General features: G+C 47.4%; 1 protein-coding gene across 1 annotated transcript; it reads right to left on the bottom strand.

The window, feature by feature from the left end:
* Positions 1 to 8,678: 8,678 nt before the first annotated feature.
* Positions 8,679 to 54,955, bottom strand: LOC147105455 (mitochondrial 10-formyltetrahydrofolate dehydrogenase-like; the record flags this gene model as incomplete). The annotated part of the gene is made up of 17 exons (XM_086010906.1): positions 8,679 to 8,819; positions 14,479 to 14,644; positions 14,763 to 14,861; positions 15,003 to 15,102; positions 18,561 to 18,654; positions 19,377 to 19,464; positions 20,652 to 20,757; positions 20,877 to 20,947; positions 21,432 to 21,582; positions 22,649 to 22,776; positions 22,978 to 23,097; positions 23,671 to 23,815; positions 26,223 to 26,314; positions 32,652 to 32,777; positions 34,471 to 34,605; positions 44,899 to 44,988; positions 54,830 to 54,955. Coding segments are annotated over 17 exons (1,947 nt in total), but the record flags the coding sequence as incomplete, so codon positions are not given.
* Positions 54,956 to 56,448: the final 1,493 nt, after the last annotated feature.

The following is a 56,448-nucleotide window of genomic DNA, read 5'->3' on the forward strand; positions in this document are numbered from 1 at the left end:
TCTCTCTATACCCGGGGAAATCTACAACACAGTCTCTCTATACCCCGGGGAAATCTACAACACAGTCTCTCTATACCCCGGGAAATCTACAACACAGTCTCTCTATACCCGGGAAATCTACAACACAGTCTCTCTATACCCGGGGAAATCTACAACACAGTCTCTCTATACCCCGGGGAAATCTACAACACAGTCTCTCTATACCCGGGGAAATCTACAACACAGTCTCTCTATACCCCGGGGAAATCTACAACACAGTCTCTCTATACCCCGGGGAAATCTACAACACAGTCTCTCTATACCCCGGGGAAATCTACAACACAGTCTCTCTATACCCGGGGAAATCTACAACACAGTCTCTCTATACCCGGGGAAATCTACAACACAGTCTCTCTATACCCGGGGAAATCTACAACACAGTCTCTCTATACCCGGGGAAATCTACAACACAGTCTCTCTATACCCGGGGAAATCTACAACACAGTCTCTCTATACCCCGGGGAAATCTACAACACAGTCTCTCTATACCCCGGGGAAATCTACAACACAGTCTCTCTATACCCCGGGGAAATCTACAACACAGTCTCTCTATACCCCGGGGAAATCTACAACACAGTCTCTCTATACCCGGGGAAATCTACAACACAGTCTCTCTATACCCCGGGGAAATCTACAACACAGTCTCTCTATACCCGGGGAAATCTACAACACAGTCTCTCTATACCCCGGGGAAATCGACAACACAGTCTCTCTATACCCGGGGAAATCTACAACACAGTCTCTCTATACCCGGGGAAATCTACAACACAGTCTCTCTATACCCCGGGGAAATCTACAACACAGTCTCTCTATACCCGGGAAATCTACAACACAGTCTCTCTATACCCGGGGAAATCTACAACACAGTCTCTCTATACCCGGGGAAATCTACAACACAGTCTCTCTATACCCGGGGAAATCTACAACACAGTCTCTCTATACCCGGGGAAATCTACAACACAGTCTCTCTATACCCGGGGAAATCTACAACACAGTCTCTCTATACCCGGGGAAATCTGCAACACAGTCTCTCTATACCCAGGGAAATCTACAACACAGTCTCTCTATACCCGGGGAAATCTACAACACAGTCTCTCTATACCCCGGGGAAATCTACAACACCGTCTCTCTATACCCGGGGAAATCGACAACACAGTCTCTCTATACCCGGGGAAATCTACAACACAGTCTCTCTATACCCCGGGGAAATCTACAACACAGTCTCTCTATACCCCGGGGAAATCTACAACACAGTCTCTCTATACCCGGGGAAATCTACAACACAGTCTCTCTGTACCCCGGGGAAATCTACAACACAGTCTCTCTATACCTGGGAAATCTACAACACAGTCTCTCTATACCCGGGGAAATCTACAACACAGTTTCTCTATACCCGGGGAAATCTACAACACAGTCTCTCTATACCCGGGGAAATCTACAACACAGTCTCTCTATACCCGGGGAAATCTGCAACACAGTCTCTCTATACCCAGGGAAATCTACAACACAGTCTCTCTATACCCGGGGAAATCTACAACACAGTCTCTCTATACCCCGGGGAAATCTACAACACCGTCTCTCTATACCCCGGGGAAATCTACAACACAGTCTCTCTGTACCCCGGGGAAATCTACAACACAGTCTCTCTGTACCCGGGGAAATCGACAACACAGTCTCTCTATACCCGGGGAAATCGACAACACAGTCTCTCTATACCCGGGGAAATCTACAACACAGTCTCTCTATACCCCGGGGAAATCTACAACACAGTCTCTCTATACCCCGGGGAAATCTACAACACAGTCTCTCTGTACCCGGGGAAATCGACAACACAGTCTCTCTATACCCGGGGAAATCTACAACACAGTCTCTCTATACCCCGGGGAAATCTACAACACGGTCTCTCTATACCCCGGGGAAATCTACAACACGGTCTCTCTATACCCGGGGAAATCTACAACACAGTCTCTCTATACCCCGGGGAAATCTACAACACAGTCTCTCTATACCCGGGGAAATCTACAACACAGTCTCTCTATACCCGGGGAAATCTACAACACAGTCTCTCTATACCCCGGGGAAATCTACAACACAGTCTCTCTATACCCCGGGGAAATCTACAACACAGTCTCTCTATACCTGGGGAAATCTACAACACAGTCTCTCTATACCCGGGGAAATCTACAACACAGTCTCTCTATACCCCGGGGAAATCTACAACACAGTCTCTCTATACCCCGGGGAAATCTACAACACAGTCTCTCTATACCCGGGGAAATCTACAACACAGTCTCTCTATACCCGGGGAAATCTACAACACAGTCTCTCTATACCCCGGGGAAATCTACAACACAGTCTCTCTATACCCGGGGAAATCTACAACACAGTCTCTCTATACCCGGGGAAATCTACAACACAGTCTCTCTATACCCGGGGAAATCTACAACACAGTCTCTCTATACCCCGGGGAAATCTACATCACAGTCTCTCTATACCCGGGGAAATCTACAACACAGTCTCTCTATACCCGGGGAAATCTACAACACGGTCTCTCTTTACCCCGGGGAAATCTACAACACAGTCTCTCTATACCCGGGGAAATCTGCAACACAGTCTCTCTATACCCGGGGAAATCGACAACACAGTCTCTCTATACCCGGGGAAATCTACAACACAGTCTCTCTATACCCGGGGAAATCTACAACACAGTCTCTCTATACCCGGGCAGTCTCTCAATACCCGGGGAAATCTACAACACAGTCTCTCTATACCCGGGGAAATCTACAACACAGTCTCTCTATACCCCGGGGAAATCTACAACACAGTCTCTCTATACCCCGGGGAAATCTACAACACAGTCTCTCTATACCCGGGGAAATCTACAACACAGTCCTCTCTATACCCGGGGGAAATCTACAACACAGTCTCTCTATACCCGGGGAAATCTACAACACAGTCTCTCTATACCCGCGGGAAAATCTACAACACAGTCTCTCTATACCCCGGGGAAATCTACAACACAGTCTCTCTATAACCCCGGGGAAATCTACAACACAGTCTCTCTATACCCGGGGAAATCTACAACACAGTCTCTCTATACCCGGGAAATCTACAACACAGTCTCTCTATACCCGGGGAAATCTACAACACAGTCTCTCTATACCCCGGGAAATCTACAACACAGTCTCTCTATACCCCGGGGAAATCTACAACACAAGTCTCTCTATAACCCCGGGGAAATCTACAACACAGTCTCTCTATACCCGGGGAAATCTACAACACAGTCTCTCTATACCCGGGGAAATCTACAACACAGTCTCTCTATACCCGGGGAAATCTACAACACAGTCTCTCTATACCCGGGAAATCTACAACACAGTCTCTCTATACCCGGGGAAATCTACAACACAGTCTCTCTATACCCGGGGAAATCTACAACACAGTCTCTCTATACCCGGGGAAATCTACAACACAGTCTCTCTATACCCGGGGAAATCTACAACACAGTCTCTCTATACCCCGGGGAAATCTACAACACAGTCTCTCTACTATACCCCGCGGGAAATCTACAACACAGTCTCTCTATACCCGGGGAAATCTACAACACAGTCTCTCTATACCCGGGAAATCTACAACACAGTCTCTCTATAACCCCGGGGAAATCTACAACACAGTCTCTCTATACCCCGGGGAAATCTACAACACAGGTCTCTCTATACCCGGGGAAATCTACAACACAGTCTCTCTATACCCCGGGGAAATCTACAACACAGTCTCTCTATACCCGGGGAAATCTACAACACAGTCTCTCTATACCCGGGAAATCGACAACACAGTCTCTCTATACCCGGGGAAATCTACAACACAGTCTCTCTATACCCCGGGGAAATCTACAACACAGTCTCTCTATACCCCGGGGAAATCTACAACACAGTCTCTCTATACCCGGGAAATCTACAACACAGTCTCTCTATTCCGGGGAAATCTACAACACAGTCTCTCTATACCCGGGGAAATCTACAACACAGTCTCTCTATACCCCGGGGAAATCTACAACACAGTCTCTCTATACCCGGGGAAATCTACATCACAGTCTCTCTATACCCGGGGAAATCTACAACACAGTCTCTCTATACCCGGGGAAATCTACAACACAGTCTCTCTATACCCGGGGAAATCTACAACACAGTCTCTCTATACCCGGGGAAATCTGCAACACAGTCTCTCTATACCCAGGGAAATCTACAACACAGTCTCTCTATACCCGGGGAAATCTACAACACAGTCTCTCTGTACCCCGGGGAAATCTACAACACGAGTCTCTCTATACCCCGGGGAAATCTACAACACAGTCTCTCTATACCCCGGGGAAATCTACAACACAGTCTCTCTGTTACCGGGAAATCGACAACACAGTCTCTCTATACCCGGGGAAATCTACAACACAGTCTCTCTAGTACCCGGGGAAATCTACAACACAGTCTCTCTATACCCCGGGGAAATCTACAACACAGTCTCTCTATACCCCGGGGAAATCTACAACACAGTCTCTCTGTACCCGGGGAAATCGACAACACAGTCTCTCTATACCCGGGGAAATCTACAACACAGTCTCTCTATACCCCGGGGAAATCTACAACACGGTCTCTCTATACCCGGGGAAATCTACAACACAGTCTCTCTATACCCGGGGAAATCTACAACACAGTCTCTCTAGTACCCCGGGGAAATCTACAACACAGTCTCTCTATACCCTGGGGAAATCTACAACACAGTCTCTCTATACCCGGGGAAATCTACAACACAGTTTCTCTATACCCGGGGAAATCTACAACACAGTCTCTCTATACCCGGGGAAATCTACAACACAGTCTCTCTATACCGGGGAAATCTGACAACACAGTCTCTCTATACCCAGGGAAAATCTACAACACAGTCTCTCTATACCCGGGGAAATCTACAACACAGTCTCTCTATACCCGGGGAAATCTACAACACAGTCTCTCTATACCCGGGGAAATCTACAACACAGTCTCTCTATACCCGGGGAAATCTACAACACAGTCTCTTCTATACCGGGAAATCTACAACACAGTCTCTCTATACCCGGGGAAATCTACAACACAGTCTCTCTATACCCTGGGGAAATCTACAACACAGTCTCTCTATACCTGGGAAATCTACAACACAGTCTCTCTATACCGGGGAAATCAACAACACAGTCTCTCTATACCGGGGAAATCTACAACACAGTCTCTCTATACCCGGGGAAATCTACAACACAGTCTCTCTATACCCGGGGAAATCTACAACACAGTCTCTCTAGTACCCGGGGGAAATCTACAACACAGTCTCTCTATACCCCGGGGAAATCTACAACACAGTCTCTCTATACCCGGGGAAATCTACAACACAGTCTCTCTATACCCGGGGAAATCTACAACACAGTCTCTCTATACCCGGAGGAAATCTACAACACAGTCTCTATACCCGGGGAAATCTACAACACAGTCTCTCTAGTACCCGGGGAAATCTTCAACACAGTCTCTCTATACCCCAGGGGAAATCTACAACACAGTCCTCTCCTATACCAGGGGAAATCTACAACACAGTCTCTCTATACCCCGGGGAAATCTACAACACAGTCTCTCTATACCCGGGGAAATCTACAACACAGTCTCTCTATACCACGGGGAAATCTACAACACAGTCTCTCTATACCCCGGGGAAATCTACAACACAGTCTCTCTATACCCGGGGAAATCTACAACACAGTCTCTCTATACCCGGGGAAATCTACAACACAGTCTCTCTATACCCCGGGGAAATCTACAACACAGTCTCTCTATACCCCGGGAGAAATCTACAACACAGTCCTCTCTATACCCGGGAAATCTACAACACAGTCTCTCTATAACCCGGGGAAATCTACAACACAGTCTCTCTATACCCCGGGGAAATCTACAACACAGTCTCTCTATTACAACAGTCTCTATACCGGGGAAATCTACAACACAGTCTCTCTATACCCCGGGGAAATCTACAACACAGTCTCTCTATACCCGGGGAAATCTACAACACAGTCTCTCTATACCCGGGGAAATCTACAACACAGTCTCTCTATACCCGGGGAAATCTACAACACAGTCTCTCTATACCCGGGGAAATCTACAACACAGTCTCTCTATACCCCGGGGAAATCTACAACACAGTCTCTCTATACCCCGGGGAAATCTACAACACAGTCTCTCTATACCCCGGGGAAATCTACAACACAGTCTCTCTATACCCCGGGGAAATCGACAACACAGTCTCTCTATACCCGGGGAAATCTGCAACACAGTCTCTCTATACCCGGGGAAATCTACAACACAGTCTCTCTATACCCCGGGGAAATCTACAACACAGTCTCTCTATACCCGGGGAAATCTACAACACAGTCTCTCTATACCCGGGGAAATCTACAACACAGTCTCTCTATACCCGGGGAAATCTACAACACAGTCTCTCTATACCCCGGGGAAATCTACAACACAGTCTCTCTATACCCCGGGGAGATCTACAACACAGTCTCTCTATACCCCGGGGAAATCTACAACACAGTCTCTCTATACCCCGGGGAAATCTACAACACAGTCTCTCTGTACCCGGGGAAATCTACAACACAGTCTCTCTTTTCCCGGGGAAATCTACAACACAGTCTCTCTATACCCGGGGAAATCTACAACACAGTCTCTCTATCGACAAATGGCCTTGAAATCGGAGATTGTTCGGGTACAGATCAGACACAGGGGGAAAGGAACAACATCCAATGTGGGCATCCCTGGATGACTATAAAGGATATAGAGATTAAAATGAAACAGAAAAAGGAGGCTTATGATAAATGTCAAGTTCATAATACAGTAGCTGAATACAGAAAGTGGAGATGAGGAAATAAAGGGGCAAAGAGGGTGCATGAAGATAGATTAGCAACTAAAATAAGAGAGAATCAAAAGTTTTTTTTATAAACATATAAGTAGTAAAAGGGTAGTCAAAGGAAGGGTGGGGCCGATTGGAGACCACACAGTCATCCTGTGGAGGCAGAGGGTCTTACTGAGTACTTTGTATCTATCTTCACTGAAGAGGGGGATGCTGCCATGTCAGTAAAGGGCCAGGCAGTACAGAAATTGGATAGGATAGAAACAGATAAAGAGGTACTTAAAAGGTTGGCAGCTCTCCAAGTAGAAATGTCACTTGGTCCAGATGGCATCCTAGGTTGCAGAGAGTAGTGAACGGTTGTTTTTCAGACTGGAGGGAAGTGTGCAGTGATGGCCTTTCGGGGTCAGTATTGGGACCTTTCTGATGTATTAATGACCTGGTCTTGGGTATACAGGGCATCATTTCAAAGTTTGCAGATGACACTAAACTTGGAAATGTAGTAAACAGTGAGGAGGATAGTAAAGACCTCAGGAGGACAGACAGACCGGTGAAATGGGCAGACACATGGCAGTGAGAAGTGATTCATTTTGGTAGGAAGAATGAGGAGGCGCACTGTGAACTCAATGGTACGATTTTCAAATGTGTGCGGGAACAGAGAGACCTGGGGGTGTATCGACACAAATCTTTGACGGTGGCAGGACAAGTTGAGAAGGCTGTTGAAAAGGCATACGGGATCCTTTGCCAATTGTAGCAACCCCTGGGATTTGTTTTGACAAATACTGAATGAACTGTCAAAGTTCTTGCGTGTAAGAGGACTTGAACCATAGTTTCGGTGGTCATCAGTGCTGCTCCTTGTTTAGTTTTTTTTAATAAATAGAGGCATCGAGTACAGAAGCAAGGAAGCTATGGTAAACCTTTATAAAACACTGGTTAGGCCTCAGCTGGAGTATTGTGTCCAATTCTGGGCACCACACTTTAGGAAGGATGTCAAGGCCTTGGAGAGGGTGCAGAGGAGGTTGACTAGAATGGTTCCAGGAATGAGGACTTCAGTTATGTGGAGCGACTGGAGAAGCTGGGATTGTTCTCCTTCGAGCAGAGAAGGCTAAGAGAAGATTTAATAGAGGTGTTCAAAATCATGAAAGGTTTTGATAAGAGTAAATAAAGGGCAACTGTTTCCTGTGGCAGGAGGGTCAGGAACCAGAGGGCACCATTTTAAGATGATTGGCAAAAGAAGCAGAGGCAAAAAAAAATTACACAGTGAGTTGTGATCTGGAATGTGCTGCCTGAAAGGGCGGTGGAAGCAGATTCAATCATAACTTTCAAAAGGGAATTGGATAAACACTCAGGAAAACATTGCTGGGCTATGGGGAAAGAGGTGATTAGGATTAATCCGACAGCTCTTTCAAAGAGCCGGCACAGGCACGATGGGCCGAATGGTCTCCTCCTGTGCTGTATCATTCTAGACAAAAATCTTAAACTAAGTCTCTCAATACCCAGAGAAATCTTGCTTAAATTCTTCCTGAACTTGTTTCTGACTGTTACACAGCCAACAGGCGATCGCCCCAGTCTGCCCTTCCTCATTGATCACTGTGTGGCCCATGATCAAAACAGAGGGATACCAGAACATATGGTACACTGTGCATTGTGCCTGTAGCATTATATTAAAAGAGCCACTTGATTTATTGTACAGTACTGGCCATAACCTCTTCCTACTCACTCAGCGGGTCAACAGCTGCATTTTCAGCATCGAACTCACCCGTCTTTGAATTTAGAAATGACCATCACTGGTCCAAAAGATTCCTCCTTAGCAATGAACATGTCATCCTCCACATCAGTGAACACTGTTGGCTCCATGAAGAAACCTAGAGCAATAATAAGAGTTAGAGGCTGTTAAGTCCGTGAATGATTGAGACACGGACTAGCAGGAGAGAAACAAACAAGTCTTTACTGGTGAAAGGCATAAACGAAACTAACCAACAGAGGCTCTCTAGCGCCTTCTTTACAGGGGTGGTCACTGCCGGTACTGCAGTCTGAGACTAGTTATTCTCTTAAAGGTACATACACAACAATTCCTCCCCTTTTAGATAAACAGTACATAACATTCATTTAACAACTAATGATAACGAATTACAATCACAATTACTGTTGCTAGATACATTGGTTAAGTTTAAGCAATTATAAGTTCAGTCTTTGAGGAGGCTTTCTGATTCTGTCTGGATAACGCCTCTTTGGCAATGTTGAGTCGGAATCAATGTCGTTGTTTGGTTCATCTGCTTCCAATCGTACCGGTTCTGCGGTAGCTGCAATTGGAACGTCGATTTCATTACCAGGTGTATCAGATCGTGGTGTGGAGTCGACATTTTCCAGTGACTCTAGAATCTGGTCAGCATGGCGTCTTACAATGCTCTCCCCAACGTCCACGGTATACATGAGAGGTCCTTGTCGTGTACAAATCGTTCCTGGCTGCCATTTCTCAGTGCGGTAGTCCTGGGCCAAAACTGGTTGACCTATCTTAAAACTCCTGGTCGGCCTTTCATTCATATTCTGAAACTGCCTGTTCTCCACATCTCTTCGGACGTTTGGCTTAACCAAATCCAAGCGGCATCGTAGTCTTCGATTGAAGAACATCATGGCTGGAGTTTGGTTGGTAACCGCAGGTGTCGCATTCCGGTAGGCAAACAAGAAGTTGTCCACCTTGTGTTGTAGGGGTATATCTTCATTACACATTGCCTTGATAGCCTTCTTGAATGTTTGGACAAACCTCTCGGCCAATCCATTAGTGGCTGGATGATATGGGGCAGATGTGTAATGCTTAACTACATTGTTCTTTAAGAACCTCCGGAACTCTTCAGACACAAACTGTGGGCCATTGTCAGAGCAAATCTGTTCAGGCAGCCCATTCCTGGCGAATATGGTTCGTAAAACTGTGATAGTTTTTTCCGTGGTGGTTGAGGACATTTTTATTACCTCCGGCCACTTTGAATGTGCATCCACCGCAATTAAAAACATCGAGTCCATGAAGGGACCAGCAAAATCAACGTGCACCCTTTGCCATAGAGATGAGGGCCACTCCCATGGATGCAGAGGAGCTTGTGGTGGGGAGTTTTGGACCTTCTGGCATCCTGCACAGCTCTTGGTCATCTCTTCGATTTCTCTATCGATTCCCGGCCACCACACAAACGCTCTGGCTAAGCTCTTCATTTTTACCCCACCCAGATGACCCTCATGAAGCTCATTGAGCACTCTATCCGTCAACTTAGGTGGAATTACTACTCTGGATCCACACATCAAGGTTCCTCTGCACACTGACAGCTGTTCTCTTCTGGGCGAAAATGCTGGCAGCAGTGGTTCGCCATGTGCTGGCCATCCCTTCACCATTAAATCATAGACCCAGGAGTGTGTCGGGTCACTTCGTGTTTCCTTTTCTATGTTTGCATTCGTCACAGGGAGACATTCGACTATGGTCGAGTGGAATAACTCCATTGGATCCACTGCAAGGTCTTCTTCTTCCACCGTCGGCAACGGTAGACGTGACAATCCATCAGCATTTCCATGCTGTTTAGTTCCTTTGTACTCGATGTCATATTGGTGTGCCCCTAGGAAAAGGGACCATCTCTGCAGCCGTTGCGCTGTCATTATCGGTACGCCCTTCTGAGGGTTGAAAATGGAGACAAGAGGTTGATGATCGGTTAGTAGAGTAAATTTTTGACCGTGCAGATAGTGATTGAACTTCTTCACCCCCCACACTAGGCTGAGGGCCTCTGTGTCAATCTGGGCGTAGTTACGCTCGGCAGAAGTTAACGAGCGTGACGCAAAAGCTATCGGCCTCTCCGAACCATCAAGGAATTTATGTGACAGTACTGCCCCAAAGCCGTAGGGAGACGCATCACACGCCAGCCTGATCGGCAGTGCTGGGTTGTAGTGAGCCAATACTTCCTTCGAAGTGATTAAGTCCTTACTCTTCTGAAAAGCACGTTTACAATCATCGCTCCATTTCCATGCGACCCCCGTTCGTAGCAGGGCGTTCAGTGGGTGCAGAATTGTCGACAAATTCGGCAAAAACTTATGATAGTAATTCACCAACCCGAGGAATGACCTCAGTTGCGACACATTTTCAGGCGCTGGGGCCTTAACAACCGCTTCAATTTTGTCAGGGGACTTATGTAACCCCTCTTCATCAATCACGTGGCCACAATACGATATCTGTTTCTTGAAAAATTCGCACTTGGGGCGGTTGGCTCGCAGCCCATGTTCCCGTAGTCTAGTGAGCACCTGTTCTAGGTTGTTAAGGTGTTCACTGTCATCTTCACCTGTTACAAGGATGTCGTCCAAGTAACACTGAGTCCCCGGAATCCCTTGCAGGACTTGTTCCATCGCTCTTTGCCATATCGCCGGAGCTGATGCTACTCCGAATACCAGTCGATTATACTGGTAAAGACCTTTGTGAGTGTTTATCGTGAGATACTTCCTAGAGGACTCTTCAACCTCCATCTGCAAATATGCTTGTGCTAGGTCAATTTTTGTAAAACGCTTCCCTCCAGACAGTGAGGCGAAGATGTCTTCTATCCTTGGAAAAGGATATTGTACTGTGTGAAGGACAGGGTTCACCGTCACCTTGAAATCCCCACAGATGCGAATCTTCCTTGGCTCTCCGGACTTATTGCTTAACGTTTTCTTCATGACAGGAACGATGGGTGTCGCCCACTCGCTCCAGTCGACCTTAGACAACACGCCCGCCTTCTCCAGCTCTGCCTCGACGGCTGGATGAATTGCATATGGTACCGGTCTCGCTTTGAAAAACTTGGGAACTGCATTCTCTTCTATTTTTAACGAGGCGGTTACGCCTTTAAGCGTGCCCAGTTCTTGTTGAAATACCTCTTTGGCGGTAGCTAAGATTGTTGACAATCGTCCAGGAGTGACGTCTTCATCTTTTTTACCGTCCACCGTCATTGCATGAATGGAATGCCAATCTAAGTTTATCTTCCTGATCCATTCCCGTCCCAATAACGGTGGTCCACCATTTGGCAGTATGTAGAGATACAATTTCCGTATTTTCTTGCCATTGTATTCGACAGGCACCCTTATTTTTCCTCTGGGGTATACATTTTGCCCCGTATACGTCGTCAAGACGATGGATGTCTCTCTCAAGGGTATGTGTGAAAATAGCCGCTCGTAGTCTCGTCGATTCATGACGGTTAGCGCTGATCCTGTATCCAATTCCATTTTAACTTGGGACCCTGCTATCGTGAGGGTGACCCAAATGGTTCGGTGATCCTCTTTTGCGATTACACTGTGAAGTTTGAGACAGCTTAATCTCCTGTTCTCGGATTCACTATCGCTCATCTGGTCTTCGGAACTACTGTCCGTCATCTTTTGTACTTTCTTGTACGGTTCCTTAGTAGCCTTTTTGTTGTCGCTGGTCTTCTTCCCAGACCTACAAACTCGTGCAATGTGTCCAATCTTCCCGCATTGTCTGCATATTTTGTCTTTGGACCAGCAGTCCTTCTGGTCATGGTTAGTTCTGCCGCAGCGATAACATTTTGCAAATCCCCGTGTCATTTCGTGGGTGCTGTATTCCTGTGGTTTTTGTTGAATTTCTGCAGCTCCCCTGGCTGCTGCTTCATACGATACTGCCACGTTGAAAGCCTTATCTAGCGTCAGCTCTTTTTCTGCGAGTAACTTCTTCTGTGTTCCTTTACTCAGGAGTCCACAGACAAATTTGTCCCGTAGGGTATCTGCCAGTCCTGCTCCGAACCGGCAGTGCTTTGATAGCTTGCGTAGTTCCGTAAGATACTCAGCATTGCTCTCATCTTTGTGCTGAGTTCTCCTGTGGAATTTAAATCTTTCTGCTATCAACAGCGGTGCAGGGTTTAAGTGCTCCTGTCGAACAGCAACAATTTCGTTAAAACTCTTCGCCTTCGGTTTGGCTGGAGTAATCAGATCCCACAATAGGCCGTACGTTCTAGCGCCCATTAAGTTTAGCAATATTGATGCCTTTTTCCCCCTCCGCTATTTCATTTGCCTTGAAATATACCTCGACTCTTTCCACATACGTGGTCCTGTCCTCTAATGTATTATCAAAAGCAGTGATACAGCCAGTCTTCGGCATCTTGCAAATCTAAAATGGCGCCTCCCGCGCTTTGCCTTCTTCCCCGATTTAACAAAATGGCGCCTCCCGCGCTTTGTCTTCTTCCCCGCTGTTGTTAGCGCTGCTTTCCACGGTTTCCTGCGCGTTAAATATTAATTTGTTTTCTTTTATTATCTTCCCGTCATGGAGCGGACCCTCTGGGACACTTCCCTCCCTCTTCTGAGGTCCGAACGCTGCCCAGCTTCGAAACACTGGCCACGCCCTGTATGTTCCACCCTCTCTCTCTCTCCTTGCTTGCCGACTCGCTGCCCGGCCCCGTTGCAGCCCAGGAAGGATCAGAGCACTACCTGCCACCAGCCCGATTAGCTGGGAAACCACGGACCGAGGAACCCAGCCTGGCTCTGGACAGTCTCTCCTGCGAGTTTTGAAATCGATGATTGACGGTCGACGCCCGTTTCTCGAGTTTCAATGGCCTATTTTTTTTTTTTTTTTCTTTCTTCTGGCTCCGACCTTCAACACGCCGTCGGAGCTGCTGCTGAGTTGCAGGTAAGTTCGTTTCTAACTCGTCGCCAGTGTTAAGTCCGTGAATGATTGAGACACGGACTAGCAGGAGAGAAACAAACAAGTCTTTACTGGTGGAAGGCATAAACGAATCTAAACAGAGGCTCTCTAGCGCCTTTTATACAGGGGTGGTCACTGCCAGTACTGCAGTCTGAGGCCAGTTATTCTCTTAAAGGTACATACACAACAGAGGCGAGAGTGACAGCCACCAAGCCAAGGCTGACATCTGAGGAGACGCTCATCCATGGCCGCACAATATCGATGTATCTGAACTCGTGTCCTTTCCCCAGGTGCAAGGCCCCAATGCCTCACCCAGCCTGCTGCTCCCACCTACTTACTCACCGTGGAGCCTGAACTCAGTGATTTTGGGTTAAGGTGAAGTGACGATTGTCAGTGTTGGATTCTTTTATTGAACTCTAATCTCTGCACATTAACACAATTTGCCAAAATTTGGATTTTAATTTCAGAAAGTGACAAAAGCAAAATGTAGATTCATCAAAATATCAACTTTTCACATTGTTCATTTCTATAGATTTTGTTGTATCACGTGTCCTTTGTGTATCTCGATTAGCCATTACTATCCTGAACAAACTGCCTCCATAATAACTCGAGCACGCTGCTCATTTCACAGCTAGCCTAGTTACAAACTGCACTAAATAGTCCCCCATTAACCTTTCACCTGGCTGGCAGTACACACTCTTCGCTCCGTGTTGCATTTCATCTCCTATTCGTCCTCCTCCATCAGCCTCTGCTCCTGCCTTCTATTTCATTTGAAAAGTGACAGCACTGTTCAACCGAATCACAAGAAAATGAAACAGGAAGCAATTTGCACTCGCTTTGAATCCATTTCTATAAAGTGAAAGACTTCATACCAGGCCGAGAGACGGCTTTCCCCCCGTACACCAGTGTCGCTCCTTCTTTCACTCCGATGTCACAATATTCAAGCAGCTTCTCGAGATGAGCTTTGTGGTTTTGTGGTCCATGATCTGTTGATCTGTTCAAAGGATCACCAATTTTCATCCTCTTAGTCTCCTCAACCTGGATAATAATAGGATGGGAAGTATAATGTAGGACTGCTACACACAAACCTTGTGCATTTTCTCTCACTTCTTTCTCTCTTATGCTGTAGAACAAGAAGGATTTCCTGGTGACTTACCACTCGCTGAACAAATTCATCATGGACAGACTCTTCAACAAACAAACGACCAGCAGCAATGCAGTTCTCCCCCTTATTGAAATATACCGCTCCCATACCCTGCAAAGGAGCAAGGATTAGAATGGCGGTACACTGAAAGAATGCCATATTCGGTGAGCAAGAACGGGTCAGTTCCCGTTCTCTGAAAGGCTAAGAAGAGAGCAGAGTTGGAAGTACAGAGATGCCTCAGGCAGCACTCACCATTCTCACAGCCTTATCAAGGTCACAGTCATTGAAGATGATAAGCGGAGATTTCCCACCCAATTCCAGAGAGACCTTCTTCAGATTACTCAAAGCACAGCTGTTAAACAGATGTTAAAGATCAGTTATTATCAGTCGTTCAAAACCAGTGTAATTTTCTTCCCCAATAACCATTTATTTGTGCAGGAACTGATCCTATCAGAAAGCAGATTCCTGTTTCAATCTGACCCACACTATTAAGAGGTGAAGCTGTATAACAGGTCTGTTTAGAATTGTTCTCATATCATAAAAATAGAAAATGCTGGAAATTAAAAGCAGGGGCTGTCAGATCTGAAAAAAGACAGGTTAATGCTTTAGGTACAGATCCTTTATCGATTCGTCTTTATACTGCCAACATTTTCTGTTTCTATTTCAGATTTTGAGCACTTGGATTTTTTTATTTTTATTGCTGCATGGACATAGTTTCACACAACAACAACTTGTGTTTATATAGCACCTTTAACGTAGTAAAACGTCCCAAGGTGCTGTACAGGAGTATTTTAAGACAACAAATTTGACACTGATCCACCTAAGGATAAATTAGGGCAGGTGACCAAAAGATTGGTCAGAGGTAGGTTTTAAGGAGCGTCTTAAAGGAGGAAAGAGGTAGCGAGGCGGAGAGGTTTAGGGAGGGAATTCCAGAGCTTCGGGCCCAGGCAACAGAAGGCACAGCCACCAATGGTGGAGTGATTAATCGAGGGTGCGCAAGAGGGCAGAATTAGAGGAGCGTATATCTCGGGGGGTTTGTGGGGCTGGAGGAGATTACAGAGATAGGGAGGGGCAAGGCCATGGAGGAATTTAAAAACAAGGATGAGAATTTTGAAATCGAGGTGCTGCTTAACCGGGAGCCAATGTAGGTCAGCGAGCAAAGGGGAGAAAGGCGAACGGGACTTGGTGCGAGTTAGGACACGGGACAGCTGAGTTTTGGATGACCTCAAGTTTACGTAGGGTGGAATGTGGGAGGCCGGCCAGGAGTGCGTTGGAATAGTCAAGTCTAGAGGTAACAAAGGCATGGATGAGGGTTTCAGCAGCGGATGAGCTGAGGCAAGGGCGGAGACGGGCGATGTTACGGAGGTGGAAGCAGGCGGTCTTAGTTATGCTGCATATATGTGGTCGGAAGCTCATTTCAGGGTCAAATATGACACCAAGGTTGCGAACAGTGTGGTTCAGCCTCAGACAGATGTTAGGGAGAGGGATGGAGTCAGTGGCTCGGGAACGGCGTTTGTGGCAGGGACCGAAAACAATGGTTTCAGTCTTCCCAATATTTAATTGGAGAAAATTTTTGCTCATCCAGAACTGGATGTTGGACAAGCAGCCTGACAATTTAGAGACTGTGGAGGGGTCGAGAGAAGTGGTGGTGAGGTAGAGCTGGGTGTTGTCAGCGTACATGTGGAAACTGATGCGGTCATTTCGGATGATGTCACCAAGGGGCAACATGTAGATGAGAAATAGGAGGGGGCTAAGGATAGATCCTTGGGGGCACCAGAGGTAATGATGCGGGAGCGGGAAGAGAAGCCGTTGCAGGTGATTCTCTGGCTACGATTAGATAGTTAAGAATGGAACCAGGCGAGTGCAGTCACACCCAGCTGGACGACGGTGGAGAGGCGTTGGAGGAGGATGGAGTGGTCAACCGTGTCAAAGGCTGCAGACAAGTCAAGAAAGATGAGGAGGGACAGTTTACCTTTGTCACAATCACAAAGGATGTCATTTGTGACTCTGATGAGAGCACACAGGAACATAGTGCACATCCGCGTGGACCAACGGTGCACATCCGCGTGGACCAACGGTGCACATCCGCGTGGACCAACGGTGCACATCCGCGTGGACCAACGGTGCACATCCGCGTGGACCAACGGTGCACATCCGCGTGGACCAACGGTGCACATCCGCGTGGACCAACGGTGCACATCCGCGTGGACCAACGGTGCACATCCGCGTGGACCAACGGTGCACATCCGCGTGGACCAACGGTGCACATCCGCGTGGACCAACGGTGCACATCCGCGTGGACCAACGGTGCACATCCGCGTGGACCAACGGTGCACATCCGCGTGGACCAACGGTGCACATCCGCGTGGACCAACGGTGCACATCCGCGTGGACCAACGGTGCACATCCGCGTGGACCAACGGCGCACATCCGCGTGGACCAACGGCGCACATCCGCGTGGACCAACGGCGCACATCCGCGTGGACCAACGGCGCACATCCGCGTGAACCAACGGCGCACATCCGCGTGAACCAACGGCGCACATCCGCGTGAACCAACGGCGCACATCCGCGTGAACCAACGGTGCACATCCGCGTGAACCAATGGTGCACATCCGTGAACCAATAGTGCACATCCGCGTGAACCAATGGTGCACATCCGTGAACCAATAGTGCATATCCGTGTGAACCAATAGTGCCCATCTGTGTGAACCAATAGTGCACCAGTGCCCATCTGTGTGAACCAATAGTGCACCAGTGCCCATCTGTGTGAACCAATAGTGCACCAGTGCCCATCTGTGAGAACCAATAGTGCACCAGTGCCCATCTGTGAGAACCAATAGTGCACCAGTGCCCATCTGTGTGAACCAATAGTGCACCAGTGCCCATCTGTGAGAACCAATAGTGCACCAGTGCCCATCTGTGTGAACCAATAGTGCACCAGTGCCCATCTGTGTGAACCAATAGTGCACATGTGTGAGATCCAATAGTGCACCAGTGCACATCTGTGTGAACCAATAGTGCACATTTGTGTGAACCAAAGATGCACCAGTGCACATCTGTGTGAACCAATAGTGCACATTTGTGTGAACCAAAGATGCACCAGTGCACATCTGTGTGAACCAATAGTGCACATCTGTGTGAACCAATAGTGCACATTTGTGTGAACCAATAGTGCACATCTGTGAACCAATGGTGCACCAGTGCCCATCTTTGTGAACCAATGGTGCACCAGTGCCCATCTTTGTGAACCAATGGTGCACCAGTGCCCATCTTTGTGAACCAATGGTGCACCAGTGCCCATCTTTGTGAACCAATAGTGCACCAGTGCCCATGTGTGTGAACCAATAGTGCACCAGTGCACACGTGAACCAATAGTGCACATCTGTGTGAACCAATGGTGCACCAGTGCACTTCTGTGTGAACCAATAGTGATTGATGCTGCAAATGAAGGAGACATATTCTAGCTGCAGCTAATTCAGTAATGGGGTAATGATCCAAATCAACATCATAGGTAACTGACAACACGCACAGTTATTGCATGTCTCACAAATGGTATAAAGTTGCAGAACCCCAAAATGTCCAGTACAGAAGTATTTAAAACATTAAATCCATTGGTGTTGAGCTAGAAATCGGTTAGGAAAGAAGCTCAGACACCTGGCATAGATCTGTAGAATCGGGGTCACTCTGCATGCCACAAATCCTGAACAATTCACAACCTGTTCCATTGGCTCCTATACCTTTCATGCAGGGAGTGAGTGTTTCATTTGGTTCCTGTAGAACATCACTAAAGACCAGTTTTTAAACATACCTTTTCATTATCTGTTTTCCAATTGGGGTGGATCCGGTGAACCCAAGTTTGCGAATGTCTGGGTGTTCAGACAGCCGCTGCCCTACAAGGCCACCTGGGGTCAAATGTGAAAGATTAGAAAACGCTTGTGATGCTCAGACTTTGTGAACGTAGTTTGACAGCTGCTAAATAACCTCATTAATATCAATGTCCGGTAGTTTCATTCTGATTGGTAGCAATTTGAATTGCAGGATCAAGCTGGCACTAATTACAGTAGCTGCATAGCTCGGTGTGCAGATGGTTAGTTTAGGAATAGGCCGGCTGCACTGATCGAGGGGCTTGATGTGGGTGTGGGAGACGATGGACTGGAGGAGCAAAGGCTTCACAGCATGCTCGCCATTGAGATCTAGGTCTCAGCCCTATTAAGTACCACAGGAGTCAGCAGCATGGGCAGAGGTCAAAAACCGCTCCCTTTACAGGGTAGAAAGGAAGTCCTTCTCTGCGAGGTGAGCTTAATTCTAACTTTACTCTTTGTTTAAAATGTTCAGTCGTTTTCCTGCTCCCTCCACACTCCAGGCAGCATCTGGTGGCCTTGTTTCCATTGACTGAATTTCATATGATTTTCCTTCCCTGGGGAAGTGCTTTAATTCCACTGGATCTCCTCCTGCAGAGTTTAGTATGTGTTGGGGTGGGGGGGTATGAAGAGAAGGAAGCAGTCCCTCACCGTGTATACTACATGGAGCTACATGCACCAGTTCGTCCCCCACAAATCGCCCCATCCCCAAAATATATTCGACAGCTTATAGATTTCATTGAAGGAGGAGTTTGCCAGCTCACCTGATCCAGGAAGAATATTGATAACTCCTTTTGGCAAGCCAGCTCGTGCTGCCAGTTCAGCAAACTTCAACGCAGTCAGTGGAGTTACCTGGGATGGAATAAAAACCAGATAGTCACCACAGGGGAATCTGGGGGTAACTGTACCCAAACTCACTGAGGGGGAAACCCAAGGATGGTGGAACATCGGTTTTATATTCCGCCCAATATTACTCTCCGCTGATTTCAAAATCGGACAGGGGGTAAAACTGGCGTTCCACCCGATCCCCACAGTTTCCTGACGGACTTGTTAGGTTAGAATTACCCCCGATACCTAATTGTGTTGGTTTGCTGGGCATTCTTGCTGTACAGAATTTATAAAACAAATGTTTGATAATCAATATAATAATTTTAATATTTCTAGCAACATATTCAATCACAAAGAGACAGTGTACACTTTGAAACTAAACCGGCTTATTGTGGCTATAACTTGTGGGCATAAAAGGGGAATAACTTTCAGCGAATGTTCAGCTAATCCTTCGTGTTATCAGGTCGATACACGGGCAGTCTGACTTGTGTCCGGGTTAGCCTGCTTTTTTAATTGTTGGAGACAACCTAGAGATGAATGTTCACACAAGAACAGCAGGCCAAGGATTTGCAAGGTGCTACACATTAGCACTTCAAGAACACTCGTGTCTAAAGTACATTTCTCTCTCCTCGCTCCCCAGCTGTCCTTTTCCCAACTGCAGTCTCTCGCCTCGGACTGCTTACCTGAGCCGCGCAGATGGAACAGTGGGTGCGGAGGGCAGCGGGCAAGGTGGGCGAGGAGGGTGCGGAGGACGGCAGGCGCGGATGTAGTTTCAACACTGCTCGATTTTTAACATCTTCTCAACAGCTACAATTCAGCATTACTGAACATACGCAGAGAAAGATGCAACTTTTTTCAACGTTCCCTTCCCCTCCCCCAAAAGACAGGTTATTTCCTGCAAAGTTTCAAAATTTACATAGCAAAAGGGACATTAAAAGTTGAGTTGACTGAGCCAGTTGAAGGGTTCTTGCTGGCTCCTGCAGTTGCCCACATGGTGAGCGGTGGATTTGCCGGGTCACTAGGGAAGCTGAAATTTGACGTCTCCTCCATTTGGAGATCGAGCATTTCCAGCTGTTGTCATGTAGATGTTTGGGGGCTGGTTAGACAGCATCACGAGCAGAGTCCGGACAGCAAGCCACTAACCTGCCCTGTCCGCTGACAAATTAGCCCAAAAAGAGGATTATTATTAACGTGAGTCTGTGCCAAGTTACCTGAGCTGGTTTCAGTACCAACGTGTTGCCGGCAGCCAGACACGCTGCACTCTTCCACGCCAGCATCATGAGTGGGTAATTCCAGGGAATAATAATCGCACAGACACTGGAAAACAGCAAAAATCAGCAGTCACAGACAACCTAGTCACTGCTCAGATCAAATATTCTTCCTTAAAAAGGAACTTTACATTTCCAGGACATTTACCAAAATGATTGACATCTTACCCCAGTGGCTCCTTCTTTGTAAATGTTAAATTACGATTGGGACGTGCTTGGTTAATGGGAATTGTAGTTCCCTAAAGGACATCAAAAAATTTTCACATTAAGTTTTAGTTTGGAAACTATAAAACAAGTCAGATTTTAAGTTCTTTATGTGAAGCGCTAACACAATGAGGAGTGGTAATCAATGTGTGATCGATCGGGAGAGGTGAAATAGTTGGGACAGTGACATATCTCAAAAGAGAAGCAACATAAACACCCTCATCGTCTGTCTGGGAATCTCTCTTGGCTTGTGGACTTCACCACACACAGCAGCGCCTTCTATTAACAGAAACAAACCTTCAGCTCTCCAGAGGACCAATGGATTCAATTTAGGAGAAACAAACTACATTTTTTTCTTAAAGAAATGTTCAAAACAGCAGACCATTTAAAAAAAAAGAAAAATGGAATGGTTTTGAAACAAGCTGTAGAACTACTGCAGTTAACAAAGAGTTAGCACTCAGTGTTTCCATTCTTTACAATAAACAAATAGAAGATCCAAGGGGCTTGTTAGTTTAGTACCTGAATCTTGTCACACCATCCAGCAAAGTATCTGAATGTTTGAATGGACATTCCCACATGTGTCTTCAGAGCGAGTGTGTACACAGCCCCCGAATCAATGGCCTCAATGGTGGCAAGTTCTTCCTGGTGCTCCTCCATCAGATCTGCAAGTCTACAGTTGAACAAAGTAAGTACAGGAAAATAGGAGCATTAGAAACAGTAGGCCACGTACCTCAGAAGGTTGCGGAAGTGCAGCCAGTGATTCCCCATGGTGTTATGGGATGCTCTCTCAGCGAGCAGTCACCCCTTTCCACTATTAAAATATTGTGTGGTGCAATTTCCTGTGGGGATGTAATCAGAAAGTTACACCCAAAATTTTGCCCATTCAGCGCCCACTTTGCTGATATCAATTTAAGCCCAAATTTCCAGCCAATCTCATTATCATGACCGGAATCTGTGTAAGCATTCAGAGCTCGGGGAGAGTGTCAAATTCACACTGTATATTCCTTCTTAAAGTATGAAAATGAAAGTTTCAAGCCATCTAACTATCATTCATGCACATTCGGCACAGCAAGTTTAAGAACATCCAATTGTGGGAGCTTTTCAATTTTTAATGTCTCTTGTACTGAAACCATGAAAATTCATTCGAAGAAACAGAAAACACTGTGCAGGTCTCGGTGAGGAGAAATGAAAAACAGCCACTCAAAAAATTACAATAAAACGACTGTATCCTGCTGCCTGCCTGGGTGTTGTTTTATATCCGTTCTGAACCAGTGCAATTGCAGGAAATTTACGTGTATGGCTCTTTAGAATGAGCAGAGATGTGTTCGGGGGCAGGGATTGACAAACAGGTATAAAAGAGCAAGGAAATTGAAGCATTGTGCCCAAGTTTCCTCCATCTTCTGCTCTGCGTATTTGCTTTACACCCAGATTGTCTCTCTCTCTCTGGGCACAAACACACAGCATATTCCGCCCAGCTTCATCACAAACGGTTTTTGTGGATTTGAATTTTCAAGGTGGCATCTGCAAGCATGTTATTGACCAGACAAAGCACCACGCATGAAAATGTACAATAACCAGTGGCTCAATCCAGTTTGCTAGTGTTTTGCACAGCAACACGCCGCTGTTGAAGTGAGGGGTGAGAACTTGATGAAATAGTCAGCAAATTGAATAACTTGCATAATAACAGTGCACTCCCTCTCATATTGTATGTAATTGGAGTATCAGAAAGCACTTACTGGTACAACAATCTCCCTCTGTCTCTTGCATTCATCTTTCCCCACTGTCCATTTTCAAATGCATCTTTCGCTGCTGCCACAGCTTTATCAACATCAGCAACCGATGAATACGACAGCTCACAGATCACCTGCCGAATAGACCAATGAATTTACTAACTCACTAGCTCTGGTATCACTGCACATTTACAGACCGTTACAAATCACATCACCATTTATGTTAGTTATATGGTTATCACTATAGGACAAAGATTACAATAACACTGTCCTAGCTAAAGATGCCAGTTTATTTTGTCATATGGACAAGCTTCACTGAAAGGTCTGTTACTCACAGAGCCATCGGTGGGATTGATGGTCTCGTATGTCTTTCCATCCTCTGAGTTTGTAAACCTGCCATCGATGAAGCACTGGTGTGGCATTTTCACAGTCATGTCATTTACATCCATCGTAACCTTAAAATTAGAACCAAATGTCTTAAATTATCATGAAGACCTTTACTCAGAGCCACCTTGAAAGGCTCATTATCTTTTGGAATTTCTGGGGTACAATCACAAATGATTAACAAACTAAGCAGCAATTTGGAAACTCAAGGTGGGAGGCCTTTCAAACAACGCTGTCCCCATGAAAACTGCAACTTTAAAATGGTTCCAAGGGCTGCAGACAGACAAATCCCTCAGGTCACCCTGCTGACTGGAAAGGGTTTGTAAGGTACAAGTGTAATGATAAGTCTCCCTCAGTACTTTGTGACGTAAGAAAACTACTAGGCACTTGTCCAAGCGTTACACAAAGCTTTAATCAACTGTTTTACAACATGGAGGTCTAGTTGTGTCCTTCACTAGTTCCTGTTAAGAATGTCCTGCGCAAGCTGGGCCCGTGCCCGAGTATTTATACTCTCCCTGGATAGCACCACCCGCAGGCCACTCAGTATTATTTCATAAGTCTTTCTTTCATGAATGACTGATCCATGTCAGAGACCGGGACACTGACCAGTCTACTGATCAATGAACAGACATTGTGGTACTTACATAATCCACCTCCAGCTCCTCTTCATCCTCTCCTCTCAGTTTTCTCACAACCATCTGGATGAAATCCTCAAACTTTGTTGCCATGTAAACATCTTCATTCTGCAGCTGCAGGTCACTGCATTTCTGTTTGATTTCTTCAACCAACCTAGGCATACACCCGTGTTTTTAATCATGCTGAGCTCATCTTATACAGTACTTCAGAAAGAAAAAAGCGTTCTCATAAGAACTAGTTTTTAACCATTAAGGGTTTTCAAACGGTGATCAAGATGCAACTAGTCTTTGTCAGCACATTTCTAGCGAATCATTACATTCCGGATTCACCAGGACAGCCCAACATCATCAGCACACAACAATCTGCAGGATAATCAGATGTTAAAATGGAATGTTCCTCATCATTTGATTATGCGGAGAGAACGAATGATCACTCGAAGTGCATGTTCAACACATTCCGATAATGTATGATAATTCACTACAGCTCAGTCACCTGTGGGCTAAAGCCGACAAGCGCCAATGTTACGCTGAAATCAAAAATCAGGTATTTGCTGAAATTTAATACTAAAAACATAGAAAAATAGGAGTAGAAATAGGCTATTCAGTCCTTCAAGCCTGCTCCACCATGCAATATGATCATGGCTGATCCTCTATCTCAATACCATATTCCCGCTCTCTCCCCATATCCCTTGATGCCTTTTGCGTCTAGAAATCTATCGCCTTCTTAAATATATTCAGTGACTTGGCCTCCACAGCCCTCTGTGGTAGAGAATTCCACAGGTTCACCACCCTGAGTGAAGAAATTTCTCCTCATCTCAGTCCTAAATGTCCTACCCCATATCCTGAGACTGTGACCCCTCGTTCTAGACCCCCCAGCCAGGGGAAACATCCTCCCTGCATCCAGTCTGTCTAGCCCTGTCAGAATTTTATAAGTTTCAATGAGACCCCCTCTCATTATTCTAAACTCTAGTGAATACAGACCTAGTCGACCCAATCTCTCCTCATACGATAGTCCTGCCATCCCAGGAATCAGTCTGGTGAACCTTCGCTGCACTCCCTCTATGGCAAGTATATCCTTTCTTGGGTAAGGAGACCAAAACTGCACACAGTACTCCAGGTGTGGTCTCACCAAGGCCCTGTATAACTGTAGTAAGACATCCTTGCTCCTGTTCTCAAATCCTCTTGCAATGAAGGCCAACATATCATTTGCATTCCTAACTGCTTGCTGCACCTGCATGTTTGCTTTCAGTGACTGGTGTACAAGGACACCCTCTGTACATCAACATTTCTCAATCTATCACCATTTAAATAATACTCTGCCTTTCTGTTTTTCCTACCGAAGTGGATAACTTCACATTTATCCACGTTATACTGCATCTGCCATGTATTTGCCCACTCACTCAACTTGTCTAAATCGCCTTGAAGCCTCTTTGCATCTTCCTCACAGCTCATAATCCCACCTAGTTTCATGTCGTCAGCAAACTTGGAAATATTACAATTGGTTCCCTCATTGATATATATTGTGAATAGCTGGGGCCCAAGCTCTGATCCCTGCGGTACCCCACTAATCACCGTCTGACACCCCGAAAAAGACCCATTTATTCTTGCTCTGTTTCCTGTCTGTTAACCAATTTTCAATCCATGCCAGTATATTACCCCCAATCCCATGTGCTTTAATTTTGCACACTAACCTCTTATATGGGACTTTATATCAAAGGCCTTCTGAAAATCCAAATACACCACATCCACTGGTTCTCCTTTATCTATTCTACCAGTTACATCCTCAAAAAACTCCAGTAGGTTTGTCAAACATGATTTCCCTTTCATAAATCCATGTTGACTTTGTCTAACCCCGTTGATATTTTCGAAGTGTCCTGTTATCACAACCTTTATACAGGAAACTTTGGTTTATCCAGAGGTTGTATGTCCGGAAACCTCGATCTAACGGCAGAAATCAGCAGCCATTTTGGTTAGGTTTTTTTTCTCCGAGCATTTTTTATTTTTTATTTTTTTTTATAACAGTCAGGCTCTGGAAAGCGTCTCTGTAGCTTAGCAACAGCTTCAGAGACACTTCCAAGGTACGGGCCGAGTGTTTACAAGCTGTTGCTAAGCAACAGTGTTTGTTGTCAGATACGGAGATGAAAACCTCCTTTAACATTAGCGCTGGTCTATCCGGAAGTTTTGATAGATCGGCAGCAGCTCGGTCCCGTCGGTGCCGGATATCGCCAAGTTTCCTGTAATAGACTCGAGCATTTTCCCTACTACTGATGTTAGGCTAACCGGTCTGTAGTTCCGTTTTCTCTCTCCCTCCTTTTTTAAATAGTGGGGTTACATTTGCCACCCTCCAAATTGCAGGAACTGTTCCATAATCTATAGAATAATCCACAATCTGCTGATTTCTTATCACATCACAAAAGCTGCAATCATCTTTATGCAGAATCAGCAAAAGGTGGTTAACACACTGTGAAATTTGCAAATGGAATTGGGTTTTCATGTGTCAGCACCTCAGTGAGAGGGTGAAGTACTGTGTCCTACACATAGCTCCACAGAAAGAAAATCACCTGACCACGTCCATGGAAGCTGCTCCAGATTTGAAGAAATCTGTGGAATCCTCAATGGCACTTACATTGCTCAGAATTGACTTCCAGATGGCCTGGAACACAATAAAAATAAAACAAATTAGCATGTGTACATAAGAGAACACCTTCCATTCTAGAAAGATGCTGCACTGAGCCCCATATAGAACAGTTTGCCAGGAAACCTATTATATCGCAATCTTTGGGTAATGTTGGGTTGACTTTTTTTTAAGCTCCTCACCCACACTGCTAATTCCAGTTGGACAATTAGCCCACTCCAAAAATACAACTGATTCTCTCTAATGACTTCCTTCAGCCCAATACACACAACAATCTGGTTTGCCCGAGACTTAGACTAACAGCTGTTGTTCAAAGATGAAAGATTTTATTCGAAGAATCATAGAATCTTACAGCACAGGAGGCCGCCATTCGGCCCATGGTGCCTGTGCTAGCTCTTTGGTAGAGCTCTCCAATTAGTCCCACTCTCCTGCTCTTTCCCCATGCCCCTACAAATGTTTCCTTTTCAAGTCTGATTGCCTTTTGAAAGTTACTGTTGAATCTGCTTCCACCGCCCTTTCAGGCAGCGCGTTTCAGGTCACAACAACTCGCTGCGGAAAAATATTTCTTCTCACTGCCCCTCTGGTTGCCAATTATTTTAAATCTGTGTCCTCTGGTTATGACCCTCCTGCCAGTGGAAACAGTTTCTCTCTCTCTACTCGCTCAAAACCCTTCGTAATTGTAAACACCTCCATCAAATCTCCTCTTAACCTTCTCTGCTCTAAGGAGAACAACCCCAGCTTCTCCAGTCTCTCCATGTAACTGAAGTCCCTCATCCCTGGAACCATTTTAGTAAATCTCCTCTGCACTCTTGAGATCCTTCCTAAAGTGCAGTGCCCAGAATTGGACACAATACTCCAGCTGAGGCCCACCCAGTGATTTATAAAGGTTTAGCATTAACTTCCTTGACTTTGCACTCTATGCCTCTGTTTATAAAGCCACGGAAAACCTTTTTTTTTTGTAAACAGCCCTCTCAATTTGTCCTGCCACCTTCAATGATTTGTGTGTGGACACCCCCCGGGTCTCTGTTCTTGCACTCCCTTTAAAATTGTGCTATTTAGTTTATATTGAAGAGGGGCAGGTTATTCTGCGGGCCAACATTCCTCCCTCAACCAACTGGTCATTTGCCTCATCGGATTTTACAAAATGGCTGCTGCATAGTCATTCCCTTATTTACCACGTTAGTTACCACCTCAAAAAATTCAACTAGTGTACACTGTTTCTGACAATCCTCCGCTGCAGTTCGTGCGGGAGCTCTGGAAACCCCATGGAAACTCTCCCCCAGGATGTGCATTTTCAGTGCAAACAGGAAGTAAGTTAGAATTGGGAGCATTTAGCAAATGAAAGTTAACATTTGAATTTTAAAAAAACAGGGTTGACAAAAGGCCGTTTAGCCCAAAGTCTGATGTGCCTCAATAATCCCGAGACTCGATGTTAGCGAAACAAAACAAGGCTTTTATTAACTTAGAAGATAACACGCAGTGGAGAGAGGTATCTTCCATCTGGGGCTCTGCAGTACTGGATATGAGGCCAGACTGAGCTGGCTTACATAGAGGCCAGGTATGGGCGGAGCCCTACACACAACACATTCCATACATTCCAATATACAATACAATGGTGAGGAGAAACCTGAAACCAACCACAGTCACAGGCAATACAATGGTGAGGGGGAACCTGAAACCAACCACAGTCACAGGCAGTGATGAATGGAATATTTCATCACATTCACCCCTTCTATAGATTTAGTCTGTTCGGGGGTTTGGTAGTCCTCTGCGACCGACGTGGCTGTTGTGGTGTCGCGGGTGTCGGCTGGGTGTCCCCGGTGGCCTCCTGGGTCTCTGCCGGGGGTGCCGCCAGGGTTGTTGAAGGGGTAGTTGGTGGGGGTGCCGTTGGTCGATGTTCTTCCGGGGGTGATGAAAGAGTAGTGGGTGGGTAAGAGTTGCTGTGGTCGTTATTGCTGCTATTGCCGTGGTTGTTGTCGTTACCGGCTGGGGCGACGTCTTTTATTGACACGGTGTCCTCCCTTCCATCGGCGTGCCGGACATACGCGTATTGGGGGTTGGCGTGGAGTAGGTGCACTGGCTCCACGAGAGGGTCCGTCTTATGGCCCCTCACATGCCTTCGCACGAATACCGGACCTGGGGTGGAGAGCCATGACGGCATGGATACGCCTGAGGTGGATTTCCGGGGAAAGCTAAACATTCGTTCATGAGGCGTGGCATTAGTGGCAGTACACAATAGCGACCGTATCGAATGGAGCACATCTGAGGGGACTTCCTGCCAGCGGGAGATAGGGAGGCCCTTGGTCCTTAGAGCTAGAGTGACTGCTTTCCATACTGTCCCGTTCTCTCGCTCCACTTGACCGTTACCCCGGGGGTTGTAGCTGGTGGTACGGCTCGTGGCGATACCCCTGGACAGCATGTACTGGCGTAGCTCTTCACTCATGAAGGACACCCCCCTATCCGTGTGGATGTAGCTCGGCATACCGAACAGGCAGAACAGGCTGTTGAGGCATTTAATGACCGTGGCGCTGGTCATGTCTGGGCAGGGGAAGGCGAATGGGAACCGGGAGTATTCGTCCACAATGTTCAGGAAGTAAACATTGCGGTCGACGGACGGGAGGGGGCCCTTGAAATCTAAGCTGAGCCGCTCAAAGGGCCGTGTAGCTTTGATTAAGTGGGCTCTATCAGGGTGGTAGAACCGAGGCTTGCACTCAACGCAAGTGCGGCAGTTCCTGGTCAGAGACCGAACTTCCTCAATCGAGTAGGGTAAGTTGCGGGACTTTATGAAGTGGAACAGCCGCGTGACCCCTGGGTGGCAGAGGTCATTGTGGAGGGTCTGTAGCCGATCCCCGGTGGCGCTGGCACACATCCCTCGTGAGAGGGCATCTGGGGATTCGTTAAGGGCCCCTGGCCGGTAAATGATGTCATACTCGAAGGTGGAGAGCTCGATCCGCCACCTAAGAATCTTATCATTTTTGATCTTCCCCCTCTGTTTATTATTGAACATAAACGCTACCGACCGCTGGTCGGTAAGTAGGGTGAAGCGTTTGCCGGCTAGGTAGTGGCGCCAGTGGCGCACTGCCTCCACGATGGCTTGGGCCTCCTTTTCCACGGAGGAGTGTCTGATCTCGGGCCCTTGGAGGGTCCTCGAGAAGAAAGCTACGGGCCGCCCCGCCTGGTTGAGGGTGGCCGCCAAGGCAAAGTCAGACGCATCACTTTCCACTTGAAAGGGAGTGTTCTCGTCCACTGCCTGTAGCGTGGCCCGCTCAATATCCTGCTTAATGCTTTTGAAGGCGGCGTGGGCCTCAGCAGAGAGCGGAAAAGAGGATGCTTTCAAGAGGGGGCGGGCTTTGTCGGAGTAGTTGGGGACCCATTGGGAATAATAAGAAAATAACCCCAGGCACCTTTTCAGGGCTTTGGGAGTGTTGGGCAGGGGCAGCTCCCGTAGGGGGCGCAATCGGTCGGGGTCTGGTCCGATTTCCCCATTCTCCACCACGCTGCCTAGTATGCAGAGGCGCGTGGTGTTGAAAACGCACTTGTCCTCGTTGTAGGTGAGGTTGAGTTTTTGTGCGGTTTTCAGGAACCTCTCGAGGTTCGAGTCGTGATCCTGCTGGTTGTGACCGCAGATGGTGACATTGTCGAGGTAGGGGAAGGTTGCCTGCAAGTGGTGGTTATCGACCATGCGATCCATCTCCCTCTGGAAGACCGAGACCCCATTCGTCACCCCAAAGGGGACTCTGAGGAATTGGTAGAGGCGTCCGTTCGCCTCGAAGGCGGTGTACGGGCGGTCCTCTGGTCTGATAGGGAGCTGGTGGTACGCTGACTTGAGGTCAATGGTGGAGAACACCCGGTATTGGGCGATTTGGTTCACCATTTCTGATATGCGGGGTAGCGGGTAGGCGTCTAGTTGGGTGTACCTGTTGATCGTTTGGCTATAGTCGATCACCATCCGTTTCTTCTCGCTACCCCTTACCACCACCACTTGGGCGCGCCACGGGCTATTGCTGCATTCAATAATGCGCTCTTTCAGGAGCCTGTCTACCTCGGTCGCGATAAACCGCCTGTCCTCCCAGCTGTACCTCCTGCTTTTGGTCGCTATTGGCCGGCAGTTAGGGGTAAGGTTCGCGAATAGCGAAGGCGGCTTTACCTTCAGGGTAGCCAGGCCGCACACTGAGGGGCGGCTGGGACCCACCGTACTTGAGCGTGATGCTTTGGTGGTTGCACTGGAAATCCAGGCCCAAGATCACGCTCGCGCATAGATTCTTCATGATTAATACTTCAAAATTATCGTATACCGTCCCGTTAACGGACAATTGTACCGTGCAGTAACCCAGAATGGTCGATGTCTGGGTTTTATCAGCCATAGAGATAGTACCCCGAGTAGGGACCACCTTTAGGGAGAGTTGTTGTGCCAGTTCAGGGTGGATAAAACTCTCCGTGCTTCCACTGTCAATTAAACATTTAACCCGGCACCCGTTTACCTCGATGTCCACCATTGATTTGGATAGCGGGTGGGGCCTGGTCTGGTCTACTGTGACCGATGCCACTGTAGGGCCCTGATCGAGACAAGATGGCATCCACGCTGTCTGCTCACAAGATGGCGGACCCCACGAGGTCGGGCAAGATGGCGTCCAAGATGGCCGCTCCCACGGCGCACACGCGGCGGTGGCGGGTTTTGGTTTTCCGGCGGGGTTCCCTCTGCACACCTTCCCGAAGTGCCCATTCTTACCGCACTTAAAGCAGGTGGTGCCTTTCGCCGGGCACAGGTTTCTGGTGTGCTTTGGCTGCCCGCAGAAGTAGCAGTTGGGTCCCCGACGCGTCGCGGCTGTCGTAGGGCTTCTGGGGGGAGAGCGGGGCCCCGACGGTGTCGGGCTGCCGGGCGGGGAAGATGCCTTCCAAGATGGCGGCGCCCTTGGTGCACACGTGGCGGCGTGGACGGCGCGGGCTGAAGAGTAGGCGTCCGAGTTTCTCTGGGCCACATCCAGGGATCGCGCGGTGTCCGCAGCCTGTTTCAGGTCCAATCCCGTTTTTTCCAGCAGTCTTTGCCGGATGTAAGTGGAGCTGAGGCCTGTGATAAAGGCATCGCGAACAAGCTCGTCGGTGTACACTGCGGCTTTTACATCTCGGCACTTGCAGTCTTTGCCAAGCATTTTCAGGGTGCCTAGGAACTCCTCCACCGATTCCCCAGGTCGCTGTGCGCGAGTGGCGAGCAGATGCCTAGCATACACCTCATTCGTAGGCTGCTGGTAATGCGCCTTTAAGATGTCGCAGGCGGCCAGGTACGTGTCGGCGTCTTGGATGAGGGGGTAAACCCGGTGGCTTACCCAATTCCGCAGAATTCCGAGTTTCATACTCGCAGCGTCCGTAGCGTCTTTGACGGCTGCGGAATTGTCCAGGAAGAATTCCATACACATAAACCAGTGTCCGAAGCGTGCTGATGCGTCCGGAGCATGCTGATCCAAATCCAAACGTTCGGGTTTCAGGAGTTGATCCATCGTGTTGAAAAATAAGTTAATAAAATTGATGTGCCTCAATAATCCCGAGACTCGATGTTAGCGAAACAAAACAAGGCTTTTATTAACTTAGAAGATAACACGCAGTGGAGAGAGGTATCTTCCATCTGGGGCTCTGCAGTACTGGATATGAGGTCAGACTGAGCTGGCTTACATAGAGGCCAGGTATGGGCGGAGCCCTACACACAACACATTCCATACATTCCAATATACAATACAATGGTGAGGAGAAACCTGAAACCAACCACAGTCACAGGCAATACAATGGTGAGGGGGAACCTGAAACCAACCACAGTCACAGGCAGTGATGAATGGAATATTTCATCACAAGGTCAACTCAATCACTTAAGTTTATCTAATTGTATTCCGAATAACCCGAATATTTTTGCCCCAATTACCTACCTTGATGAATAATTCCAAACATTTATCAAAGCGTACAATGAAATACTTGATGAAGGGCAGTGACTGTTGTGTGGGTATCTGCTGCAGCCATCTTGTAATATCCCATAAACAGCAATGAGGCCAATCAGGGAGGAATGTTGGCCAGGACACTGAAGAACACCCAACTAATTTGACTTTTGTCTTTCCCTAATTCAACACACTTAGCACAACTATGCTTAACCCTCTCCACCCCTTCCCCTCCCTCGTGCCAACCAACATCATTTTGGATTTTTCTGCATGTTGAGCAGAACATCCTTAGATAACGTGACAGTCAACAGTTCCACTGAATGCACTAGACGGTCAGATAGTGGGGCCAGATACCAAATACCTACAGTGAGAAACATAGTTTGGAAAGGCTCTTTTGTTTCTGAAGATTCCCATTACAGAGAAACAGGCCTTACCTTTATATCCTCGGCAACTTTCTTCTCTTCTTCCGTCAATTCCACAGCGACAGTGTCACCAGAAGAGAAATATTTGGAGGCAGGAATCATTTTTCCATCTTCAAACTGAAGGTTTCGAACCACCAGCTGCAAAAATCAATGATCATCTCTGATCTAAGCTAGTAAGTGTAGACAAGCCACCAAAACCACTGAATAACTCCACTACCTTCACTGCCACTCAGCAACACCAAACTAAAAGGTCCCAGTTCCGATCCAAGGCCTGTGCTGTGTCAGACAAGATCAGCCAGGCCAGTGTGGAGGCACCTTACAATCGATCTCAGACTTAGAGCCAGGAAGTAGGCTTCCCAAAGCCGACCCTGTCAGAAGGTACGTGTGTGGGGAGTGCCTGGCGGTGATCTAACAGTCTCCAAAGCCGACCCGGTCAGAAGGTACGTGTGTGGGGAGTGCCTGGCGGTGATCTGACAGTCTCCAAAGCCGACCCTGTTAGAAGGTACATGTGTGGGGAGTGCCTGGCGGTGATCTAACAGTCTCCAAAGCTGACCCTGTCAGAAGGTACGTGTGTGGGGCAGTGCCTGGCGGTGATCTGACAGTCTCCAAAGCTGACCCTGTCAGAAGGTACGTGTGTGGGGCAGTGCCTGGCGGTGATCTAACAGTCTCCAAAGCTGACCCTGTCAGAAGGTACGTGTGTGGGGCAGTGCCTGGCGGTGATCTAACAGTCTCTAAAGCTGACCCTGTCAGAAGGTACGTGTGTGGGGAGTGCCTGGCGGTGATCTAACAGTCTCCAAAGCCGACCCTGTCAGAAGGTACATGTGTGGGGAGTGCCTGGCGGTGATCTGACAGTCTCCAAAGCCGACCCTGTCAGAAGGTACATGTGTGGGGAGTGCCTGGCGGTGATCTGACAGTCTCCAAAGCCGACCCTGTCAGAAGGTGCGTGTGTGGGGAGTGCCTGGCGGTGATCTAACAGTCTCCAAAGCTGACCCTGTCAGAAGGTACATGTGTGGGGAGTGCCTGGCGGTGATCTGACAGTCTCCAAAGCCGACCCTGTCAGAAGGTACATGTGTGGGGCAGTGCCTGGCGGTGATCTAACAGTCTCTAAAGCCGACCCGGTCAGAAGGTACGTGTGTGGGGAGTGCCTGGCGGTGATCTAACAGTCTCCAAAGCCGACCCGGTCAGAAGGTACGTGTGTGGGGAGTGCCTGGCGGTGATCTAACAGTCTCTAAAGCCGACCCTGTTAGAAGGTACATGTGTGGGGCAGTGCCTGGCGGTGATCTGACAGTCTCCAGAAGTCCTCTGACACTATCTCGGGTAAAGTGTGCAGAATGGGCAGTGGTTGCGGCACAGAGGGATCTGCACCACTGAACACCACTTTGGGGGGTGGGGGTGAAGAAGAGGAGAAAAAGTATAGAGAGATTTGGATATGGAGTAGCTTCATTTAGTGAGTAAGAACTCCATTAATTTCAGATGCTGGCTGCTTCTATCCGTACACGTCTACAAACAGCTTTAAAAAAAGCTGTCAGAAACAATGACTTTGGGTGAGGCCTGTTACTATCGTTAGTTCTAAACCTATTACAGTTCATGAACAAACAAACTTTAGTCATGAAGCTTGGTTGCGATTGATTTAATCTAAGAATTGGTTTGGAGAAAGCAATTACATCTCCACAGGGCTCAGCAGAATTTCAGAAGTCTTAGATTTAGAAACACTCATTCCATGACTATGATAGGCTCAAGTGGAACATAAATGCTAGCATGGACGGGTTGGGCCAAATGGCCTGTTCCTGTGCTGTATATTCTATGATAGGCCAGCATACGAGAGTCTTACCATGTTTCCATCACTGCCAAAGAGCACCAGTCCATTGTTGGTTACCAGGCCAGGCTTGCTGGCACCATTGATCGCCAATGGTTGGCCTGATGGTATTGCACCTTTATACATGGATGAACCAAACAAAGTGACTGCCTAAAGTGGGCAAGAAACAGTACACGACTGTTAGTGATATACTGTAGAAACAAAGTCATCTCTCAACCATGCAAAAAATCAACACTTGGCATTCTTTAGATCAGAAACCAGCTCAGCAGCAATCAGACAGTGTCATTTGTTAGTTATTATCTAATGTATTCTCAGCAATTGTAGGCACCAAACTCCGGTTTCCAGATTTTGGGTGGTGAAACGCGCGCTACTCTTTGATCTGCCACGTGATCTCCTGGTACACATGCTGGCAAACTATCAGTGCGTGGTCAAAAACTGACATTACATTCTACAAACATGTGTGGCCTGAGGACATCTTGGCATCTTGTGCTAATGTTCCAGCCTCTCTCAATCCTGACAGAGTTGTGGATCATCACTGATGGAGGAGGTAGTGAATACAACTGCATCCAATTCCAGCGACAATCTCTTTCAATATGCCATCACAGAGAGGCTAGTGCAGTTCGCCAATATTCCAAACGGCAATGTTCCACAGGTAGGACTAGGAATCAAATATCATGGAAGTACTTTGGACACAAGTGCTCGTCAAGGAGATGAAGGTCCTTTGGCTGCAGGTTTCCATATTGATCATTTTATTTTTATTAGGTTATGCACTTTGGCAGGAAAAATCATAGAGCAAGTTATTATCTTAATGGCAAGAAACTGGAAAGTACTGAAGTACAAAGGGATCTGGGGGTCCTGGTGCACGAAACTCAAAAAGTTAGTATGCAGGTGCAGCAAGTGATCAAGAAGGCCAATGGAATGTTGGCTTTTATTTCTAGGGGGATAGAATATAAAAACAGGGAGGTATTGCTGCAGTTATACAAGGTATTGGTGAGACTGCACCTGGAATACTGCATACAGTTTTGGTGTCCATACTTAAGAAAAGACATACTTGCTCTCGAGGCAGTACAAAGAAGGTTCACTCGGTTAATCACAGGGATGAGGGGGTGGTCATATGAGGAGAGGTTGAGTAGATTGGGACTCTACTCATTGGAGTTCAGAAGAATGAGAGGCGATCTTATTGAAACATATAAGATTGTGAAGGGGTTGGATCGGGTGGATGCGGTGAGGATGTTCCCAATGGGTGAAACTAGAGCTAGGGGGCATAGTCTTAGAATAAGGGGCTGCTCTTTCAAAACTGAGATGAGGAGAAACTTCTTCACTCAGAGGGTGGTAGGTTTGTGGAATTTGCTGCCCCAGAAAGCTGTGGAAGCTACATTATTAAATAAATTTAAAACAGAAATAGATAGTTTCCTAGAAGTAAAGGGAATTAAGGGTTACGGGGAGCGGGCAGGAAATTGGACATGAGTCTATGTTCGGAACGGTCATGGCCCTGTAGGTAACGGAGCGGGCCCAGGGGCCGTGTAGCCTGGTTCTGCTCCTACTTCTTGTGTTCTAATTCTGTGTTAGATTTCAGGAGATGGTTTTATTCCTGTTCCTGGCTGGGGTGGAGATTACCTTTACAGAAGGTAAGTACTGTAGAAAATATAGGGACAGAGTGCTCTCCTGGAAGAGTTTCGATCGCCTAGATGGGTCGGAGAGGAATTTCCCAGATTTTTTCTCCCAAATTGGCCATTGGGTTTTTTATCTGGTTTTTCGCCTCTCCCGGGAGATCACATGGGTTCCGGTGGGATGGAGAGTGATAGAAGATTTGAGGTTAGGCTCAGATCAGCCATGATCTTATTGAATGGTGGAGCAGGCTCGAGGGGCCGATTGGCCTACTCCTGCTCCTATTTCTTATGTCTTATCTTATGTTACTTCACAAATACCATACACAATTCAATATCTTACTAAATGCATTACTCTCTTAATTTAATACATTAAGATGCACAGGAGCATTTGCGATATAAAGCCCCACAGGTCCTGCAATCCCCTTCACCAGGGTAACTGGTTTACAGTGATGGGCAAATTACATTTCTATTAGATAGATTTCTGGGAATTTTACCAGTGATCTGGGATCAAATTCCATAATTCAGTTAATTTTTCCATGAAAAACAGTAATTAGTGCTAATGACCTCATCCAGCAGTGATGTGTGCGCCTGGACAACCAAATCTTTTTGCTCCTTGACAGTTCCTAGCTTCTCACCATTAAGAAAATATTCTGATTAACTATGTTCGTTAGACCTGACTTGCCCTTTACAATCCACGCTGGCTCTCTCTGATCAGCTCATATTTGTCCAAATGCTCAGTCACTCTGTCCCTAATAAAAGATTCTAGTAACTTCCCCACAACTGACGTTAGACTAATAGGCCTATAATTTCCCAGTTTATCTCTCCGACCATTCTTAAATAATGGTGTGACAGTGGCAGTTTTCCAATCCAATGGGGACAATTCCTGAATCGAGAGTTTTGGAAGTTCATGACTAAAACATCATCAATTTCCTCACCCATTTCTTTTAATCCCCTGGGGTGGAATCCATCGGGTCCTGGAGATTTGTCCATCTTTAATCTCATTAGTTTCTCCATCACCATTTAAAAAAAAACTTATATTGAACCTCCCCTTGATTTATTTTTAGTTGTCCTTGTATCTCTGTGAAGGAGTGTTTGTATAACTCATGCACTTTGTCATGGAGTGCATGTGTTCAATACTACTGCAATGTACAAAGCACCAAGACTAATATTGTACAAAATTTGCCTGTCACATATCATAGGTACTACACAGGATATACGGCACAGAAACAGGCCATTCGGCCCACCCAGTCCATGCCGGTGTTTATGCTCCACTCGAGCCTCCTCCTATCCTTCCTCATCTAAATCTATCAGCATAACCCTCTATTCCCTTCTCCCTCATACGCTTGTCCAGCCTCCCCTTAAATGCATCTATACTATTCACTTCAACCACTCCCTGTGGTAGCGAGTTCCACATTCTCACCACTCTCTGGGTAAGAAGTTTCTTCTGAATTCCCTATTGGATTTCTTGGTGACTATCTTATATTGATGGCCTCTAATTATGCTCTTCCCCACAAGTGGAAACATTCTCTCTGTATCCACTCTATCAAAACCTTTCATAATTGTAAAGACCTCTATTAGGTCACCCCTCAGCCTTCTTTTTTCAAGAAAAAAGAGACCCAGCCTGTTCATCCTTTCCTGATATGTATACCCTCGCATTTCTGGTATCATCCTTGTAAATCTTCTCTGCACCCTCTCCACTGCCTCTCCATCCTTTTTTTTAAAGTGTGGTCTAACCAAGGTTCGATACAGATTTAGCATAACTTCCCTACTTTTCAATTCTATACCTCTAGAAATAAACCTTAGTGTTCGGTTTGCTTTTTTTTATGGTCTTGCTAACCTGTATCGCAACTTTTAGTGATTTGTGTATTTGTACTCCGAGATTGCTCTGTTCCCTCTACCCCACCTAGACTCGCACCCTCCAAGTAATAAGTGACCTCCCTATTCTTCCTACCAAAATGTAATACCTCACATTTATCTGTGTTGAACTTCATTTGCCAATTATATGGCCATTCTGCAAGTTTATTAATGTCTTCCTGTAATTTGTTGCAGTCCTTCTCAGTATTGACTACCCGCCCCCCCCCCCACACACACACACAATTTGGTGTCATCCACAAATTTAGAAATTGTGTTTTTGATTCCAAATTCTAAATTGTATTCAAAGTGTTCATGTGTAATGACTTAACATATCCACTTAAGGGTATACTGAAGGAGTGTATGTATAACGTGTACCGTTTTCTGGAGGTGCAGGGAGTGAAGAAACCGTACACAATCCTGTATTTGTAATAAGGATGTGGACTCCATATGGTTTACTTGACCAAAAAACTACCCAGTAAGCCTTGGGCATAGGCAGCGGAAACATACATTCAGCCAATCCCATCAGAGAACATACATTCAGCCAGTCCCATCAGAGAACAAGCATTCAGCCAGTCCCGTTAGATAACATGCATTCAGCCAGTCCCCTCAGAGAACATGCATTCAGCCAGTCCTATTATGTCCCTGTATAATTGAGACACAGACTGCAGGAGTTGGTTATAACAGGTCTTTACTGAATGGAGGCAACCTGAAACTACTATGCAAATGTTACTACACAGGCTTATATACAGGGGTGGTCACTACTGGTACTGCAGTATACAGGGGCTGCAGAATATAGTTCCTTCTGCAAAGTACATACACTACAATTCCTCCCCTTTTAGCTAAACAGTACATAACATTCGATTAACAATGAAATAACATATTTACAATTACAGATGCTAGACACATTAGTTGAAGTTAAGCAATTATAAGTTCAGTCTTTGAGGAGGCTTCCTGATTCTGTCTGGATAACGCCTCTTTGGGGTATCAGGTTCTTCTGGCAAACTTGAGTCGGGATCAATATCGTTGTTTGGTTCGTCTGCTTCCAATATCACCGATTCTGCGGTAGATGCAATTGGTACTTCGGTTTCATCGCCAGGTGTATCAGATCGTGGTGTGGAGTTGACGTTTCCCAGTGACTCTAGAATCTGGTCAGCATGGCGTCTTACAATGCTCTCTCCAACGTCCACGGTATACATTAGAGGTCCTTGTCGTGTACAGATCGTTCCTGGCTGCCATTTCTCAGTGCGGTAGTCCCGGGCCAAAACTGGTTGACCTATCTTAAAACTCCTGGTCGGCCTTTCATTCATATTCTGAAACTGCCTGTTCTCCACATCTCTTCTGATGTTTGGCTTAACCAAATCCAAGCGGCATCGTAGTCTTCGATTGAAGAACATCATGGCTGGAGTTTGGTTGGTAACCGCATGTGTCGCATTCCGGTAGGCAAACAAGAAGTTATCCACCTTGTGCTGTAGGGGTATATCTTCATTACACATTGCCTTGATAGCCTTCTTGAATGTTTGAACGAACCTCTCGGCCAATCCATTAGTGGCTGGATGATATGGGGCGGATGTGTAATGCTTAACACCATTGTTCTTTAAGAACCTCCGGAACTCTTCAGACACAAACTGTGGTCCATTGTCGGAGCAAATCTGTTCAGGCAGCCCATTCCTGGCAAATATGGTGCGTAAGACTGAGATAGTTTTTTCTGTGGTGGTTGAGGCCACTTTGAATGTGCATCCACCGCAATTAAAAACATCGAGTCCATAAATGGACCAGCAAAATCAATGTGCACCCTTTGCCATGGAGATGAGGGCCACTTCCATGGATGTAGAGGGGCTTGTGGTGGGGCGTTTTGGACCTTCTGGCATCCTGTACAGCTCTTGGTCATCTCTTCGATTTCTCTATCGATTCCCGGCCACCACACAAACGCTCTGGCTAAGTTCTTCATTTTTACCCCTCCCAGATGACCCTCATGAAGCTCATTGAGCACTCTATCCTTCAATTTGGGTGGAATTACTACTCTGGATCCACACATCAAGGTTCCTCTGCACACTGACAGCTGTTCTCTTCTCGGCGAGAATGCTGGCAGCAGTGGTTCGCCATGTGCTGGCCATCCCTTCACCGTTAAATCATAGACCCAGGAGAGCGTCGGGTCACTTCGTGTTTCCTTTTCTATGTTTGCATTCGTCACAGGGAGACATTCGACTATGGTCGAGTGGAATATCTCCACTGGATCCACTGCAAGTTCTTCTTCCACCGTCAGCAACGGTAGGCGCGACAATCCATCAGCATTCCCATGCTGTTTAGTTCCTTTGTACTCGATGTCATATTGGTGTGCCCCTAGGAAAAGGGACCACCTCTGTAGCCGTTGTGCTGTCATTATCGGTACGCCCTTCTGAGGGTTGAAAATGGAGACAAGGGGTTGATGATCAGTAAGTAGACTAAATTTCTGACCGTGCAGGTAGTGATTGAGCTTCTTCACCCCCCACACCAGGCTGAGGGCCTCTCTGTCAATCTGGACGTAGTTACGCTCGGCTGAAGTTAACGAGCGTGACGCAAAAGCTATCGGCCTCTCTGAACCATCAAGTAATTTATGTGACAGTGCCGCCCCAATGCCGTAGGGAGACGCATCACACGCCAGTCTTATCGGTAGTGATGGGTTGTAGTGAGCCAATACTTCTCTTGAAGTGATTAGGTCCTTACTCTTCTGAAAGGCCTGCTTACATTCATTGCTCCATTTCCATGCTACTCCCGTTTGTAGTAGGGCGTTCAGTGGGTGCAGAATTGTGGACAAATTCGGCAAAAACTTATGGTAGTAATTCACCAATCCGAGGAATGACCTCAGTTGCGACACATTTTCAGGCGCTGGAGCCTTAACTACCGCTTCAATTTTGTCAGGGGACTTATGTAACCCCTCTTCATCAATCACGTGGCCACAATACGATATCTGCTTCTTAAAAAACTCGCACTTGGGGCGATTGGCCCGTAGCCCATGTTCACGTAGTCTAGTGAGCACCTGCTCTAGGTTGGCAAGGTGTTCACTGTCATCTTCACCTGTCACTAGGATATCGTCCAAGTAACACTGGGTCCCCGGAATTCCTTGCAGGACTTGTTCCATTGCTCTTTGCCATATCGCCGGAGCTGATGCTACTCCGAATACCAGTCGATTATACTGGTAAAGACCTTTGTGAGTGTTTATCGTGAGATACTTCCTAGAGGATTCTTCAACCTCCATCTGCAAATATGCTTGTGCTAGGTCAATTTTTGTAAAACGCTTCCCTCCAGATAGTGAGGCGAAGATATCTTCTATCCTTGGAAAAGGATATTGTACTGTGTGAAGGACTGGGTTCACCGCCACCTTGAAGTCCCCACAGATGCGAACCTTCCTTGGCTCCTCAGACTTATTGTTTAATGTTTTCTTCATGACAGGAACGATGGGTGTCGCCCACTCGCTCCAGTCTACCTTAGGTAACACGCCTGCCTTCTCCAGATTCTCCAGCTCTGCCTCGACGGCTGGGCGAATTGCATATGGTACCGGTCTTGCTTTGAAAAACTTGGGAATTGCATTCTCTTCTATTTTTATCGAGGCGGTTACGCCTTTAAGAGTTCCCAGTTCTTGTTGAAATACCTCTTTGGCGTTAGCTAAGATTGTTGACAATCGTCCAGAAGTGACGTCGTCATCCTTTTTACCAGCCACCGTCAGTGCCTGAATGGAGTGCCAGTCTAAACTTATCTTTCTGATCCATTCACGTCCCAATAACGGTGGTCCACCATCTTGCAGTATGTACAGATACAATTTCTGTATTTCCTTGCCATTGTATTAGACAGGCACCCTTATTTTTCCTCTGGGGTATACTTTTTGCCCCGTATACGTCTTCAAGACAATGGATGCCTCTTTCAAGGGTATGTGTGAGAATAACCGCTCGTAGTCTCGTCGATTCATGATGGTTAGAGCTGATCCTGTATCCAATTCCATTTTGACTTGGGACCTTGCTATCGTGAGGGTGACCCAAATGGTTCGGTGATCCTCTTTTGCGATTACGTTGTGAAGTTTGAGACAGCTTAGTCTCTTGTTCCCGGATTCACTATCGCTCATCTGGTCTTCGGAACTACTGTCCGTCATCTTTTGTACTTTCCTGTACGGTTCTAGTAGCCTTTTTGTTGTCGTTGGTCTTCTTCCCAGACCTGCAAACTCGTGCAATGTGTCCCATCTTTCCGCATTGCCTGCATATTTTGTCCTTGGACCAGCAGTCCTTCTAGTCATGGGTTGTTCTGCCGCAGCGATAACATTTTGCAAATCCCCGTGTCATTTCGTGGGTGCCGTATTCCTGTGGCTTTTGCTGTATTTCTGCAACTCCCCTTGCTGCTGCTTCGTACGATACTGCCACGCTGAAAGCCTTATCTAGCGTCAGCTCTTTCTCTGAGAGTAACCTCTTCTGGGTTCCTTCACTCAGGAGTCCACAGACAAATTTGTCCCGTAAGGTATCTGCCAGTCCTGCTCCGAACTGGCAGTGCTTTGATAGCTTGCGTAGTTCCGTATGGTAATCAGCATTGCTCTCATCTTTATGCTGATTTCTCCTGTGGAATTTAAATCTTTCTGCTATCAGCAGCGGTGTAGGATTTAGGTGTTCCTGTAGGATAGCAACAATTTCGTTAAAACTCTTCGCCTTCGGTTTGGCTGGAGTAATCAGGTCCCGCAATAGGCCGTACGTTCTTGCGCCCATTAAGTTTAGCAGTACCGATGCCTTTTTCTCATCGGCTACTTCGTTTGCCTCGCAATATACCTCGACTCTTTCCACATACGTGGTCTAGTCTTCTATTGCATTATCGAAGGCAGTGATATTGCCAGTCTTCGGCATCTTGGAAATCTAAGATGGCGCCTCCCGCGCTTTGCCTTCTTCCCCGCTGGATTAAGATGGCGCTGTTGCTGGCGTTTTATGCCTTGATGGCGACGCCCTATGGTCTTCGCGCACTTCCCCCCGCGCTGCTCCTAACGCCGCTCTCCGCGGTTCCCGTGGCAAACTGCAGCTCCTCGCGGCTTTCTGCGCGTTTAATTTTTATTATTTCCCCGTCGTCGGAACAACCCCACGGGACTCTTGCCTCCCTCTTCTCAGGTCTGTCCGCTGCCCGGCTTCGTAGCACCGGCCGCGCCCTGTGTGCTCCACCCTCACTCTCTCTCCTCTTCCCGACAACGCTGCTCGGCCCTGTTGCAAGCCACCCGCTCGAGCTCTGGACCGCCGCAGCCCAGGAAGGATCAGTGTACTACCTGCCACCAGCCCGATTAGCTGAAGCACCATCGACAGGATAACCAAGCCCCGCTCTCGACAGCCTCTCCTGCAAATCTTCAACTCCGCTGACTCAGAGGCGGAGGCCCACGGTTGACGCCCGTTTCTTCTGTTTCTTTCTTCCTTCTGGCCTCGACCTCTGATAACTTCGCTTCAGGGATGGATCCCCATGAGGTGGTGCAGACTGTAGGTAAGTTCGTATCTGCTCGTCGCCAGTATTATGTCCGTGTATAATTGAGACACGGACTGCAGGAGTTGGTTATAACAGGTCTTTACTGAATGGAGGCAACCTGGAACTACTATGCAAATGTTACTACACAGGCTTATATACAGGGGTGGTCACTACTGGTACTGCAGTATACAGGGGCTGCAGAATATAGTTCCATCTGCAAAGTACATACACTACAAGTCCCATCAGATAACATGCATTCAGCCAGTTCCATCAGAGAACATGCATTCAGCCAGTCCCATCAGAGTACAGGCATTCAGCCAGTTCCATCAGAGAACAGGGATTCAGCCAGTCCCATCAGAGAACATGCATTCAGTCAGTCCCATCAGAGTACAGGCAGTCAGCCAGTCCCATCAGAGTACAGGCATTCCGCCAATCCCATCAGAGTACAGGCATTCAGCCAGTCCCATCAGAGAACAGGCATTCAGCCAGTCCCAGAGAACAGGCATTCAGCCAATTCCATCAGAGTACAGGCATTCAGCCAGTCCCATCAGAGAACAGGCATTCAGCCAGTCCCATCAGAGAACAGGCATTCAGCCAGTCCCATCAGAGTACAGGCATTCAGCCAGTCCCATCAGAGAACATGCATTCAGCCAGTGCCATCAGAGTACAGGCATTCAGCCAGTCCCATCAGAGAACAGGCATTCAGCCAGTCCCATCAGAGAACAGGCATTCAGCCAGTCCCATCAGAGTACAGGCATTCAGCCAGTCCCATCAGAGAACAGGCATTCAGCCAGTCCCATCAGAGAACAGGGATTCAGCCAGTTCCATCAGAGTACAGGCATTCAGCCAGTCCCATCAGAGAACAGGCATTCAGCCAGTCCCATCAGAGAACATGCATTCAGCCAGTCCCATCAGAGTACAGGCATTCAGCCAGTCCCATCAGAGAACATGCATTCAGCCAGTGCCATCAGAGTACAGGCATTCAGCCAGTGCCATCAGAGTACAGGCATTCAGCCAGTCCCATCAGAGAACATGCATTCAGCCAGTCCCATCAGAGAACAGGCATTCAGCCAGTCCCATCAGAGAACAGGCATTCAGCCAGTCCCATCAGAGAACATGCATTCAGCCAGTCCCATCAGAGTACAGGCATTCAGCCAGTCCCATCAGAGAACATGCATTCAGCCAGTCCCATCAGAGAACATGCATTCAGCCAGTGCCATCAGAGTACAGGCATTCAGCCAGTCCCATCAGAGTACAGGCAGTCAGCCAGTCCCATCAGAGTACAGGCAGTCAGCCAGTCCCATCAGAGGGCAGCAACTCAACCACTGAAGAGAGTATATTTCAGTGACACAGCTGGTGTCTGTCTACAATATAGTGGAGCCCAGATTGGAGCTATATTAACCCTAAATTGCTTTTACTATGCTCTATTTAACAATCAGTAAAACCCACGCTGGCTTGTTATTCTGTGCTGCTGTCACAGGCTTTGCACCAAAACACTTAGAAAGGGGAATGTTTTAAGTACCTGTCCATCAATGAGAGCCCAAGCTCCAGGTACTTTATCATGGCCACGGATCCAGTTATGTATGGCTTCTGCTGATTGATCCCAGGAAATCTGAAGAAAGAACATTAGTGCAGGAATTGAATCAAGTTTTTAAATATATTTATTTAACACCCTCAACAAACGTGACCTTGCCGAAAACAAACAGGCTTCTCATTGACACCTTCAGGAGTCCAACTAGACTTGCGCAAGAACATCAATCTGCAATTCTCGGCGGCTGGGCCTGTTGAGATGAAATGGGGGCAGTAATGTTTCTAATGATCCTGATCTTGTTATATTAACAAAAAACTTACCATTCTAATGCTGTCTAGGACCCACGCTCTGGAATTCCCTCCCTAAACCTCTCCTCCTCCTTTAAGACGCTCCCTAAGCTTTTGGTCATACGTCCTAATATCTCCTCACACGGCTCAGTGGCAAGTTTTGTTGGATAACGCTCCTGTGAAGCGCCTTGGGACGTTTTACTATGTTGGAGGCGCTATATAAATACAAGTTGTCATTTAGTAATCGGAGCTAAAAAATCCACGAGTGGAATGACAGGAGAAAAACAATTTTCTGAGTTTAGCACTTTGAGAATTCCTACCGCCCAAAACAAAGGTGAGCTAAAAGTATGGGGAAATGGCCAAGGTAGCATGTTAAAGGGCAGATACTCGCACAGTTCTGCAGTTACAGAATCACAATGAAAAGTGTGCTTTCCTCCAGGTCAGAACTGGACTTAGTTTAGCAAAGGAATTTTGATACATCACCACAGCAGAGAGAAATGAAAAGCTGAGGAGATTTCTTTGAGAGATGGGCATAGCAACCAATAATTTGCTACAATACAGAGAAATCATTCCCCATAGTCTGTAGTGAAAACACATTTAAAAACAGCTTTCATTGTAGAATGTGCCAAAATGAACATTATTTCCATTAAAGTTTTATCATTTGTACCACCTTCACTAGCTTACACTCAATTAAATTAGTTGTTAAAAGGAGATATCTGAAGTGCCCTTTCTCACAGGTCTCGATTGCTGTTGGTAGGATGATGGTATTGAAAGTAACTCGTGCTGAGCTGTTGATCAGTCTCCAGTTTAGAATATGCTGAAGTGATATTTACAGTGAGAATGAGAACTGGCTGTAACTTAAGCACGATGTTCGAAGCCACTACAGTTCTGGGAAAAAGATGTTTACTGCCAGCTGCTGTCCTCAATCACACAGTCAGTGCCACTGCTATCAAGGAACGTTTCATCATCAGCTCCTCTCAAAACATGTGTGCGGGAAATGCATCCAGCTGCAGCTACTTGTAGACCGCATTACGGCGCTCGAGCTGCGGGTGGATGAATTTTGGAGCATGCGCGATGCTGAGAGGCTCGTGGATAGCACGTTTAGCGAGTTGTTCACGCCTCAGGGTAGGGCTGCACAGGGGGTGACCATCAGGCGGAGCAACAAAGGCAGGCAGGTAGTGCAGGGAACCCCTGCGGACATCCCCCTTTCAAACAAGTATACCAAGTTAGATACTGTTGAGGGGGATGACTCACCAGGGGAAAGCAGCAGCAGCCAGCTTCCTGGCACCAGGGAAGCTTCTGCTGCTCAGGAAGGGAGGAAAAAGAGTGGGAAAGCAATAGTGGTAGGGGATTCTATCGTAAGGGGAACAGATAGGCGTTTCTGTGGCCGCAAACGTGACTCCAGGATGGTTTGTTGCCTCCCTGGGGCCAGGGTCAGGGATGTCACTGAGCGGCTGCAGGGCATTCTTAAGGGGGAGGGTGAGCAGGCAGAGGTCGTGGTCCACATTGGGACCAACGACATAGGAAGGAAGGGAGATGAGGTCCTGCATCAAGAATTTAGGGAGCTAGGTAACAGATTAAAGAGCAGGACCTCAAAGGTTGTAATCTCTGGATTACTCCCAGTGCCACGTGCTAGTGAGTATAGGAATGGGAGGATAGAGCAGATGAATGCGTGGCTAAGGAGTTGGTGTAGGAGGGAGGGTTTTACTTTCCTGGATCACTGGGCCTGCTTCTGGGAAAGGTGGGACTTGTACAAGTCGGACGGGTTGCACCTGAACCAGAGCGGGACAAATATCCTTGCGGGGAGGTTTGCTAGCACTGTCGGGGGGGGGTTTAAACTAACTTGGCAGGGGGATGGGATACAGAGGGGAGCTGAAATAGGGGGTGATGTGCTGCCAATTATAGAGAAAAAAAACAAGTCAGCTTGGTAGACAGGGCAAATATATAAGGGCAAGGCTGGATGGCATCTATTTTAATGCAAGGAGTCTTGCAAATAAGGTGGATGAACTGAAGGTGTTGATAAACACATGGGAGTATGATATTGTTGCTATCACGGAGACATGGTTGAGGGAGGGGCAAGACTGGCAGCTCAATATTCCGGGGTACAGAATCTTCAGGCGAGACAGAGGGGGAGGTATAAGAGGAGGGGGTGTCGCAATATTAATTAAGGAGTCAATTACTGCAGTAAGGAGGGATGATATATTAGCAGGTTCCTCTAATGAGGCCATATGGGTGGAGCTTAAAAACAAAAAGGGGGCAAGCACTTTGCTGGGAGTGTACTATAGGCCTCCAAACAGTCAGGGGGAGATAGAGGAACAGATATGTAGGCAAATCTCAGAGAAATGTGCAAATAATAGGGTAATAATAATGGGGGATTTCAACTTCCCCAATAGTAACTGGGATAGTCAGAGTGTGAAAGGCTCAGAGGGTGTAGAATTCTTAAAGTGCATCCAGGAGAGCTTTTTGAGCCAGCATGTAGAAAGTCCTACAAGAGAGGGGGCGGTACTGGACCTAATTCTAGGGAATGTGGCTGGCCAAGTGGAAAAAGTGCTAGTAGGTGAGCACTTTGGTGACAGTGACCATAATATGGTAAGATTTAAGGTGGTCATGGAAAAGGACATGGATGGGCCGGAAATAAAGGTTCTAAATTGGGGGAAGGCCGATTTTAATAGGATAAGGCAGGATCAGGCCAAAATGGACTGGGATCAGCTACTTGTAGGAAAATCCGCATCGGAGCAATGGGAGGCTTTCAGAAGGGAGATTGAGATCATACAATGGCAACATGTTCCCGTAAAGGTCAAGGGTGGTTCCAAAAGCCACAGGGAACCTTGGATGTCAGGGGATATACGAGAATGGATTAGGAAAAAAAGGAGGGCTTTTGGCAGATACAAAAGGCTAAAGACAGAGGAAGCCCTAGAGGAGTACAAAAAGTGCAGGGGGATACTTAAAAAAAGAAATTAGGAGATCAAGGAGGGGCCATGAAATAACACTGGCGAGCAAAATAAAGGAAAATCCTAAGATGTTTTATAAGTATATTAAGGGTAAGAGGATAACTAGGGAAAAAATAGGGCCCATTAGGGACAAAAGTGGCAATCTGTGTGTGGAGCCGGAAGATGTAGGAGGGGTTCTAAATGAATTTTTTGCATCTGTTTTCACTATGGAGAAGGACGATGTAGACATAGAAATAGGGCAGGGGGACTGTGATATGCTCGAACATATTAACATTGAGAGGGAGGAGGTATTGGCGGTTTTAGCTGGCCTAAAAATGGATAAATCCCCAGGCCCGGATGAAATGTATCCCAGGCTGCTGTGTGAGGCAAAGGAAGAGATTGCGGGGGCTCTAACACATATATTCAGAACCTCTCTGGCCACAGGGGATGTGCCAGAGGACTGGAGAACCGCTAATGTAGTACCATTATTCAAGAAGGGTAGTAGGGAAAAACCGGGGAACTACAGGCCAGTGAGCCTAACATCAGTGGTAGGAAAATTATTGGAAAAAATTCTGAGGGACAAAATTTGTCTCCACTTGGAGAGGCAAGGATTAATCAGGGATAGTCAACATGGCTTTGTCAAGGGAAGATCATGTCTGACTAATTTGATTGAATTTTTTGAGGGGGTGACTAGGTGTGTGGATGAGGGTAACGCAGTGGATGTGGTATACATGGATTTCAGTAAGGCCTTCGATAAAGTCCCGCACAGGAGACTGGTCAAGAAGGTAAGAGCCCATGGAATCCAGGGTGCCTTGGCACATTGGATACAAAACTGGCTTAGTGGCAGAAGGCAGAGGGTGATGGTCGAAGGTTGTTTTTGTGACTGGAAGCCTGTGGCCAGTGGGGTACCACAGGGATCGGTGCTGGGTCCCTTGCTGTTTGTGGTCTACATTAATGACTTGGATATGAATGTAAAAGGTATGATCAGTAAGTTCGCGGATGATAAAAAAATTGGTAGGGTGGTAAATAGCGAGGAGGGTAGCCTCAGTCTGCAGGACGATATAGATGGGTTGGTCAGAACAGTGGCAAATGGAATTTAACCCGGAAAAGTGCGAGGTGATGCACTTTGGGGGGACTAACAGGGCAAGGGAATACACAATGAATGGTAAGACCCTAGGCAAGACGGAGGGTCAGAGGGATCTGGGTGTGCAAGTACACAGATCCCTGAAGGCGGCGGAACAGGTGGATAAGGTGGTAAAAAAGGCATATGGGATACTTGCCTTCATTCGCCGAGGCATTGAATATAAGAGCAAGGAGGTTATGATGGAGCTGTATAAAACACTGGTTAGGCCACAGCTGGAATACTGTGTGCAGTTCTGGTCGCCACAATACAGGGAGGATGTGATCGTGTTGGAGAGGGTGCAGAGGAGGTTCACCAGGATGTTACCAGGGCTGGAGCGCTTCAGCTATGAAGAGAGACTGGGCAGATTGGGTTTGTTTTCCTTGGAGCAGAGGAGGCTGAGGGGGGACATGATTGAGGTGTACAAAATTATGAGGGGCATAGATAGGATGGATGCTGAGGAGCTTTTTCCCTTAGTAGAGGGGTCAATAACTAGGGGGCATAGATTCAAGGTAAAGGGCGGGAGGTTTAGAGGGGATTTGAGAAAGAACTTTTTCACCCAGAGGGTGGTTGGAGTCTGGAACTCACTGCCTGAAAGGGTTGTGGAGGCAGGAACCCTCACAACATTTAAGAAGCATTTGGATGAGCACTTGAAATGCCACAGCATACAAGGCTACGGACCAAATGCTGGAATATGGGATGAGATTAGACAGGGCTTGATGGCCGGCGCAGACACGATGGGCCTCTATCCGTGCTGTATAACTCTATGACTCTATGACTCTATCCTGCCCTGGCCCTGGGTCACTGACCCATCCACTCGTTGCTGGACTGGTAGTAACCGGCTGAAGCAGCTGGTTCCATTTCACTGTGTGTAAACACAAGGAATGTTTCATCATCAGTTCATCTCAAAGCATCCTGCCCTGGCCCTGGGTCACTGACCCAGCCATTCGTTGCTGGACTGGTCGTAACCGGCTGAAGCAGCTGGTTCCATTTCAAGGTTTATCTGAGGGAAATCGAGTCCAGAATGTGGCTGCTTGCATAAGCCCAATAGGACTTTAAAACTATTCAATAAATACTGTGAAAGTTAGAACCCACTCACGTCACCAACATCGTCTAAGGATTGCAATAGAAACGACTATAAAGTGAACATGAATTTGGTCAGTAGTAGTGTTGGTCCCTGCCTATTTTTGGTTCATGTTTTTTTGGCATTGAAGGGTCAGCCTAGATCAGTGTTTCTCAAACTGGGGTCCGTAGATACTTTCCGAGGGGTCTGTGACCAGAGGTAATTTCAAGCCTGCTCTTCATAAAACTGACACGGATTCCATTCTTGCGAATTATTCTCAATGGGCCCACTTCCTCAGAGTCCCACAGCTCTCACTCACTTTGCAACGAGCACTCCCTGCCCGTCGAGCCGATTTCTCTCCCTGGCGCCGTGACCCTGTGCCATCCTCCCAACACCCGATCAAAAGCGCCCGCGGAGCCCTTCAAACATGTGCCCGAACACGTTCACGCAAACACGTACAATCCCAGTGCAGCTGTTGCAAAACATGCCAGCGGGAGAGTGGCGGTGAGTCACGCTTCCAGCAGCGCCCCAGCAGGTGCGCGGGCGCACGTGCCCTCACTCACCCTGGCCAGCCTGCTGTCCAGCACTCCCAGCAGGTGCGCGGGCGCGCGTGCCCTCACTCACCCTGGCCAGCCTGCTGTCCAGCACTCCCAGCAGGTGCGCGGGTGCCCTCACTCACCCTGGCCAGCCTGCTGTCCAGCACTCAGTGGCTTATAGTGGCCATCTGTTGCTGCAGAGTGCCCAGAATTGGTGAGAGAAGCAGGCACATTCGTCTCACTGATATCTGTAAGTAAATACCTGTTCTCTTAAAAGCATTATTAAAACACACTTTACACGCAGCACTATCATATTACGATGATGATATAGTATTATAATTTAGATGGAGGGTCTGTGATTACTAATCCATTTCAAAAGGGGCCCTTCAACCAAAAATCTTTGAGAACCACTGGCCTAGATTATGCACATAATAAATCCTTTGGAATGGGGCCTGAACCTACTGATGTAAAAAGACTTCTGAGCACTTGTTTTGAGTATAAAACAAGGCTTTAATCAACTGTTTCAAAACCATGAGATTTCTAGTTACAATCACTAGTTCCTGGTTACAGAAACATCCTGAGCAAGCTGGGCCCACGCGATAAGATTCATGACACCTACTGACTCAAGAGGTGAGAGTATTACCACTGAGCTGATCGATAACTATCTACTTGCAGCCGATAGGGAAAATATTAGTAATTTATTTACCAGGAACCAAGTAAAAAAATACACTTCATCTCTGGGAGATTTCGTACAAACATCTTTCCAAATGCCTGAAAGAAAGACTTGTATTTCTATAGCGCCTTTCACCACCTCAGGAAGCCCCAAGGCACTTTACAGCCAATGAAGTACTTCTGAAGTGTAGTCACTGTTGTAATGTAGGAAACACGGCAGCAAATTTGCACATAGCAGGCTCCCACAAACAGCAATGAGGTAATGCCCAGATAATCTGTTTTTAATAATGTTGGTTGAGGGATAAATATTGGCCAGGACACCAGGAGAATTCCCCTGCTCCTCTTCGAATAGTGCCGTGGGAAGAGGGCAGACGGAGCCTCAGTTTAACATCTCATCCAAAAGACGACACCTCAGACAGTGTCTTATGTGCTCAAGTCTCTGCAACCTGCACCCTCCGCTCAGCACAGCTCTCTCTGGTAACAGCATAACCTCTGCCTCAATGCGCTCTATCAGAAGCCCTCAACAATGCCAACAACTGAATTTGTACAGCTCCCCGCAGCACTACAATGTGTCAGATGTTTTAAATTAAAATCTGATGAAAAACAAGTTTTTACTCAAGGACAGTGTACAGTATTTGGGAAAATTGTGTCCAGGTATCTTGTGTACACAACTGTGTCCATAAAAAGGTCATTTCTACTTGTTCTTTCCAAAGTTATTTTTCAATGTAATCTAGTTTCGAAACTAAACCAGTCATGAGTTCTTTAATTAAAGGAACGTTAAAGTAATTAATAACAATAACCACTAAAACACAGACTTCAACTCAAACAGGTTAGAGTGAACTGGTGGGGTCATCAACTCACAGTTCCTGCTTTTTACATTGAATTTACAGCCATTCAGCCCACCTATTCTAGGCCAGTGATAAAAATTGACCCTTAGTGTTAGGGGGATTAAATACGTGGGGTTACAGGGATAGGGTGGGATATGTGTTGGTGTAGGGGTTCCGGGGATTGGGAGGGATATGTGTCGGTGCAGGCTCGATGGGCCGAAATGGCCTCTATCTGTACTGTGAGGTTTCTGTGATTTCTGTGATCCCACACGAGATTCCTCCCACTCTAATTATCTCCTCCCACCCTGCCCCCGTATCCTTCAGTTCCCTTCTCCCTCATGTATGCATCAAGCCTCCCCTTAAATGCATCTGCCTCCCCCTCTCCATGTGGATGCAAGTTCCACATTCCCTCGTTGCCCGGAGATGGTGGTGGTGAGCCTTCTTGAACCGCTGCAGTCCGTGTGGTGAACCTGCTCCCACAAATTATTCTTTGCAGTGGGTTGATACAACTGAGCGCCAGTTAACTATGGGGGCATAGTCTCAGGATAAGGGGACGGCCATTTAAGACTGAGATAAGGAGGAATTTCTTCACTCAGAGGGTTGTGAAGCTTTGGCATTCTCCGCCCCAGAGGGCTGTGGATGCTCTGTCGTTGAGTATATCCAAGGTTGAGATACATAGATTTTTGGGCTCTGGGGAATCAAGGGATATGAGTTGAGGTGGAAGATCAGCCATGATCTTATTGAATGGCGGAGCGGGCTCAAGAGGCCGTACGGTCTACTCCTGCTCCTATTTCTTATGTAAGAGTCAACCACATTGGTGTAGGGCTGGAGTCACATATCGGCCAGACAGGCAAGGACGGCAGGTTTCCTTCTCCAAAGGACATTAATGGGCCAGTTGGGTATTTACGACAATCCCAAAGCTTCATGGTCACTTTTACTGAGACCAGCTTTTTAAAAAATGAATTGAAATTCTCAAACTGCCATGGTGGGATTTGGTAACATTCTCTGGATTATTAGTCCAATAACGTATCCACTACACCACCATATCCTAGTTAATTTATACGTCCCGTCTGCATTATCAGTCTATGACCTAAATCATGCAGTAATAATATTGATTAACACGATAGCCACTACTGGCAAAAAGCATCGAAAGGGAAAATAGGTGTCATGGCGATACCGAGTGTTAGACGCCCAGTGCCCAGTGGTGAGGTGATACCGAGTGTTAGACACCCAGGGGGAAGGAGATTCCGAGTGTTAGATGCCCAGTGGTGAGGTGATACCGAGTGTTAGACGCCCAGTGCCCAGTGGTGAGGTGATACCGAGTGTTAGACACCCAGGGGGAAGGAGATTCCGAGTGTTAGATGCCCAGTGGTGAGGTGATACCGAGTGTTAGACGCCCAGTGCCCAGTGGTGAGGTGATACCGAGTGTTAGACACCCAGGGGGAAGGAGATTCCGAGTGTTAGATGCCCAGTGGTGAGGTGATACCGAGTGTTAGACGCCCAGTGCCCAGTGGTGAGGTGATACCGAGTGTTAGACACCCAGGGGGGAGGAGATTCCGAGTGTTAGATGCCCAGTGGTGAGGTGATACCGAGTGTTAGATGCCCAGTGGGGAGGAGGGAAGCAGGTTGAAGTCCTCTTCCATTTAGTTCCCAATCTGAGTCTCTTTGAACAAGGAGCAACATGTTGCAAAAGGTGGGAGGAGAATTGAGTGGAGGTCACGCCCGAGAGTTTAATGGTACCTGGTGTGGCTGAGATTCACAGCAGTGGGGGAACTGGTCACATGCCCAGGCTCTGAGCTGCAGAGGGTGAAGGGCATGAATGATAGAAAAATTCAGGACAATTTATACAAAACAACCCAATTTAAAACCTTTTTGAAAACCGAAGATGGTAGTGAGGAAAGGATCATCCCCGGGTTCAGAGGCCAGCTCCTAATGGCCTGAACATCATTCTAGTTGTACACGATGTCACTTGAATCCTTAAAATAGATTCCTGCCCTGGAACTATTCCCAGCTATCCAATCTTCATTACTTACCACGCAGAAATTGAAAACATAATTTGAATTTAAAGTTTTTCATTATATTTTAACTGCAAACAAAGGCGAGAGAGAAAGAAAGGCTTTGCATTTATATAGCCCCTTTCACATCCTCAGAATGTGCTAAATGCCAATGAATCAGGGCCAGAGTGATCTCCTGGTCCAGTTTCCATTGCCTGAGAGGATCGGAGAGGAGTTTTTCAGCTTTTTCCCTAATTGTTCTGGATTTTTACCTGGTTTCTGGCCTCTCCCAAGAGATCCCATGGTTTCGGGTGGGGTGGAGAATCTATATATTGTGATACACGAGGCATGGCAGTTGTGTGGGACCGGCTGCATAGACCACAGCGTCTTTTCCTGTCCATTTTTAATAGCTTTGTATGAATTACCTCGGAAATGCAGTCCCTATTCTGGAGGAAAATTAGGTTTAACTGCAAACTACAGACTAGTCCACTACCTTCGAATTCTCTTTCCTCTGGATTCCTTCATACGTTGCTCCTTCTTCAGGCTGAGTTAGTCGAGGTGCCTCCTCGTCAGCAATCAGCTGCACAGCTTCCACCTGAAACAACAGGGTGAATCCGGGTCAGATTCACAGCTCCTGCCAACATTTTCACAGCAAACACACAAAGCTGATTCACCAGAAGCAACCAGCAACCAATCTTCACCAGAACCCTGGGTTATATTATAACAAGATCTTGACCAAACTGACCGACAAGAGATCCTTACTCTGGAGCCCCAATTGAATTCAAGCTCATATTAACCCAGTGATGCACACCATTAGATTAGCAGAGATCTTATATTCTGGGGGTATGGTAGCATCGTGGTCATGTCACTGGACTAGTAATCCAGAGAGTTTACACCAAACGCTGCTCCGCTCCAACACCCAATGGGATGTTAGTAGAGTACAGACTCAGCTCACAGGAGCACTTCGTACAGGAAGCAGCAAACAGCATTTGTGGAAATCGCTTTCCAGAGTTCGGGGGGGGGTTAAGGAGTTCGGGGGGGGTTAAGGAGTTCGGGGGGGGTTAAGGAGTTCGGGGGGGGGTTAAGGAGTTCGGGGGGGGGTTAAGGAGTTCGGGGGGGTTAGGAGTTCGGGGGGGTTAAGGAGTTCGGGGGGGGTTAAGGAGTTCGGGGGGTAGGAGTCGGGGGTTAAGGAGTTCGGGGGGGTTAAGGAGTTCGGGGGGGGTTAAGGAGTTCGGGGGGGGGGTTAAGGAGTTCGGGGGGGGGTTAAGGAGTTCGGGGGGGGTTAAGGAGTTCGGGGGGGGTTAAGGAGTTCGGGGAGGGGGTTAAGGAGTTCGGGGAGGGGTTAAGGAGTTCGGGGGGGGGTTAAGGAGTTCGGGGGGGGTTAAGGAGTTCGGGGGGGTTAAGGAGTTCGGGGGGGGGTTAAGGAGTTCGGGGGGGGTTAAGGAGTTCGGGGGGGGTTAAGGAGTTCGGGGGGGTAGGTCGGGGGGTTAAGGAGTTCGGGGGGGGTTAAGGAGTTCGGGGGGGGTTAAGGAGTTCGGGGGGGGTTAAGGAGTTCGGGGGGGGGTTAAGGAGTTCGGGGGGGGTTAAGGAGTTCGGGGGGGGTTAAGGAGTTCGGGGGGGGGTAAGGAGTTCGGGGGGGGGTTAAGGAGTTCGGGGGGGGTTAAGGAGTTCGGGGGGGGTTAAGGAGTTCGGGGGGGGTTAAGGAGTTCGGGGGGGGTTAAGGAGTTCGGGGGGGGTTAAGGAGTTCGGGGGGGGGTTAAGGAGTTCGGGGGGGGTTAAGGAGTTCGGGGGGGGGGGGGTTAAGGAGTTCGGGGGGGGTTAAGGAGTTCGGGGGGAGGGTTAAGGAGTTCGGGGGGGGGTTAAGGAGTTCGGGGGGGGGTTAAGGAGTTCGGGGGGAGGGTTAAGGAGTTCGGGGGGAGGGTTAAGGAGTTCGGGGGGAGGGTTAAGGAGTTCGGGGGGGGGTTAAGGAGTTCGGGGGGGGGTTAAGGAGTTCGGGGGGGGGTTAAGGAGTTCGGGGGGGGTTAAGGAGTTCGGGGGGGGTTAAGGAGTTCGGGGGGGGTTAAGGAGTTCGGGGGGGGTTAAGGAGTTCGGGGTGGGGTTAAGGAGTTCGGG

Source organism: Somniosus microcephalus, chromosome 17 (genome assembly GCF_052327205.1).
Source record: "Somniosus microcephalus isolate GS21.2 chromosome 17, FLI_Smic_1.0, whole genome shotgun sequence".
Lineage (NCBI taxonomy): Eukaryota > Metazoa > Chordata > Chondrichthyes > Squaliformes > Somniosidae > Somniosus > Somniosus microcephalus.